This window comes from Cucurbita pepo, chromosome 15, assembly GCF_057944985.1.
Source record: "Cucurbita pepo subsp. pepo isolate OVF chromosome 15, ASM5794498v1, whole genome shotgun sequence".
Classification (NCBI taxonomy): Eukaryota; Viridiplantae; Streptophyta; class Magnoliopsida; order Cucurbitales; family Cucurbitaceae; genus Cucurbita; species Cucurbita pepo.
The window spans coordinates 10,350,202-10,403,639 of NC_141812.1; the positions used below are offsets into that span (position 1 = coordinate 10,350,202).

The following is a 53,438-nucleotide window of genomic DNA, read 5'->3' on the forward strand; positions in this document are numbered from 1 at the left end:
TAAGCCGAAGCATTGAATAAGTACAAGCAAAGGTTGAAATTTTCTTGTGCTAGCTGTTTCAACCAGCTATTTCCTGCTCCACACTTTGAGCAAATTAGAATACCTGGATTCTCTAACCTAAAGGGCATGCTAAGAATGAGTGAGTCCGGTAAGATTCCACGTCGGTTGGAGAGGGGAACGAAGCATTCCTTATAAGGGTGTGGAAACCTCTCCCTAGCAGCATTTTAAAACCTTGAGGGGAAGCCTAGAAGGGAAAATCCAAAGAGGACAATATCTGCTAGCGGTGGGTTTGGGTCTTTACACACTGGTTCTTTGACTTTGAAAATTGACTCCTTCCTCATATTTTCATTAGCAGTTTAGTTAGAACAGACAGCTATTAAATCCTTTGAAGTTACAGATTCAGTATCCTGCTGACCCCAGCTTGCCTTCAACTCCACACATTGTGCTTCCTTCTAGATATGTAATCAAGACTTATTTGGATTAATTTTGGAGGGAAAATGGAAGTAGCTCAGGATCTGGACCGCATGTTTCTGGTTTTGGTGTACTGTGGTTTAGAAAGAACATGAAACATCCTTTTGATGAACAATAATTAATAACCTTAGAGTTAATATTGAGATCCCACATCGGTTGGAGAGGAGAACAAAGTAGTTTTTATAAGGGTGTGGAAACCTTGGAGACATGTTTTAAAAATCTTGAAAGGAACTCCAGAAGGGAAAACCCATAGAGGACAATATATGCTAGCAGTGAGCTTGGGGTGTTACAAATGGTATTAGAGCCAGACATCGGAAGGTATGCCAACGAAGACGTTGGGCCTCCAAGGGGGGGTGGATTGTAAGATCCCACGTCAGTTAGAAAGGAGAACGAAGCATTCTTTATAAAGGTGTGAAAACCTCTGGCAGACGCGTTTTAAAACCCTGAGGGGAAGCCCAAAAGAGGACAATATCTACTAGCGGTGGGCTTGGGTGTTACATAATAAAACTCGTACTTTTAAGGATCAAACTGTTTTCCGATAGCTCAATCATTATGCAATCTAAAAGTCAACTGGTGGGCTTTAGATTTTTAGTCATTTGCATCGAATGGAACCGAGCATCATTTCTCCCTAGTTAGCCATTTATGGGAGAAAATAGCCATAACACCTCCTCCTTTCACTTTGGAGAAATTAGAATGTCAAAAGACAAGCCTTTTATTTTCTTCTTTCTCTTTTGGTTGTGTTTCGGAAAACTTAATTGACTTTAGAGACAAATGAATTTGGTTGTTTTAATCATTGAACGGTATACACTAGCATGAGAGCTTGTCTAACTGTCAATGCTTCTCATAACTCTTAGACACATATCTAGAGAACATGCTTTCTTGTTCGGTCTATGGTTTAAATTCAATATGAGATTCTAATCTTCCAAGACTTTACCATTACAGATTTCCAGATCCATAGGCGATGTGTACTTGAAAAAAGCCGAGTTCAATAAAGAACCTCTGTATTTAAAGTTTCGAGTTCGGGAGCCCTTCATAAAGCCAATTTTGAGCTCTGAACCAGCCATTTCTGAGACCCAGTTGAAGCCAGATGATCAATTTATTATATTTGCATCAGATGGGTTGTGGGAGCACCTTAGCAACCAGGAAGCAGTCGATATAGTTCATAGCCATTCTCAAAGTGTGAGATTTCAATCTAAATTTTTTTGGTTCATCACCTTTTCCATTAAACAATCTATATGCTCATGACATAAGCAGCCTTGTCCATTGTGGTTTGAAGGAATGTTGCTTGAAGTATCGTGGATGGCTATCATGAACATGCATTCCATCTTTATTGTCTATAAATTTGCACCAACTGATTCTTAGATTAGTGTGTATTAGCCATTGATTTTCATCTCTTATTTCCATGCTCTTTTGCCTCTGATACCAAGGACTGAGTTATGAATTTGCACCGTTCTATCCTTTTCCTACAGTGTCATTACATGACCATTTTGTGGGTAACAGGAGAGAGAAGCTAAGGTCATGTTTCACTTGTGCTTTTTGCAGGGAAGTGCAAGAAGACTGGTCAGGGCTGCTCTCCAACTAGCTGCAAAGAAAAGAGAAATGAGGTACTCAGATTTGAAGAAGATTGACCGCGGTGTTCGTCGCCATTTCCACGACGACATCACCGTGGTGGTCGTGTTTCTTGATACAAATCTGCTCTTCAAAGCCAGTAACACGAAGAGCTTGAGTGTCTCACTACGAGGGGGTGGAGTCACCCGCCTTCCTAACTCTCTAGCCAAAACACCCAAGTAGAACATGAAAATCCCTGATTGAAGGAATTGGTATGGATCTTTTACCGTATTCCCCCCCCCCCCCCCCCCCCCCCCCCCCCCGTGAATACTTAGGTTCCAGTAGAGAGAAAAAGTTGCAGGCCCATCCAACTTATTGTTCTAGATCCAAAGCTCTCAACTGAATCGTTTCATGTAAAAGAAGGGTGGTACGATCAGACATTTATTAGTGGGTAATGTTAAACTCTATGTAACTCTGCCTGTTGGTTCCACCCAGTTTGGTATATTTCATCAGGTCTATAAGTTCTATACTTAAGTGTCTTCAAACTTTTGCCCACTTCCACTTATTAGAGAAAATGCAACGAACTTTTGTAACTACCCTCAATTCTAAGGACCCTATTAACGTTTTGCCTTGTAAAGGCATCATGATATCTTCCAGGGAAACCTATGATTGAATGGCTAGAAAGAACTCTAGTTCTTCCTATATAAAGATAATCTATCCTTTGTATAGTTCGAGTACACATCTTACAAATTGGGATTCAAATTCATGGAATGTATTCTTTACAAATTATACAAATTTAGGTCTAGTTTGATTAAGCTTATAAACTCTACTTTTACTTATAAAATGGTTATAAATCAGACATTTAAGTTTCTACTCCAGTGTAACATTGCAAAGTGCTAACTTAGAGGTAAGCATAGATTGCGATCTTTTAAGCACGAACATACAACAACTATTTACTCAAATATAACTTAAAACAGGTAAAATTGGAAACATGTCTAGTGAGCTATGAACAGAGTTGATGGCTGTTCATTAATGTTTCAGATTCCACAGAGAGATAACATGGACATCTACCAGAACACTTTCTAAACAGTAAATTGTTCATAACTATGTCAAGAATTTGTTTTAGTGGTGAATATGCAATGGTACACATCCTAAAAAAATGCTAAAGCATGAACGTGTGAATGAATTTACATTTTAGTGAAGTTTTAGCTTTAAATTCAGTGCCTATCTCATCCCTAAACCATGTAAAGAGAGACCAAAAATTGAGAGAAGAGGATAAGTCACTTATCAAAGCAGCAGGAGACTGGAAGCTGAGAAACGGAGCGATGTCTACTTGCAATCAATTCTCAACTGCAGAACCGACTACTGCACCTGCAAAGAAGAACAGCAGAGCTAATTGCAAATATTATCATATGAAAATTGCACGATCTATACAATGGCTCCAAGACGTGAGATTTGTATTTCTCAGCATACTTTTGTGCACAAGAAACGAAATCACTTCATTTATGTCAAAGTTCATGAATATATGTAACACAAATAGGATAAATAAATATCACATGTAGCATAAAAAATAAATTTTGATTCGAAAGGAAATAGACGCAGTATTCGCAAGCATCAAGTTTATTTCACAAAACCTCAACAGTATTCGCAAGCAGAAACAATGTGCGATTTCTTCAATTGTTCTCCAAATTTGTGAAGATTTACTTACATCCAAATCTTGTAAGAACTAAAAAGCACAAAGAATTAGCACTAGCAGAACTCCTTACCAAGCTTCACGTTCCTTTTGGTAAAAAAAAATACAAAGAAACTACAAAGCTACATGCAAATAAATCTAATAATCCATGTACGGTATTTCGTTCAAAACCATAACTGCCTAACTGCCTCCTCATGCAGTAGCAAGTATCTGAATGAAATGTTCGAATCTAAGTGCCGCCGGAGCCAGAAACTCAAAGATCGTTGCTAAAGTGGTAATAGCCATTCTAAAGAGTGTTGGCAAAACAAAAGGAAAGCTTAACTCACTCAAAAAGTTCGCAAGCTCCATGCCGATCATATTAGTAACATATAGAAACACACACACACACAAAGATCACACGAATAATTACCAAATCAATCGGACTTCCCAATTCCGAATGCCAATACTCAAATCAAAGGGAACGCAATATTTAAATCCCTAAAATACCAAAATTCCCCAAACGAAGTAAAAAAAATCGAACTCCTTCTACCTGCGCGACTGTTTCTTGGTCGTCCTTGCAAGCGGCCATAATCGACTTCCTAGCACGAAGAATATCATCGAACGAGGCCTCATCGGAGACTCCAAGAACATGGAGAGCATTTTCCACGGATATCTCGAACGTCGCAGAGTCATCGGCTCACGAACCAGCTTGCATCAGCGTTCCCCTCATCGAAAATGTTCGAAAGATTTGTGAAATGCCAACGCCTTTCCATTGATTCAATTTTCCGACGAAGTTCGAACCGAGCCGGTGACCCGGTGATGTCGGAGAGGCTGCGCCGGCGGAAAGACGGTTGAGGCGGACGGAAAGAGCGGCCGTCATTGGTTCAAATTGAATCAACATGTTAAGACTCTTCTTTAGAGAAGTCCCTGCCGCATGGTTTACAGTATAAGCAGAACCTGCAAAATTGTGAGCTCTCTCTTAGACCATAGGTTAAAAAGTTAATTACAAAATTATTTGGGCTAAATTTTAATTTATCCCAAAATATAGGGATCAAACCTGCAATTTGACCATATATCTATTTTTCACAAAAAAAAAACCTTTAATTTTATGTCATTTATTTAAAGTATTTTATTGTACATAAATAATACTAATTTGTTCACGACCCAAAGCCGATAAATAAATAGGATCACTTCTTATAGATTTGCGGATAATGATTATGATCTAGTTTATGGTCTGATAGTAACAAACCATACACGATGTTGGATGAAAGTGTCCCACATTGGTTAATTTAGGGAATGATCTTGGGTTTATAATCAAATAATACACTCTCCATTGGTTTTGCCATGAGCGCTTATGCTTAAAAGTGGACAATATCATACTATTGTGGAGAGTCTCTAGAAGCTAACGTGCTTGAAACATAATTAATTATTAGAGTGCTCGAGATAATTTTTTTTAAAATTCTATAATTTTAAACACAAATTTCCTCAAATTTTAAATTTAGGTCTAAAATATTGAGTGTATGGCAACAAAATTACTTAAAAATTATAGGTTTGAATAAAAAAAAAAAGTTTTTATTTATTTATTTATTATTTATTGTTTTTAATTTTTTTTTTTAAAAAAAAAAAAAAAAGGGAAAAGATTCACGAATTACCCCTGGCCAACGTGCACCCATTCAAATCACGACGATGAGGTAAAGATTTAACTAAAATACAGATAATGAAGCGGGTCCCTCTTAGGGCATTTTTGTCAATTCACTCTCCAAAAGTAAAATGAAAAAATTCCCCACATCTGTCAATCGTGGACCAATAGATTCCCGCCACGTAACATGGGCTAAACTACGCAAGAATCTCTCTTATTACTACCATTATTTTTTGCAATTCCATAATTCAACTAAATTACCAAACCAAAAAAATAATTAAATTTTATGATAAATTACAATAATATATTCCTATTATATTTTTAATACCAAAATTACGATACTACCCTTCAATCTTTTATAAACTACGCTTATAGTAAACATTTTATTTAATATTTGATAAATTTTTTTAATTTTTACTGTAATTTTGAAAAATTTATAGAAGGTCTAAAAATTTTATTTGTTTTAATTTTAAATTAAATATTTATTTTAATCGGTCTGTGAATTAAAAAAAAAAAAAGGAAAATGGATATTCCGAGTAAAATTTAGTTTCTTCAATTATTAATAATAATATTTCCAGTCCGTCAGATCCCAGATTACATCTTCTCGCTGCTGTCCACATCTCTTCTCGCACTCGGTTCCTCTATCAGATCAGGAGAAGCGAAAAGCACAGGTTTGAATCTGCGTGTTCTCTTTCAGATCCATAATGAATCCAAAAACTTTCTTAATCGTTCTTTGATTGCCTCGGATTCTCGTTTTTGTTAGGACTATGTTTTTGATTTGCCTCTTCAGGCTATACTAGTTGATTACGCTTGTTTTATCCGAACTTGGATTCTTCTGTGGTTGCGAATTGTAGCCATTTGATTTCGAGGATAGTTTTGTGTTTTTGTTTTCCTGTGGTGATTGGCTTGTGTTGAGGAAGTTGAAGGTGATTGGATTAATTTAGTGATACATTCAATTGAGCTATTTTGTTAATTTGTTGTAATTGAGTTTTATTCTTTGTTCTTGGTGTGTTAGTGATTCAAGTATGGGTATGGAACAAAACAATCATGATGCAGAGGAGGGAACGCTGGAGATTGGCATGGGTAGGTTTTCAATAGCTTGTCTTTGCTATCATTTCTCAAATTTTTTTCAGTTTTATTGTGATCAAATGGATATAAGCCTCAGAATCAAGCATCTGGAAACTTTTGTTCTGCGTAAATGATTTTCGATTGGTTTTCGGGCTGCAGAATATAGAACAGTCTCGGGAGTTGCTGGTCCTTTGGTTATTCTGGACAAAGTCAAGGTATGGATCCTTTCTCTCTGGTTCGTCTAGTATATTGTATAGAGATTCTAGGTACTGACTCTTTTTCTTAAATTCCCAGGGACCTAAGTTTCAGGAGATTGTTAATATTCGTCTCGGAGATGGATCAACCAGGCGTGGTCAAGTCCTGGAAGTTGATGGGGAGAAAGCTGTTGTTCAGGTTATCTTCGTTAGCGCTTTTCGGTTTTATTTCCAGTTTCACTATCAGACTGACTTCTTACGTAGGATCGAGGTTCAGGCATAATGTGCTCGCTCTTTGGTTGAGTGCTCGTGTCCAGATTATACACTGGTTTTGGTCAATTGATACCATTAATTTTTGCTAATCTTCTACTGAGATTGTACTGCCTCGCTTTCTTTTTTGTTGTTTATTCATGGAAAGCTTTTCATCTACTTATAATATTTGATTTGTTGCTTTCAATTTCCAGGTATTTGAAGGGACATCTGGAATTGATAACAAATATACAACTGTGCAATTTACTGGAGAGGTACGAACCCTATTATAAATAGAAGAAATGATTGAATTTATCTTGTCAAATGAATTTGTTCGAATCTCTCTGTTTTTTTCGTGAACATTCAGTCGGAAACATTTAGCAGCATTTCCACGATATCGTCATGATCAATTAATGGGACTTGTCTTTTGTAAAGGGATTCAATAGAAGGAAAAAGAATTGACAAGAGACCTGTATAAAGGAAAAAAACAATACTAGGTTAATCACCGATGCCTATAAATGGATCGGTTCAACTGCATAGATTTTTTATGTTCAACGCTTTATCTTAAAAATTGTTTATTCCTTTTTAACCGAAATTCCCGGAGGGTACTTCAAACTAGCGTCTGGCACCACGATTACCTTTTTTTTTTTTTTGCTTGGACATCTATTTTTTTTGGAAATTCTGCTGCCAGCCACCAGGTCTTGGAAACTTGAAATTGATAAAGAGATTCATTGAGTTTCTCTATAGTTTAACCTTGTTCTACACTTAATTTTATTGCTCATTACTTCTGTTCTTCATCTTTTTTGTAGGTTTTGAAAACTCCAGTCTCTTTGGACATGCTCGGTCGAATTTTTAATGGTTCTGGAAAACCCATTGACAATGGTCCTCCTATCTTGCCTGAGGCTTATTTGGACATTTCTGGTATGTTGCTGGAAATCTAGAGAAATCATTTTCCTTATTTTTCCATTTTAATAAGTTCACAGTTTACTATATTTTATTTTCCTGATGTGCTATTCTTCTTCCTTAGGGAGTTCTATAAACCCTAGTGAGAGAACTTATCCTGAAGAGATGATACAGACTGGGATTTCTACAATTGATGTCATGAATTCCATTGCTAGAGGACAAAAGATCCCTCTTTTCTCAGCTGCAGGTCTTCCTCACAATGAAATTGCTGCCCAGATATGCCGTCAGGCTGGCTTGGTAAAGCGGTTGGAGAAATCCAACGATCTTCTCGAGGTATAAGCTATAGTTTTATTGATTTCTGGTTCTCAAGACAGTTCCTTGAGGTGTATTGATCTGATAATCTTGATGCTTGTTTTTTTTTTTTTTTAATTAACTCAAGTTTTTGATTTACAGGGTGGTGAAGAGGACAACTTTGCCATTGTTTTTGCTGCTATGGGTGTTAACATGGAGACAGCTCAATTTTTCAAACGTGATTTTGAGGAAAATGGTTCTATGGAGAGAGTGACCCTATTTCTGAACCTGGTATTTCTTTTATACATAGATTGATGAAACTTTGTTGCGACTATTTATTCTTAAATATGGATGCCATGGTATTTTACAGGCTAATGACCCTACAATCGAGCGTATTATCACTCCTCGTATTGCTCTTACCACTGCTGAATATTTGGCTTATGAATGCGGGAAGCATGTTCTCGTCATATTGACAGATATGAGTTCTTATGCTGATGCCCTTCGAGAGGTAATCAAATGATGTATTTATTCATAGTTTCAGTTTCTAAATCTTTTACTTAACTGCAACTGAATACAAAAGTAAGTGCAGGATGTCCTAGATGATAACTAATCTTTTGGGATTTCATTTTAATTGGAATTTGGCTGACCTATGACCAAATCTTGTAGTTCTATAGTTTTCAACCCTTAAAATAATTGCTTTTAGTTGATGACAACTTTGTTAAATTAACTGATATTTAAGTTCGCAAGATGTTCCTTGCCAAAGAGGGGAAATAGAAGAAAAGAGTTCAAAAAACACAAATCAATTGACTTCTTTGCAGGTGTCTGCAGCACGAGAGGAAGTACCCGGAAGGCGTGGATACCCTGGTTATATGTATACTGATCTTGCTACAATTTATGAGCGAGCTGGACGTATTGAAGGACGTAAAGGATCCATCACTCAAATCCCAATCCTCACTATGCCAAACGATGGTAATGCCTCAAGCTATGTTTATTGTCTTGTTAAATGAACGTTTTTGTTCTTTAGCATTTTAATCAATTCTTGTGGGGTTTTGGGTGTGATTAGATATTACACATCCGACTCCCGATCTTACTGGCTATATTACCGAGGGACAGATCTACATCGATAGGCAGCTCTACAACAGACAGGTTAGTTTATGAAGCTTAGGATTTACATATATATAATCCACCCATCATTTGGCTCTACAGTGGCTCTTTAAGAAATGAACAGTGTCATACTGCCTCAATTTTGATATTCTGTAAATCCATGAATTGTTATATACCCAAATGGAAACATATTTAACTAGTTTTCAGGTTGCCAGAGATATAGAAGAAATTTTTTATGAACTCGGAATTAATAGTCGACGATAATTGCTACTCGCGAGTATTCTTCCTATTGACTCTTGATCTGATAACTATCTTCTTGGCTTGGCCAGATATACCCACCAATCAATGTCCTTCCTTCATTGTCTCGTCTTATGAAGGTAATTTTTCTTCCACAATGTTTGATGATAGTTTTAGAAGCATTGAAAAATTCATGATGTACTCTAAATCTATCCTCTGTTACTGCAGAGTGCCATTGGTGAGGGAATGACCCGTAGGGATCATGCTGATGTATCCAACCAGGTTAGCTTTCTTTGTTATAGTTTTACCGATCCATCTTCGAGCCAGTAATAAATGCCACGTGACTTAAATATCTATGCGCCCTCGAACGCGCAGCTCTATGCAAATTATGCAATTGGGAAGGATGTTCAGGCAATGAAAGCCGTGGTTGGAGAAGAAGCACTCTCTTCTGAGGATCTGGTATTTTATCTTTCTTTCATTTTTTTTTTTATGAGAATTGTTATGGGATAACAGCAAAGTAACACTGCTTTCTGAAAACAGCTCTATTTGGAGTTTTTGGACAAATTTGAGAGGAAGTTTGTCTCTCAAGGAGCTTACGATACTCGAAATATTTTCCAATCGCTTGATCTGGCTTGGACACTGCTTCGTATTTTCCCTCGCGAACTTCTGCACCGTATACCTGCAAAGACTCTTGATCTGTTTTACAGCCGAGAATCTGCAAATTAATGAACCAAAGCTCGTAAGAGACCGCCCGCGTAGATAGATCGTAATGAGCTTTGAGGAATGTTATTTTCAGTTTCTCCCTCTTCCCTTACCTTCTCTCCATATTGCATAAATTCAGAGTGAACAATAAAAAAAGTTGTGTACCATCTCATTCTCACAGTTCAGCCCTCTTTCCAAGCAAAAGTCAGAATGGGAACAACATTCTTTTTAGCAAGGACATCGAGCTCTTCTCCAATGTCGTCTGTATTATGTTTAATTATTTTGTTGGATTGTGGCATCAGTGCTGCTTTGGGGCATGCTCAACAACAACTTTTCGGGCATCTAAGTTCTATAAAAAGGCCCTTTCCAATTCCTCTTCTTGTCTATTTGTCTATTTATATAAGTTGATATTATATATTGTATTCCGAACAGTTTTGTGAACGAACTTCTGAAGAATTCGGTTTCTTGTTATTATAAATTTCTCCGTTCTCGTTTTAAAGCATGTTCAATAACTATTGGCTCGGAGTTCTTACTTCAAAGTTAGAAGTTGAAGATTCAAATCTCTATATCACAAGTTTGTCGAACAGATTTATGAGTTTTTAATTTTGCATCTAAAAGGGTTTTTAGCTTAAAAAAACATGGTACCTTTTGTTCTTGATCCAGCATGTAAGTTCCATTGCAGGGAAGAACGACGTACCATGATACTTTTTATTTTGTCGTCTAGCTTTGATCTCTGGTTTGATGGTTGTACGCAATAAAAATCTGGTACATTCCGTTTTGTTTTCCATCCCCGTCTTTTGAAACACTTTAGATTTACTTCTTTTGTTTAGGTCTTCACTTCTTCGCTATGATCTTCACAATAGTTCATATAAGAGCCATAGCCGTTTCATTCCTATTCGTGTTACGATAGTTCTAACTTTCAATTGTCTTAATAACATATAAGCCCCTTTTAGCTTCCTAGCATTAAGGCCATGAAATGCCACATTCTTGGTGGATTTGGTCATGGTAAATTACATTACTTCATCTTCTAGTCTTCACAGTTCAAGAATTTTTTGCTCGTAGTCATAACAATTCAAACTTAAAACTAAGTCACTTGAAACTTAATAATCATAGAATGGCAAGTAAAAAAGTACATAGCCTATTCCAAAGACTAACAAAATCCTATGCCAATAGCAGCAGAATGACCAGTTTGCTGATAAATTTAAGTTGCTAGCTTGAAACCAGCAACAAATCACAAACCAAAGTCATTATTCTAGTAATACCTGCCACTGAAGAACTGAGAGTAAGCTCTCTTTGCAAGCCATAATATGAAATTGGACCCAACTACACTGCAACTTATGACACCAGCTCTTCATGTTGAGTACCGTACCATAGTTTTGAACCTCCACGTCTTGTATGTGCTCAAGTACAAGATCATGATATAGCTATAACTTACCAGATCGAGAACAATAACGATTCCTATCGTCACAGGCCTGCAATGAATCACTGAATACTGACGTAGTGCTTGCCTTTTAGCATTCCCAAAAACAACAAATTTGAAGACAATAATTGTAGCTATCAGCTCAGCAATGGCATGAAATAAATAGACAAACAACCAAGTGAACTATGCCCTATACATAGAAAGAAAGAAAAATAAATACGACTTATAGAGTGTTTGGAGATGTTCAACTACACAACAGATGAGAAACTATAGCCTGTGGCTACTAGCTTTACTTCTAAAAGAATTTGAACCCAACTTTTGACTCATGTGCATCATTTGGCCAAATAAATGGCCTTCAACAGAGTAATGGAATAAGATACAGCACGAACAAACGAATCTCGTGTGTTAGTTATTTTTCATCAAGATTCATTAAATTGCTATAGTGAACAAAAGTCAGGTATTAATTAGAAAATTTTACTTGGTATCGTACTCATCTGGACCACGATTCTCACATAACCATAATTGAAAGTATCTCTCAATTGTCTGCAGCTAAAACAGTATACAGATAGGAAAAATAATTCCTTAAGTAGAGATATGGAAATAATGCAAACTGAAAAGGTGGCAGCAAGAACATGTTCTTTCACCTCAACATTCATGACAAAGGGTGATCTCAACTCAATATGGTACAATTGATCTTGGCAGTGCCAACTTATTGTTTTTGCTTCTCACCAGCCTGTTTAAGTTAACAGAAGAAATTATCAGAAGAGTAGAAAATGATGGAGATAATAAACTCGATAAAAGAAGAATATTTTTATGCTCTATGAAAATGGAAGTATACTTAAAAAGTCAAAAGCTCATGGATAGACTTGATGGGAGGGTTAATATGAGTTAGAAGATCATAAACTAGGTATTGATACTGTTCTCTCCAACCAACTAGGGTACCCTTGTTGGCAACACATTGAGAATGCTGAATGACTCCTTTTGGTGTGTCCTTCATTCATCTTTAGTGGAAGGTATTCTAGGTGATTTTAACATATGATGTGTAACAGCCCAAGTCCACCGCTAGCAGATATTATCCACTTTGGCCCGTTATGCATCGCCGTCAGCCTCATGGTTTTAAAACACGTATGCTAGGAAGAGGTTTCCACACCCTTATAAAGAGTGCTTTGTTCCCCTCTCCAACCGATGTAGGATCTCACAGTCCACCCCCCTTCGGGGCCCAACGTCCTTGTTGGCACACTGCCTCGTGTCCACTCCCCTTTGGAGCTCAACCTCCTCACTGGCACATCGCCCGGTGTCTAGTTCTAATACCATTTATAACAGCCTAAGTCCACCGCTAGCAGATATTGTTCGCTTTGGCCTGTTACGTATCGTCGTCAGCCTCACGATTTTAAAACACGTCTGCTAGGAAGAGGTTTCCATACCTTATAAAGAGTGCTTTGTTCCCCTATCCGACCGATGTAGGATCTCACATGATGTCTTTAATAGTCAATATAGTTTCCTTTCTAAGGAAAGCTATTGCTCTTGTGGTTCAATGCTATCAGGGCTACGTTTGGTTTGTTCGGTTATCGGAACGTATTCTGTGGTATTATTAACGTACGATGTATTTGATGGTCAGTATGGTTTCCTTCATGGTTATTATTTCCAAAGAAAAGCTATTTGTTTATCTCCAATTGGAATAATCATGACCCTTAGTCTCATTACTAGCAAGAAAATAATAGTTAAAAGAGTTAGAGAGAGAGAGAGAGAGAGAGAGAGAGAGAGAGAGAGAGACCTTTTGGAGTTTCTTTAAAATGGAATCTTCAAATGCTTGGTAACCAGCTCCTACTAAATTATTCAATCGATTATGCTCTGGTGATTTCTCAGCAGCGGGTATCTCTACTGAAGAAACTGGTTGAAGGGGCAAAACTAGTAAAGGGTTAGATAGATCACCAAGCACAGATCTAGTAGAGGCAACCTGCAAGACAAATACAACCCAAGTATAATTACTATAATAGTTTAAGTCGTAGTTTTGGAAAAAGTAAGCTAAAAACAGATGAGGGGAAAATAAGTTAATGGCAAAACTCACTGCAGCATCTTTACTCGACATTACGATCACCGCTGAACCTTTCTTCTTCTTGTTATGCCTAATAACAACATCTTCAACCTCACCAAACTTCGAAAACATCTCTCTTAATTTCTCTGCAGTATAATCCTCGCCAATCTTCTCCCATGAAACCTTAAGCATCCTCTCTTTGTCCATTGTAGATCCAGGATCGCCATCGCTATTCTTTCCAACTCCCCCAGTCTCCTTCTTTGGTGGAAATGTTGTCGGTGCTCCTTTCTTTGTGTGCATAGCTCGAATTCTAGCAATCTCTTCCTTTAGCTTTTTGGCAATTTTTTCTTCTTCTGCTAGTTCTTTTGCAGCAGGGTCGGCAGCAAATGCAGATCGCTCTCTTGCTTCAAGGTCCGTCATCATTTTCTGACGCTTAGAATCACGCTCTGATTGTCGGCGATGCTGCTCACGTTTTACTCTTAGAAGATCATCGAATAATTTCCTTGCCTTCTCATCCTTTAGAATCTCGTAGGATGACTTCAGAATTTGGAAATTAGCATGGGCATTTGGATCATCTGGCCTCTTGTCAGGGTGCAATTCCAAAGCCTTTGCTCTGTATGCTTTAGATATCTCTTTCTCAGAGAGCTTGGAACCTTCGTCACCCGAAGGCAACCCAAGAACAGCATAATGATCGACATCCATGTCTACAAGAATTCAAGAACAACCAACAAATTTCAGACAAACCATAACCATAAACACCCACATACACATCACAATTAGCAAGACTCAGAAAAGAAAAACTTCAAAATGTGTAAACGAACTTGCAACAAATCTTAAAAAGAAAGATCTTAAGTAGAAATAAACACATAAAAAAGAAAAAAAATTCACCCATATTCCAATCGAAAATAAGCAATTTACACCAAATTACCTCAACTAAAATGTATGATACTACCATATCCACCAAGACTGGATCGACATACCAAACAAATCGAACGGTTATGTGCCTATTGCTCGTAGTCAAAGAATTTCATCATTTGATAAACAGGAAATGTACCGCGCATGATTCAGAGGTACAATTCCAAACCAAGATTGCAACCAAAAGCGTCATATATCATCAAGCCCTCTCAAAGACAAATATTTGTGAACCTCCCATTCAAAGTCCTTATAAATCAATAACTGTTCCTAAATAAATTTGTTCTAATATCCCATCCATGCATTAAAAAAAAAAAAAACAGAAAACGTTTGATGCAACTGCGGAGGAAGTATAGAAGCAAGAACCGAACGAATCTTGCCCAAAATCTAAGAAGCACCGAAACCTAGACTTGTTCAAACCAGCCACACCATTCCCTCAGTTCCAGAATTGGCACCAAATAAAAACATAAATTACTGAAAATCAGTAGAACACCGAAAGCATGTATGCTCGAAGTTCCAATCTACGAACACAAGCTTCAATCAAACAGGACTCAGAAAATTTCCAAGATGTCATCCTAAACGAGTAAGCTTTCCAACAATTTCTTTCTTAGTTCCAGAATTAGGTAAACTGTAACACTCGATCAATAGAGATATAGATAGCAATCAAAATAAGCAAAACAAAGAAGACTAGAGAATTTCATTAAGAAAGCAATTTTACCCGACAATTTCTGATTTCTCCAAGTATCTAATTCAACTACTTCTTCAGATGATGCTTCTAGCTTCGAATTACAGAAAGCTCGTTGTTAATTACTCTTTTGCTCCGGGGAGCTGAGAAGGACGAAAGTGAACGATAACAGTGAGGAGGACGAAGCAGATTTCAGAAGAGAGAATTCTTTCAATACTTCACTTGGTCTGCGACCGGCGGCGAATCGGCGGCGAATCGGCTGGGCTCTACTGTATTGGGGAGAGGGAAATTGCCAAGAATAGGATGAAAATTTTAAAGAAGCAAAAATTCGTTCTTCTTCAAAACCCTAATTTTCTGAAAATCTCATCTGCACTCCACGACTGCGCGCGACATGCAATTGCGCGCGCCTAAGCGATCGCAAAAGGCACAACGATTATTTTAACTCAATTAATAAGTCATCAAAATTATAATTTATTTATAATTTAGATAAATAGTCGAAAATCAATTTAAAACCCGTCCAAACAAATTAATTGCATTAAAAACATGTAGACAGATAAATTATATATGTTTGGTTGGAAGAAGTTTGATGACTATTTAACTCCTTTATAGTATATTTTGAGACGATTCAGACATAATGTTATATAATAATATATTATTTTAATTTTTTTTTTCTTTTCTAATTTAGAATATAATTATAAATAGGCAAAATAATAATAATAATAATATATAATGCTCTAAAAAAATCAAAATCAAAATTATATAATTTAAAATTTTAGTTATGAAAAATATAAAGTATCGTTTTTTCTCCGTCACTTATTTCGTTTGAGGGTAAAAATGGCTTTACTTGATCAATATCAGCTTAAACGCTCTCTATTCAACTTCTCGAAACCGACACATGTGGATAGGTAAATAATACTTAAGGGTACGAGAAAACTCTCTCTAAGGAACTTGGTTGGATAACTCGTTTTTTTTTTTTCTCTAGATTTTTGTCTTATAAATTTATTCATTTCATGAAGTTTTCTCTCTCTCGGTTCTTCTCTCTTTTGTCTTTTTCTTTGTTAAAGACGTTAACATGCATGACTTTTCTACCCTTAATAGAGATTGATTAAATTTTTAAAAACATTATAACTCGCTACCAAATTACAATTACGTGGAACCTTTATTTTTTCAAATAATCATCGCATTATATTTTCGTCTTTCATTTTAATGAAAAAAATTAATAAAATAATTTATTTTAAAATAAATTCAAATGTTAGCGTTATTTTACAACTTACCATTTATGTTCCTCACGTCAAAGTTAATGAAAGAATCATTTTGAAGCAAATTTAAAAGGAAGGAACAAAAGCGTAATTTTCAAAAAATTAAAGAACATTATTAAAATATTTTGAATAACAATATGATTTTTCATTATCATATCAATATATTAATATTCATCATATTTATAAATTATTATTATATATAAGCTATAAATAATACATAGAAATCTACATATTATTTAAAAATTCAAATCAAAATTAAAATAATTAAAAGCTGTAATTACATCAAACAACATATCGTTTCTCCTTATATTAGCTACACACAATACATTAAATTAAAACATTTATTTCATAAAGAAATAAACGGTAAAAAATAATTTAAAAAGAGTAAATCAAATCCATTTCCACGGAAGAAATAGATCGATAAAAAAAAAATAAAAGGGAAAAATAATTTACACGTGGATAAATTAAAACAGCAAAAAAAAAAAAAAAAAAACTGAAATTAGTTACGGTTCTACGACGTCGTTTCATCTTCAGAATGAATCGATCTCTTCAGGAATGCTCTGCAGCGCCGGACTCCAAGTCGCGGCGGCTAGTTTCGCTCGGAGAAATTGCTTTCGTCTCATAATAGCCAGCCTCTGTTCGACGGAGACCGACGCCGGAGCAACTCCGCCGCCTCCGCCGCCGCCGGCCATGGCTTCGAGAACTTGAGCTAAATCTGTCTTCTTCACCACCATCTTTATCCGTACGACTCCGTCTTCTTCGTTCTGAGAAACGAAACCAGTTCCTTCTCTGCTTACTTTGGCAATGGCTTCCAGTAGATTACTGGCTTTCGCATTTTTCCGGCCTCGAGCTCTGAAAAGTCGCCGGAAAGCTCCGTTCGGCGACGCGGTCTGCTTCCCGTCGATCATATTGTTAGGGTTTCGGTTGAAATTGGATCGAATCGGAATCGGATCGGCGACGTTTAAATAGAGGGAGGGAAACTAAGATTTAGCGAATATTTAAATTACAAGAACACGGCTCGAAAGCTGGATTTTTATTTTTATTTTTATTTTTATTTTTTCAAAACTGAAAATTCCTGATTCTAGAAAACGAGAATAAATAATTACTTGAATTATATAATTGATTGGATATTTTTAATAGAAGTTTATGTTGACATATTTAATAAAAATTATTTTTAAAATTCTATTTCTGAGGTTTAATCCATTTTATTAACAATTTTTCAAAAAAATATATTTTAGTTTTAAATTTTTAAAATTAACCATTCAAGTAATGGTTATTATTATTTTTAAGTAATTAAAGTAATTAAAAATTTTCATTGAGTAATGTTTAAATTAAAGATGTTTAGGGAGCGGAGATAGGAAATGTTTCATCATCTTGATTCCCATGGCCTATTTCTGTGAGATCCTATCGATTGGAGTAGGGAACAAAATATTATTTTATAGACGCGTTTTAAAACTGTAAAGCTGACGACAATATGTATCGGGTCAAGGCGGACAATATCTGCTAGTGGTGGGCTTGAGCTGTTACAAATGGTATGAAAGTCAAACATCGAGCGGTATGCTAACGAGGACGCTGGGCCCTAAAGGGGGTGGATTGTGAGGTCCTACATCGATTGGAGAGAGAACGAGTGTGAGCAAGGACACTGGGTCTCGAAGGGGGTGGATGGTGCGCTGCGACCTGAAGGGGGTGAATTGTGAGGTCCCACATCGTTTGGAGAGGGAACGAGTGCGAGCAAGAACGTTGGGTCCCGAAGGGGGGTGGATGGCGTGCTAGTGAGTACGCTAGGCCCCAAATGGAGGTGGATTGTGAGATCTCATATCGGTACAAGAGGGAAACGAGTGACAACGAGGACACTGGGCCCCGAAGAGGGGTGCATTGTGAGATCTCACATCAGTTGGAAAGGAAAATGAAACCTTGTTTATAAGGGTGTGGAAATTCGATACGTTTTAAAATTTGAAGCTGACGACAATACGTAACGAGCCAAAACAAACAATATCTACTAGCAATGGACTTGAGCTGTTACAAAAGTGGTTGGTTTAGGCTATTACAGATTCAATATTCTCATAGGTCAAATACTTAAATTCTCTATCTCAAACGTTAATCCATTTAAATAACAATAATAATAATCGTGATTAAAAAAAATATAAAGCCTACCTTCCACATGCAAATCCTATTTATGCGGATAAAGGAATAATAACATATTTGTGTAACATATTTTAATGAGGCCCAAGCTATCGGTCTATTAGGGAATTGAATGTTGTTTTTTTAAATATAAAAACTATATAGTATAAATGTGTTTGGTAATGTTGGTAGTGGAAAAGAATTGGGGTGGCATTCTTTTCGGGATTAAATTTGATCTTCAATTAAATATCGTATTTGACCAAAATTTATAAGGTTGGTATGAAATAATTTAGACCGTCAAAGGATTAGCTAGCTGTTCAATGCCCTTGTTTATATTTGTTGAAAAAATACGGCATACTTAAATCATATCATTTAATTGACTTACGTGATTCAATCATTGTTATCTTTTGATAATTCATCATTAAGTCATATTTATTTATATTAGGTATTCGGGTTCGAATCAACATAAATTTTAATATTTTAAATAAAATTTATGTATAATATATCAATTTTAAAAATTTATTAGACACTTTTTAAGAAATTATAAACATTAATAATTGAGACGGTTATTAAAAGTTTTAAAAATTTTCAAAGATATAGAGTTTAAAATTTATTAGACATTTTTAGAAATTTAATAGATGTTTTTTTTTTTAATTTTTTAAATTTTGGAACCTATAATTTTTTTTAATTTTGGAACCTATAATTTTTTTTAATTTTGGAACCTATAATTTATTTATTTATTTATTATTATTATTATTTTCATTTTTTTCTTCCATTACTACTATAAAAAAAGAGGTTAATAGTTAAATTCAAATTTAAGTATAAAAATTTATATTATCACAAAAAATAAAAAAGTTTTAATGTAAATTAAATTTTAAATGCTACAATTTATTTTATTACCAAAAAAAATATATATCATAATAGTTTGAAGAGTAGTATTTATTATATTTTGTTATTAAATACTATATATTTAATAAGTATTGTTATATTGCTTATTTTAATTTAAATTTTTATAATAAACGGGAAGAAGCTATAATTAATATTGAATTTTCTTTAAAAAGTAGTCTCCTATTTGCTTTTTTAAACACAAAAGAAAAAAAAAAAGAAAAAAAGGAAAAAAAAAAAGAAAAACGGAGGGAAAAAAGAAAAAGAAAAAAAAAATAAAGCTGAATTTCCACCAAAATTATTTTATTTTTTTCTTTTATATATATATATAAATTATTTTATATATATAAAAAATAAAGTTGTCATCTTATTTGCTTTCGTGTATCATGTGATGTAAAATAAAAATATTATATTTAAATATATGTACCAAAATAAAGGACGTTACAACTTGTGCATCTAATAATGATGTATTTATTAGAGTGACTTTAGCGCTTTAGAAAGGACGCTCGGACTTGACTAACAATTTCGAAAGATCTCAACTTATGTTAGGAGCTGAAACGCCTTAACTGATTAGTCGAGCTTTTTCTTTCTTTGGAGCAGTTAAGAATGAAAAATAGAAATAGAATTGGGAAGGTGTGTTCTCATTGATATTCATCAGCTTTAAATACGATACAAGCTAGCAACTAATGTCTTTCTATAAAAAAAAAATTATAAATTAATTAAATATTAAAAATAAAATAAAATATACCATAAATCAAAGAATATTAAAATATAATATATAAAATATATTTCATAAATAATATATTCTAAGCGATTCATACCTTACTTGGGTTAGAAATACCATAATTATAAATTTGTTGTTATTAACCTAAATTTAATTTCAATAATCAACATATTTTCATATTGTCTCGAACATAGCGTAACAATATATATTTACTCCGTTCTTTAAAGATAAATACGCGTATTAAAAAATGATATATATATATATATATATATATATATATATAAATAAATCGTAATCAAATTGGAATTGCTTCCACGTATTGTGTTGAAGTGTATGCAAATTTAGCCGTTGCCAACCTTAGAAGCCACGTTTTAATTCCTTCTTCCTTTTTTCCTTTTACTTTTGCACCCTCACCACCTCGTTTTCAGTACACTGTGTGATGTCTCATTGCTAGTTCCTCCTCCATCAACACCTCTTCAACTTTCACGTCTGGTGTGTTTTCTCTCTCCTCCGTTCATTCGTTCAATAATGAATTTGTTGCTTTCAAACTATTAAACGTTTTGTTTTTATTAATACAGGTGACCGACAATTTTGCATTATTATACAAATTCATAGTTATTATGAAGAAATCATTGTGTATCGACTTTATTCAATAAACTTTGTGCAATAGGTTTGGATTTCCGGAGGTTTTATTGTATTTTTAAATTTTAAGTTATAATTAGTTACTCGTTATTATGGTATTAATAGACAAGAGAGTTACTGTCTCTCGTGTTGCTTTAGTACGAATATTTTGGATATTTTAATGAAAGTTGCATATTATGCTTAATATAAATCAATGGGATACTGACTAGGTTTGATGCGAATGTAGACAAATTATTTATACAATTTGGACTAACAAAATGATGATTATCTCGAGATACATTCGAAAGAAGAATTTCAGTTTTTAAAACATTATAACAAATATATATTTTTAAATACTCAAGTCACGTGCTACTTCTTGTTCAATTAAAGGTAAGACACCTTGTATGGACGAGGACGTCACAACAAAGGCCATGAAATCCAAGTTAGGGTAGTGCATTTCTATAAGAGCTAGATCGGTGCATTTTCATTACTTGAACGTAATGTTATTTTCTTTCCATTATGTTTACTATTTTAAATGAATGTTGCAAACATTTAAGTCCACGACACGGTTATGAAACGTTTTAAATGATCTTTTCCACGCATAATAGTCACGTCAGGTATGCAATAACGTCTTTATTTCATTAGGAAAAGTAGAGTCGTTACATTAGAAAAATTAACTAATTTTTATTAAAAAAAAAACTAATTAACATGCGCGGAATGAAATTTAAAACCTACACCATTCTAGAGAAAAAGTACGAGCATCACAGTATAGCTTATAATAACTGTCGAATATAAATTAAATTTCGATAATTTATGCACGATAATATAAATTTAAATATGAATTATTTTTCTTTGGTATATTTAATGCGAACCCACCAAAAATATTTTTTTAGGGTCCTCACACATAAATTTTCTAATAAATGACTAAAATTCTACAGACCCATTCTTTCCAAAAATTGCAAAGAGACAAATTATTAAAAATAAAAAATAAAAAATAAAAAGCGTTTTATATTCTTTTTAGAAATTAGAACAAATTAAGTCCTTGTCTTTGAGCTGGGCCTGATTTTTCACTGGGCCCCCATCTTCTCGATTGACCCGAAAGCAAGGTATGAATTAAACGCAAAGCCTTACGAATTAAACGCACAGCCTTCGAATATATATATATAGCAGAAGAATAAGGAGAAGGAGGAGAAGAAGAAATGGAGAAATTGTTGAGTTGTGGGGTAAGTCATCTGTTTGTGACGCTGTTTCTGGCGACGGCGGCCGGAGTAATGGTGATGCCGGCGATCACCGACGTGACTATGGCGGCGCTCTGCCCCGGCCGCGATGAGTGCTCCCTCGCCATCTATCTCAGCGGCTTCCAACAGGCGGTAACACAACGAACAACCTTGCTTCACTTTTTTTTTTTTTTTTTTTTAATAATTAAAAAAAAAAAAAAACAGTTTCGATTTTAGTCTTAATCTCTGTTTTTTTACCAAAATTTTAGTTAAACAAATTATTAATTAATCAACGGTTTTTCTAATTAACTTTTAAAATATTTTATTTTATTCTATTTTATAAAAAAAAAAAAAGCCTTGGCCGGTGGTGGGAGAGTGGGTGGTGGTGAAGTGGCTGTGCGTCAGTTGGGGAAGTGGGTGGTTTTTACTTTTTAGGGTAATTTTTTTTTTTTAAATTTCATTTAAATGTTTGGATTAATGGGTTTCCCTTTCCATCTTTTTCCAGAATGCCCCAATATTCAATTAGATATTTTTAAGTGCAAAATTTTCAAAAATTTCATGAATAATTTTTCCTATTTTTAATATATATAATATTCATTTTCAAATAATTTTTAATGCATAATTTCTATTTTTAAATGTTAAATATTTTAAAAGAAAAAAAATATAATATGATTTTAAATATAATTTTGAAATTTTTTAAATTTCCAACTACTTCGTCTTTCATATATATATATATATATATATATATTTATTTATTTATTTATTTCAAATTAATTTTTAATGCATAATTTCTATTTTTAAAATGTAAAATATTTTAATAAATTTAATAATATTTTAAAAGAAAAAAAATATATAATATGATTTTAAATATAATTTTGAAACATTTTAAATTTCCAAGGTTACTACTTAGTCTTTCATATTATATTATATTATATTATATATATAATATTTATTTCAAATAATTTTTAATGCATAATTTCTATTTTTAAATGTTAAATATTTTAAAAGAAAAAAAATATAATATGATTTTAAATATAATTTTGAAATTTTTTAAATTTCCAACTACTTCGTCTTTCATATATATATATATATATATATATATATTTATTTATTTATTTATTTCAAATTAATTTTTAATGCATAATTTCTATTTTTAAAATGTAAAATATTTTAATAAATTTAATAATATTTTAAAAGAAAAAAAATATATAATATGATTTTAAATATAATTTTGAAACATTTTAAATTTCCAAGGTTACTACTTAGTCTTTCATATTATATTATATTATATTATATATATAATATTTATTTCAAATAATTTTTAATGCATAATTTCTATTTTTAAATGTTAAATATTTTAAAAGAAAAAAAATATAATATGATTTTAAATATAATTTTGAAATTTTTTAAATTTCCAACTACTTCGTCTTTCATATATATATATATATATATATATATATATATATATATATATTTATTTATTTCAAATAATTTTTAATGCATAATTTCTATTTTTAAACTGTAAAATAATTTTCCAAATGAGAATTCTCTACTAATTAAATGAACATCTCTAGTTATTTTGTGTTTGGACTTGTGTGTTACAACGTATTTCGACGAATATATGTTTTAACGCCTGTTCAACTAAATATCATGCTTATTAACTATTTATCCATTAAAATTAATTTCGATAGTTTAAAATTTTGGTTTAAATGTATAAAATTAAATATTACATTTATTTTAAATGATGAAAAATAATATGTCTGTAAATGAGTTAAAACCTGACCAAATCGCTATTATAATCAATTCAAGTAAAGTTTAAATCAATTATAAATTAGTATGTCTATTCTAAAAGTAGAAGATTCTTGGATTTAAAAGCTAATAATATTCAAAATATCGAGCCACGTAATTGTTTTTCGTGTCAAATGGGAAATTCATAGCCTTTGAGGATAAGATATTTTCCTCATTTTTTTCAACGTGCTTCACTTTCATAGTTGAAAAAGACGTCTCATTTATGAATTTTTTTTTAATGAAATTATAACGAATAAATAAAATTTAATATTACCATAAATAATATATAAGTTATTTTTAGTTTATTTAGTTAAAGGGTTGGTAACGAAAAAGAAAAAGAAAAAGAAAAAGAAAAAGAAAAAAACATTTTAAAAGCACTTTTGACAAAATTGATTGAATAAAAATCACTTTAAAAATACAAAATATCAAAATAATAATAATTCAAATACTTTTGTCAACATTACTTACTGGAAAAGCAATCTTTTGAATTTAATTTAAGATTTTCACATCATACTTATTTTAAAACTCCCGTAAAGCATAAAATATTGAAATTAAGGCTAAAAGAAAATTAAATTCAAAATTAATAAAAATGAAAATAATATATATATATATATATTTTTTTTTTGTAAAATTTTAATTTTTATATATTTTTTTTTTAGAATATAATCGTAAATGGAAATTTGCAGTTAACGGGATTGGGAGCAGTAGTGATAACGCCACTAGTAGGGAATCTGTCTGACATGTACGGAAGGAAGGCGCTGCTAACGTTACCGATGACAGTCTCCATTATCCCACTCGGTAGGTATGCCTCCATTAAAACTTAGGTTTTATTTAATTTTGTGTATAATATAGACACCAATTTTCTTTCATAAATTTAATATAAATTGACCTATTTTTAAAAAGTCAAAAGCTTTAGCTTATACATAACTCCACAAGGAACGCGGAAATTCGATTGGGCGTTCGTGCGCACCTAGCATCTTGCAATACTAGGTCATTGACTCTCGAACAAAGGAAGAGACTGAGTTGTGCAAAAGTCGTAATCGATATTGCACCTTCCTATTTCATTTTTATTTTCAAATTGAAAATCAAGGCATTAGTGCTTTAGAAAGATTGCAGAGGCGGCTTGACTAAGAATCTTAAAAGGGCATTTTTAGCCTAATTTTTAGCCTACTTCGCTACGGTGGACCATTGGATTAGTAGGTGCTACTGTTTGTGGGTTTGTGTTGAGGATTGTTGGGAGTGAGTCTCACATTGCCTAATTTAGGGAATGATCATGCTTTTTATAAGTAGAAGACTTCATTTGGATGAGGCATTTTGGGGAAGCCCAAAGCAAAGCCATGAGCGCTTATGGTCAAAGTGGACAATATCATACTATTGTGGAGAGTCGTGATTTCTAACATGGTATCAGAGTCATCATGCCCTAAACTTAGCCATGTTAATAGAATCCTCAAATATCGAATAAAGAATTGTGAGCCTCGAAGGTGTAGTCAAAAGTGACTAAAGTGTCGAACATATGGTGTACTTTGTTCGAGAGCTCCAGAGAAAGGAGTCGAGCCTCGATTAAGGGGAGGCTATTTGAGAGCTCCATAAGCCTTATGGGAGACTTATAGTGTACTTTGTTCGAGGGGAGGATTTCTATGCTCAAAGTGGACAATATCATACTATTGTGGAGAGTCGTGATTTTTAACCATTTGAATGACTGAGCTAAAGGTTCGACCAAGTAGTCAAAAGTGACTAAAGTGTCGAACACATGGTGTACTTTGTTCGAGGGCTCCAGAGAAAGGAGTCGAGCCTCAATTAAGGGGAGGCTATTCGAGAGCTCCATAAGCCTCAGGGGAGGCTTATAGTGTACTTTGTTATAAGGGAGGATTTCTATGCTCAAAGTGGACAATATCATACTATTGTGGAGAGTCGTGATTTCTAACCGTTTGAATGACTGAGCTAAAGGTTCGACCAAGTCATGGCTAGTGATTGTAGGCTAGCATCCTCAAAGAGGCTTGACGGGAACAGACTCATAATTATGTGGACAAGTTGATACATAATTGAAGCGACAAAATATATATATATACCCAATTTTATATATTTTTTTTTTGGTGGAGGCGTCTTTATTTCAAAATTTAAAATAATTTTTAAAAATAATTTGCGAACGTTTGTGGTATAAAAAGGACATGCGGATTTTTATTTTTAAATTAACCTTCAAAAAGTGCTTTTGGAAGTATTTAGCTTCTGAAAACGCTCTCATGGCGAAAGCAGCGATATTGGCGTACAGCAGGGAGAGGAACTTCTTCTATGCATATTACGTTGTGAGGACTCTCACGGCCATGGTCTCCGAGGGCACTGCCAGTTGCCTCGCTCTCGCTTATCTGGTAATTTCTTCACTCATCTCTTCCAATTTCGTGCAAGTTTCCGTCCAGTTCTACTCAATCTGATGCTCCGATTACTTTCTCAGGCAGACAACACTTCACCGGCAAAACGAGCGTCGGCATTTGGTTTGCTTACTGGAGTATGCTCTGCTGCTTATGTATGCGGAACTTTGGCATCTCGCTTACTCGCCACGGACTACATTTTTCCGGTACTTTTCTTCATTAGCGAAATGAAACTGATCTCTTGTTCTGAAGTTATATGTTTCGAGATTCAATGCGTAGAGGTATAGTTTTTGTTCTGCTGTATATTTCGATCAAATTACTGCTAATTTCTCTACAATGAGAACATTCCTCTATGATTACAACTGTCTACTGCTCTTTTGTTCTGTAGTTGTGTTTCGAGATTCAGTGGTAGACCGGTAGTGATATTGTTATTGATATTTTGTATGTATTTCGATGAGATTGCTGCGATCTTCTCTATAATCGTTACTGTACACATGAGAATGCTCCTCTGTGATCCTGATTGTCTACTGATCTCTTGTTCTACAGTTTATGTTTCGAGATTGAATGGTAGTGATACTGTTATTGTTCTGCCGTATATTTCTTTTAGATGCTGCCGTTTCATCTATAATCGCTACTCTGCCGTTTCATCTATAATGGTAGTGATACTGTTTTTGTTCTGCCGTATTTCTTTTAGATGCTGCCGTTTCATCTATAATCACTACTCTGCCATTTCATCTATAATGGTAGTGATACTGTTATTGTTCTGCCGTATATTTCTTTTAGATGCTGCTGTTTCATCTATAATCGCTACTATACATGAGATTATTCCACTATGATCGCAATTCTCTACTGGTCTCTTGTTTGTTCTATAGTTTATGCTTTGAGATTCAATGGTAGTGACGGTATTGTTCTGCTGTGCATTTCAATCAGATTGCTGCAATTTCCTCTATGGTCGCAATTTTATACATGAGAATCTTTCTCGAGGATCGTTTGCCAGGTGGACGTGATTTAGTACAGCCAATGTTGAAGGAAGAAGTACCAGAATTGACCGACCGCGAAGACGATGGTGGTGAATTCCCGAGACCGACGTTGGCTTTCAGAAAGATGCCCACTCTGAATGATGTTATCGACTTAATCACGAGCAGGTAAAGGAGAGTTGTCAGCTATCTGCTTGTGCATTTTACAGTGAGAATTGTTCTTTCTTCCTATGACTCTGCAGTAGACCATTCTATTTAATAACCATAGGGTACAACTTCATTGTTTACAGTACGCTACTCTCACAAGCCGCAGTTGTTGTATTCTTCACCGGCCTCGGTGAGGGAGGATTGCAAGCCTCGATATTGGTATGTCAGTATTTTTCTTCACTATTGCCTCTATATTTAGTGAGATTTAAGGCCAGTAGTAGTTGCTTTGAAATAGCTGAAAGAAGTATTCTGAAGTGTTTAGTCCGCCAGTGGAAATTCTACTCAAATTTGACACACGTAATTGTTGACAGATCAATGAAACAGATACTTGAAGAGATGCATATTATCACGATCAGGACTTTGTCAAGCTGTTAGAGTGTTTCCTAGATCAGAATAAAAACATTATTTGAATTCTTTTTATATTTCATTTTCAAAGATAATCGAACACAAGACTTTATTTAAACCCACAATGATCTTTACTCTTACAAATTGCCTATCAATTATTCTTGAAAGTAGTTTCAGAAACAGGAACAGAGAATCTTTTGTAAGAACAACGTGAAAACAACTGCCAACTCTCTATCTGATAGTTAAATTGTATTGGATTGCAGTATTATTTGAAAGCTCGATTTCACTTCGATAAGAACCAGTTCGCAGATTTGATGCTAGTTTCTGGGGCTGCAGGAGCGTTTTCGCAGGTAGAATCTACGTGCTTTACTAAGACGATCTGGTTCTTTACACCGTCTTCTGCTCTTCCTTCTCTTTTAGTTAACTGCTTTATACATACGTGCAGCTTGTTTTGATGCCCTTGCTGGCTCCTGTTCTATCAGAAGCCAAGTTACTTTCAATTGGGCTTTTGGTGGGCTGCATCGGTGTAAGCACCTCGTACTCGTTGCTTAGTATTCCATTAACAAGTTTTTTCCTTCTACTATATAATCAGTGAAGAATTTGGTCATTTAACCAACATTGCTCATTATAAGTTGATTTATTGCAGATGATCATTAACAGCATTGCCTGGGCAATTTGGGTAAATCCCTCTCCCAATTATCAAGAATTTCTTAAAATCCTCTGCTTTTATTTCTTCCTAGGCTTGAGATGTAAAATTGAAACTCATTACATGAAAAGCATTGATGTTAGATATCATGTGATTTTATCCGAATTTTAGAGATCGACTGTACTAAGTTTTTTCACGTGCGTACTTCAAATGGTTTGTTATCCGATTCTCATTTTCAAATGGTTTGTTATCCGATTCTCATTATATTTCTCTCTCTTTCTTGCCCAGGTTCCTTATGCTGCAACTATATTTTCTGTTTTCTCTGTTTTCGTGAATCCAAGTGTAAGCTTTAAACTTATCCCTTCTATACGTTTCTCCCGACTGATGCATAACCATTATTGCTTATTGTGAGCTTGGATTTATACAGCTACGCAGCATTGTATCAAAACAAGTCGGTCAACATGAGCAGGTAAATAAAGATACTTTTTACAAGTGAAATTTTCATATTCAACAACCATCAAATCATCCATATCATAACATTGTCTATAAGAGTTTCTATGATCTCACAAACTTCTAGACCAATAATAATAACTCATTTACAGGGGAAGGTTCAAGGATGCCTTTCAGGGTTAAGCTCTCTCGCCCAAATTGCAGCTCCCATCATTTTCAGTCCTCTCACAGGTTTGGACTCCAATTCTATATATATATATATTGAAACACAAGGAGCTCGATTTAACAATTTTATCTAATTCATTGATATCCAGCTTTATTCTTGTCTGACCATCCACCCTTCAATTACCCCGGCTTCAGCCTATTGTGTATTGCCATCACTTCCGTAAGTACCTGAATTTGTACCAGCTTGAAATCTTCTCCTCACGGCTTTACTTAGAAATTATACTTAAAATTATGCAGATGATTGCTTTAGTTCTAAGTCTCATGATGATGGCGTCCCCAAGTAGTTCGAGTCAACAAGCCAGTAGCAGCGTCCGCACAGAAGCGTAGCCGTTGCAATCTGAGAACTTGGTATGTCCATAATGTATAAGCTTTTGAAGATAAAGCCTCTCATATATAATTAATTATATGTTCTGAGGATTGATAAAGTGGAATCCATTTTGAAGATTTATTTTTTTCAGCTTCAGTAGGAAGTAGATTTTCCAGAATATGGCTTAAGAGAGTATTGCAATCAGCTAGCCAAAAAGGATGCAACGTCTTGGATTTTGCTGGTGTGTTATCCAACTCTAGTAATTTTGCATTTTAGGCGTGTAATTAAACCTAGGATTTTGGACTTTCGCATGGCCACAGGTATATTAAGAATATAGCTTCAATATATTATGTTTTTTGAGCACTTCACTGAGATCGTTTGGCGTAGAAAATTCAAACGTTGAAGTGATTATAAATTTAATCAAGTTAAAACATCAATTTTAGTAATCATATTTTTAAGTCTCGTTTCATAATCTAATTTTAAAAATTTAGGGCATGTACCTTTAATAAATCTTAAAATTAGTCATAGTTCGAGGTGGTTAAATTGAATTTACCCATGAATGTTGTTCAAAATCAAGCTAATTGCGAATATTAACGACAAAAGTAGCGTGAATTTGAAACTTGCCGATAAAAAACCTGTAATGAATTTGAATTTGAATTAAAAAAAAAAGTAGAAAAGACTATACTTTTAGTTGCATTTTTATGATTGAGTTTTGACTTTTGAGAGTTCAGTAGTGGTGCCACTTCTAATTATTAAAAGAAATATTTTTAGATTTATATATAAATATATATATATATATTCCTTTTTCTCTTTCTTTTCTTTTTTTCCTTTTCTTCTTCCTTCATCTCCTTCCTTTCTTCTCCTCTTCCTCCCCTTCTTCCCACGTTTAACATAATAATAATAATAATAATCGAACATAATAATAATAATAATAAAAATCGAACCGAAACCTTCGATTATAAATCTGAAACGAAGGGTTGCTTCATTTCAAATGCCTGCATATATATATATATATATATATATATATATATATATTGAATTTGGGAAGGGGGAGAAAGAAGAGGAAAGGGGGGAAGAGAAAAAGAAAAGGAGAGGAAAGAATAATAAAGCTCTCTCATTCTTACTTTCATAGAGAATAATAGATGAGGAAGGAAAACGAGTAAGTAAGAATGAGAGAGAGAGAGAAGAAAAAAAGAAAAAAAAAAAACAAAAAGGAATAATAAGTTTAAAAAATTAAAAAATAAATTAACAAAAATAAATTGTTCGTCAACTTTCGTTATTATACCAGGATGAAAATGAAATGATCAGTTGAAGGGTTCAAGACTCACAAGAATAACTACCTAACATATTTTCTTATCCAGGCAACTGCTTAATTCTTCAGCTACTAAATACAATCGACTATCTAATTCACACCTAGAAAGTTAATTACCAATTCATTAGTGACTTCTAAGAGATTTTATCCAACTATAAAAGACAAAGTTAATTATAACTTTTAAAATCTCATGGGACTAAATTCTAATTTTCTCCAAATTTAAGGACTAAATTCGCAATTTAGCCTATTTTCATCCCTATCTTTCCATTTCTAAACATAAAGAGTAAATCTGCTATAAATGATCCAGTAGCCCAAATGGTTCGTCATGTCCATTCATTTCCTAAAGTCTTCTCTTCTTCCTCCGCCCTCTCAAAACCTAGCTCTTAGAGTTGCATTTCCGGGCTAATATTCCACTTAATACCCGAATGGGAGCTATCACACTCAAAGCCATAGAAGCAAAAAAAATGGGGCAGAAAAGTGAAGAACTCTCTCCACTACTAACTACAAGTTCTAAATTAATCCAACTGCTACATCATCCCTTTTGAGTTTAACTGCAACTAAGATCCAATGAAGAAAACTAGCTGAAGATCAGAGTGCATTTTAAATTTGTTTTACTGATTGAGTTCCTATTTGATATTTAGAACAATATACATAACAAATAATTATTCTTGTACTGATGAGTCCAGAATGTACATACCCTACGGGCGTATTATTTACCTCATTGTATCGGGAATGTATCGTCATTTCCATCTTCTTCCATGTCTAGATATTTGAAGTTCAAATCGCCCCATCCATTGCTCCCGTAGTTAAAACCCGGGTTGACGTAGCATTTCATCTCATGAAACAGGTTCAAGTTGTCCACGAGCTTGTGGTATGCATTGCATCCACAACACTACAAGAGTGGAAAAAAAGACTAAGCTCATTAGTTTCGTGTCAGCGACTAAAATGGCTGATAGAATATCAGCTAATTACATGGAGAAGCCTCAAGACTACTATCTGAATTCAAAGATTAATGTGTCCTGTTCAAGATTGATTTCTTCCCCAAACGAACATTGAACGAAACCATTTCAGTTGGAAACCGAGCAAAAAAAAAAAAAAGAAAACTATATGCTTCCATTCTACTCAACTCAAATGGTCAAATATGCACTTCCATCGATTCATTCCATGAATGTTGTGAAATCTTACCTGTACAAACACAGTGCCATCAGTATAAGCATGGGGGTTGATCGCCCGTGTTGTTCGTTGCCCACAAATGTTACAAGTAAAAGCCACAAGCATTCTTCGCCGAGGGGATTTTGTGAAAAGAGACCATGGGAAAGTGGAGACATTCTCTGTGCCTGAATTGGCCTCCAGCCCAGCCGGAGCTGGGGGACCTTCCATGCCTGATCCTGTCGTCCACCCTCTTCCCGCAGCTGCACCAAGCACCACTCCCATTGCAGCATCCTAATGCAGAAAGGAAAACTTTACTAGAACTAAGATCGAACGGAAAACAAAAAGAACATATATCTAATTTAGTTCTTAATAACGTAGACTATAAATGGCATGTTATTTTAAAAAAACAAAACATTACTTCATTAGTGTTCAAACACCACTAGGGCTGCCGATTTTCATATTTCCTCCATGGCTGAGCTGACTATGAATAGGATTCAAACCAACCTATTGTACCGATTTAAAGGTTTATGAATTCTCTTATTCGACAATCATCGTGTTCCTTCTTACAGAAATTCGAATAAACAATTCTCTCTAGTTATTTGTTTTTTTGGAAGAAAAAAAGAGTAGGAAACCGCGTGATCATTCAAATAGTTGTGTGTATAGCACAAACCATAAGTTTTATCACGCGGAAAACTCTCAATGGCATGAATTCTGATCATCTCAAATTTGCAGAAACTAAACGAAGAGAGCATTAAATTAAACTAATAGTAATATACAGAGAGGCTACCTTTGAAAGAGGAGAAAGGGAGAGATGGCGTCTACTGAGGATTGGAAGGTTCCTGATATTCTTCGAATCAGACTGAGAATCAGATTCATTCTCGTTACCTAAACACACACTCAGAAACTTAAGCAGGCAACTCAAAATAAGAAAGAAAAAACTAATAACACAAAAAATTACTTTGAAGACGAATCAAAATCAAACGATAAACAGGATCATTCAGCTAGCAGAAGCAACTGCTTCGACAACACACCGATTTCAATTCTTCACACTTCTCATCAGGAAAAGATGCAAACAAATAGAAGAAATCAGAGACGAATAAGAAAGAAAGAAAAAACTAATAACACAACAAATTAGTTTGAAGACGAATCAAAATCAAACGATAAGCAGGATCATTCAGCTAGCACAAGCAACCGCTTCGACAACACACCGATTTCAATTCTTCACACTTCTCATCAGGAAAAGATGCAAACAAATAGAAGAAACAAAACCTGTATCTATTCAGAGACGAATTAGAAAGAAATAAAAAACTAATAACACAACAAATTACTTCGAAGACCAATCAAAATCAAACGATAGACAGGATCATTGAGCTAGCACAAGCAACTGCTTCGACAAAACACCGATTTCAATTCTTCACAATTCTCATCAGGAAAAAATGCAAACAAAAAGAAGAAACAAAACCTGTATCTATTCGGAGACGAATGAGAAAGAAAGAAAAAACTAATAACACAAAAAATTACTTCGAAGACGAATCAAAATCAAACGATAAACAGGTTCATTCAGCTAGCACAAGCAACCGCTTCAACGACACACCGATTTCAATTCTTCACACTTCTCATCAGGAAAAGGTGCAAACAAATAGAAGACGAATAAGAAAGAAAGAAAAAACTAATAACACAACAAATTACTACGAAGACGAATCAAAACCAAACGATAAACAGGATCATTGAGATAGGACAAGCAACAGCTTCGACAACACACAGATTTCAATTCTTCACACTTCTCATCAAGAAAAGATGCAAACAAATAGAAGAAACAAAATCTGTATCTATTTGGAGACGAATAAGAAAGAAAGGAAAACCTAATAACACAACAAATTACTTCGAAGACGAATCAAAATCAAACGATAAACAGGATCATTCAGCTAGCACAAGTAACCGCTTCGACAACACACCGATTTCAATTCTTCACACTTCTCATCAAGAAAAGATGTAAACAAATAGAAGAAACAAAACCTGTATCTATTCGGAGACATATAAGAAAGAAAGAAAAAACTAATAACACAACAAATTACTTCGAAGACGAATCAAAATCAAACGATGAACAGGATCATTCAGCTAGCACAAGCAACCGCTTCGACAACACACCGATTTCAGTTCTTCACACTTCTCATCAAGAAAAGATGCAAACAAATAGAAGAAACAAAACCTGTATCTATTCGGAGACGAATTAGAAAGAAATAAAAAACTAATAACACAACAAATTACTTCGAAGATGAATCAAAATCAAACGATAAACAGGATCATTCAGCTAGCACAAGTAACCGCTTCGACAACACACCGATTTCAATTCTTCACACTTCTCATCAAGAAAAGATGAAAACAAACAGAAGAAACAAAACATGTATCTACTCGGAGACGAATACCTTTGGAAGCGTGCGGAACTTGAAAAGATCTCAGAGGAAGCATCCTGTTGGGAGAAGATATAGGAAAAGAAGAAGAAGAGGAGATGATCGCAGCAGAAGAAGCGTTGATTAACGACTCCATAGACGGTGAAATCGAAAGCTATACCGGAGAGAAGCGGATCACAGAGAAGAAGCCTCCGTAGGACGACTGGAGAATGAGAAAGCAGAAGACGAAAATGTAAAGAAGAGGCAGAGCAGAAGCCAATTAATTTGGCACGCAAAATATCGCGGGGACGGGGAACGGAGTTTTGAGGACACGAACGACCGGTAGCCAATGTGGGCTCAATTTCCCGTCAACCCGGCCCATTACTATTTTTTCCTGAGATTTGATCCACAAACGGAATAACAACACGTATAATTATCAATTAATTTCTTTTTAGTTCCTGTAAATTGTAACCAAATTAATTCTTTTAAAAAATATATATATATATTATATATATATTTTATAGTATATTTTAATCCAACCGAGTTTTCGAACTCGATATTTTGGTCTCTATATTTCAAAATTATTTTTTTGGGTTAATGATATCTAGTTTTTTCTGTCCTCCGTTCTCGTTTCTTGCTCGAAACAGATCATGATGGCATGAATAGGATGACATACAAATGAGACAAATCCTGATGGCATGAATAAGATGACATACGAATGAGCTAAAACATGAATAACGTAGTCAAGCTGATTGAGAGTACGAGATTACTGACCGAGGACTAATCAATTGAAATAAACAGAAGCCCTGCTATCGAAGAAATACATCCAACAGTGTTCTATCTCGTGTTAGAATTAGCTCAACAATCTACTTTGTTCTCCCGTAAATCACTGAAATTAGAATACATGACTGAGACTACTTCGATCTAATGCCTCTCGATTAGAGAGAAAATACACATTTATCTTTGAATCTCCTCATCTCGATCCCCACAAATTTGATATGGGATTGAGTGAAGAGAAGAACTTATCATAGAAAATGAAACAAACAAGACCATCAAAAGAATGCACAAACTGAATCTAAGCCAACACGGGAGGAACTCATAATGAAAGGTAGCAGAGCTTTTAGCTATTAATACATTCATATGAAATTTGGTAGATATGATTCATAATGGCATTCATGCATCATCCCTATTTTATACACAATTAGCTATCACGTTATTCAAATTTAAAGTCACAAGGTAAAGCACAAACATTATCAATTATATCACTAATCTTCAGAAGCATCACCAGCGTTGTAATCTGAAGAGCCATCACTGTTGGAATTGCTGAATGTCATTATCAACTCTAAGATATCCCTATTTGGGGTTGGGGTAGAGTTTTCTCTTCCTCTTTCAGGGATTGAATTCCGTCGTCTTCGCAGTGAAAACAGTTGCATCATCACCTCCTCCGGTAACGCTAACCGGTGCATCCATCCTCTAGGCTTTGGATTCTGAGAAATGCGGAGTTGAAAACCATTAGATCAGAAGAATCGTCGACTATCGACATCGTCTGAAACTTCATCGAATCAATAATCAACGAAGAAACCGAAATCGATATTAAAATTCTATTCAAGTTCAACATCATCGCCTTCACCTTCATTATCTTTATGGTTATCATTGAAAACAAGACCAAAATCCATGTTCTTCATCTAATGAAGGAATTGAACCAGGTAATCTATAAACACCAGAGAAATAAATTCTGCTCATATCATCTACAGAATGTATATGGCTGTGGGTATTAGCCATGTCCTATTCACATATCAAATTTGGACATCAATTGCCTAGGAAACTCTATGGAACCTAGATGACTACCGAGCTCGAAGCTGTCTCAATTGCCTCGAGGTTTCTTTCTTTCTTTTTATCGAACAAGACTACCACATGCCCGTATCATGTTCTTATGGCATTCCTTGGAGTCAGAGAAATGTATTTGCAACATAAATAGTACTCCACCTAGATGTTTCCAAAGAACATAATTCCTGCCTGATGTCTTTGAGAAAAACACAAATGATTTGGTAAATAAAGCAACCAGATATGCTATTAAGGTCTCATCATACAAGATAATTTCAATTGGTGATAAAGAACCACTCAACTTAATCGTAAACTGATAGGAATGCTATTGGAATGTTATTGGGATATTAAGAGGATGTCATACTCTACAAGTCTACATGCAAAAAATCAAGAGAAAACAACACAAATTCATCCACACAAACAGAAGACAGTCACATAAAATGATCATTGGATTTTAAGCTCAAGATAGAGAGGAAATATGTTCATGTGATCATATTTGAATACATAATAGGATAAAGGTAGTTTAACCTACCATCAGGATCACCCCACTTTCCTCCCTAAGTCAATATGTGAGTATCGATTTTTTTCAGATCATAACGACGATGATAATGATGGCAATAGTAACAAAAAGGTAGTATAGTAGTATGAAAAGATCAACAAATACCAGAGTTAATAATACGATATGACAGGTGTTATTATCCTTACGTCTGGAAAGGATATAAACCTCAATAATCCAAAGAGTTAACTGCCATTCAATAAGCTACAGTAAAGCATTAGTATTGGCATTAAACTAAAGAATGAAGATGACATTCTTACCTGTTCAATTTTCTCAGGAAGAGTAGCCCTGTGGCGGGAATTTGGAGTCCATATCTTGACGTCACTTTCAATTCCACTACTAGCAAGCATGGTCATGTGAGGATGGGGCTCGATGCAGTTCACAACATCCTCGTCGGCTTTCATGACTCGGATTAGCTCTCCACCCTTTTTCCTCCATATAAAAATTCTGCCACAATCAGAACCACTGATCACATACTCGCATTTGGGTCCAAAAAAATTGACACCTTTAACTGTCTCACAGTTTCTATGTCCTTTATAAACTTGTGGAGTACAATTCACAACTTTTTCAGCTCCCACTTCACTTGTATCACTACTCAGAGATACTGGAGATTCAGAATTTGGGTTTGGACCCAAACCCATGTCCCTATTGAAAAGATAAATATATTCATCATTGTATGAGACAAGGAGCTCACTCAGCTCTGAGAAGGCTAGACCTGTTATTCCCACGTGCTCATCACCAATCAAGTGAGGGGGGCAATAGCAGTCTGCAGGTTGACCAGAATCAGTCGACCCTTCCCCCCCACATTTGCGAATATCATACAACCGTGCATACTCGTCTGAACCAGCAACAACAACGAGATTTGGATTTCTAGGGTCCATAGCAATTGCATTTAGCTGAACCGTTGACATGTAACCTGCCCTATTGCCAACTGATTGGCAAGTGAACAGCTCAACGGCAGCCCCAGTTCTTAGATCAAACTATTAAAAGAGTAAAGTGGACAGTATCACATTGCAATTCAGTGATAATAAAGCAGAATTGTCCTTGGAAAACATCTAAGTTGTAATACTTAGAATGTTGGTGGAACATAATATAACGACAGAACGAGCAATCAAAACTCACACGTTGCACCAATCCATCTTCACCACATGTATAGAAAATATAAGGGCTCCCAGGCTCAATGGCCAACTTATGAGCTCGCCCTTGATGACTGCCAAGTAGTGAAGTTTCTACACGCCCACCATTCAAAACCTGAGCATGTCTCACCTGATTTCAGCAAATAATACTCGTTAAGGAATGAATGTTTTAGTACAGAGCACAGATAGACAAGCTTTTTGTAGCGGGAAAAAACCAAAGTGAAAATTCCGCTGATAAAAACTAAGCAGGCAGTTTAACCTAAATAATTAAAAAAAAAAAAAAAAATCATTTACTCTTAAACACACACTAAAACGTGCCTCGCCTCTTAGGTATATCAATGGTATACAGTGAGTCAGGTATCTTATCAATGAATCAACATTAAATTAACATGCACTTTATTAGTAAATCATGTATATTATTCGTCTAATATCATTCAATTAACATGTGTTCAGATATTCAAACTTCATTGGTGGATTAATACTCATTTACCATGCATTTTGGGTTCAGAATTAAAATATATGTCGACATGCAATATACAAATCATATCTATAAATCGAAGAATTCCACATCAATATTAACCAACATGAATATAAAATCTAACAACAGGGTAAGGTCTATAACTTAATTTTGAAGTAAAAACAACTAAATTATTAAATTAAATATTTTTTATAATTCTTTTGATTTGCAAAAACAATAATATTGATATCGATATTTTATTGATACATCCATAAAATGGAAATTCCATTATCAAAATCGATAATGATGTTCTAATCCTTGTTTCATGTATAACATTGATATATCAGTATTCATTTTACAAGAGTAAATCAGGTATATCAATAGTGTACCAACATTCATTAAACTGCATTTCAATAATAAATTGTACATATCATTCATGTCCCGAGATCAAGTTAGAGCATAACATTGGAGTATTAGCATTCATTTAACTAGCATACATGTCAAATATAACATTGGTGTATGATCAATCATTTAAAATGTATTTTAATAGTATCATTCACACATCTAAAAATACGAAGAGTAAGATCGAAATTTGCCATATTTGCAACTTGTTAGCAGATTTGCAAATATACTAAATATTTTTAATGCCAATTACAAGCTTCCCTTGCCAAATGATATACCTGATAAATTACTAAAATACTGGTTAAATGAATATAGATATACAATTGAAATACCTGATAACTACTAAAATGCATTTTGTATGGATGCTCATACACCAATATTACATCGGAATGCATGGTAAATGAATGTTGATACAATACATAAATGAGATAGTTGATTTACCACCAAAATGCAATGTTAAACGAATGCAAATACACCAATGTTAAACCTGAAATGCATGCTAAATAAATGCTAATAGACTGATGATAAACATAATTACTACTAGAATGCAGTTAATTGAATGCTAATACACCAATACTATACCTAATATGTATGTTGAATGAATACCGATTCATTTAAAATGCATGTTAATTGAATGCTAATACACCAATACATGTTATACGAATGATGATACAACAATTTTATACTTAAAATGCATGTTAAATGAATGTTAATATACACTAATACACATGATTTCATATATCGATATATGTACGGTACTTTAACAGGAAAATGTCTTTTGAAATCTTGGTTTTAAAGTCCACTCTTACACTAAGTTTGAGTGAATCGGTATTCATTCTATACTTGAGATGCATGTTACTCAATATTAATATACAATTAATACACATGATTTGTTATCTCGATATGTTGTACCTTACTTTAACAGGACAATATCTTTTGGAATCTTGGTTTTAAAGCCCACCCTTATGCTAAGCTCGAGTCATAGACCAAAACTCCATAATTTTGTAATTCACGAAGCAGTGGCCATCATCTCATTTGACCAATACAAAGATGAAAAAACAACTATTGGAAGCTTCATAACTACAAAGTATAACAAAAATTTAAAACTAAGACCGGTAATTATTGCATTGTTATATCAATATATAAATGAACCAAAAGAAGAAAAACAATACAAAGTGAGAAAATCTAAAATTTACACACTGATATACTATGAAGTATAAAGTACATAAGATGGTTGACATACCAAAATTAATGTGGAAACCTACTAAAACAAAAGGCACGAAGTATTGCATAGCCTATACACTTTATATTTCATATATCAGACAACCGATACACTTTTAAATAAAGGTAAAATCAGAATATTAAAGAAATTAAAAAATTAAATTTTTTATAAAAAAACTATATTTGCAAAACTCAAGAACTATGGCTAGATTTGCAAATATTAACATATTTTGCTATCACCTGTGAAAATAGCTTCATTCGGATCAAGAAAATTTCAACAAGACAGAATTTCATAAAGATTTCTATCATCCAAAGTAGTGTAAAGAGATCGAATTCAGCTATTGCAGAGGGAGAAAAATATTCAAATTTGGAGGAGTTTCTTTGGCAAAGGAAAACTTTATCAGGAAGAAGAAATCGTTTGAGTAAGCATCCAGACATAGTGACAGACTGTGACAATCTCCCTCTTAATGAACATCAGCCAAATATTATTGGAAAGGATCAAGTGATTGTCATCACAAAATGTTTCTTCCACAATAGCAAAGGACGAGTTCTTGATAACATACAAAGACACCAACAAAAGAACTTTTGGAAAGCTAGTGCCTCATCAAAGGCCTCAATAAACGATGGTCAACATTAGGCAGTTGTATTACGTAAATCTGAAAAAATGGAATTAAAAAGAAGCGTAGAACACATGTCTAAACAATCAAGATAGAATTGAAAGAAGAAATTGCTTCTTCTATAATAAGCCTCTATGCTCCCCAAAATGTAAAAAGTAACAAGAGATTATGAATCACCCCTACCTTCGTTGTGTATGTGGCCAGGTGGTTATCCCTTTTGACAAACCTTGGACTAAACTGGTGTTTCCCTAATGGCATTGCACATTGGCTCCAAGAGTCGCCTTAGATGAAGGCTCAAAAGCAAAGTTAAATAATTGTGGAAAGGTCCAACCAAAGCACTTTTAATTCCATTTAGTTAGAGAGAAACAATAATGTTTTTAATGATAACTACATGAACTTTAATGACTTTTAGCTAACTGTATAGATAACTGTACAGGCAACCTATATATATATATATATATAAAGAGTTATTGACTTGAGTAATAAGAACAATGGAAAACCAGAAGGGTCTAATTCCATGCCACAGTCTAGAAAAACCAGCCCATGAACTAGATAATATACCTGCCCATCCGCAGCACAAGTCACAATGCTTCGGTCATCCGTGTAAGGCATGAATTTTGCTTGAAAAACATTGTTATTATGACCAGATTGAAAAGAGATCTTGACCTTCCCGGCTTCCCAATTCCAGAGAATCACCCGCCTATCATCAGAGCCTGACACTAAAACGTCACCAGCAGCATTAAAGCTCACGGTGTTCACACAACCTTTGTGCCTTTCCAACTTCCTGAGAAGACCAAGTCGGAGCACGAAATCCTGAAATTACAGTAACAACAATAACAATAAATCCTGCACGGTACAATAAACAGGGGCAAATTACTAATAAAACTATCCAACCAAAACGGTATAGTTGTTCAATCAAAACAAAAATCCTTGTTATAATACAACACAACTAGATTCATTCCGTTTGGTTTACTACAAAAATCCTTGTTATAATGCAACACAACTAGATTCATTCCGTTTGGTTTACTCAGTTCTAATCAAACATTGAACAATCAGAACAACCCTACAACCTGGCAGTGTCATTTCTACATACAAGAGAATCCAGAGAGATTATTAGAGAAGGACTATTAATTCAAAAGAACTATCTATAGAAACATAAATCGGGAGAGATTACTCGAGAATGATTCTTGATTCAAAAGAACTATCTATAAAAACATAAATCGAGAGAGATTACTAGAGAATGACTATTGATTCAAAAGAACTATCTATAAAATCATAAATCGAGAGAGATTACTAGAGAATGACTATTGATACAAAAGAACTATCTATAAAAACAGAAATCGAGAGAGATTACTAGAGAATGATTATTAGTAGAGCAATACCTCCAGCGCACCAAGACGATTGGCAAAACTGCGAGTGGAAATCTCGCCGACCTCCCGCTTCAAGAAATTAACCACTGCCTTGCCGGAATCATCAAATCTGGCCCTCTTGTTCATTTTGGAATCCATATAAGGTTAAAAAGAGGAAGGAGAGGTCGTCAGGGAGGAAGAAGGCTATGAACATCACAAAATTTTGTGACTGGCTTTGTCTGAACAGCATCGGCGTTCACAGCTTTAAGTGCAAGCAGAAGAGCATCGAAAGTCGCACGATGATTTTGATCGTCCTATTTGTGAGCTCCACGTTAACAGCACAAAGACACGTAAAAGCAACTTATTTTCCTCCCAACCTTATCTCACTAATACTGTAAATATAGATAAAATTTAGCTTTTTTTTTTTTTTTTTACTACATCTTTTTAAAAAAAAAAATGTTAAAAACATTATATATTTAAGTTATAATAAATTTTATAAAGGTTTTAAAAATTATTTTAGACTATAAATTATTTGATGCGAGTTGAGTGGAGAGAATGTCACAACCTAGAAGCGGTGAGTGGGGGAGAATGTCACACTCATCCAACCACACGAGGGCCTAGACGAGTGTCATGATGAGGAGAACGATACATCATCCAACAGACCACTACGTGAAATAGGCATTGAAAACAAGTTGAGACATGCAAGACAGAGAACAATAGCAAAACAAATCGGGATTTTGGAAGGAATTTGGGCATGCAATTCGGGAGTTAAGTCCGTCCATATGTGTTAATTATCAGTATATATGCAAAATTTAGGAGTGGTAAATGAACAATAGCTACATCTATAAACTTCCTTTGAACCAAATATGACAAATATTAAGGTACGAGGGTTTAAACCACAAAAATAAAATAAAAAAGTATATGAAATTTTATTAAATTTAATTCGTATTCAAATGCGAATGACAGGATTTTCATGGAAGTAATAATGCCATTGCCGAATACAAAATTGGCCAATAATGTCCTCGAAAATAAAACCTGTATAAAATATTTCTAAATATGCTTTATTGAGAGCTGCGAATCATCACAGCACCTTAATGGAAGAAATAAGGAAGGAAAAAAAAAAAAAAAAACAACTTCAAACTTTGCCACTACCGGGAATATAATTAATCGGTTAGAAAAATTGATGGAAGAAATAAATGAAGGAAAAAAGAAAAGAAGTAAAATGTAGTCGACAAATGCTATACAAGACAAGGTTGCAATAATTGTTAAATTGCCAACGCTCTTTCTTTTCACTACTTCTCAGTGAAGGTTTCGTCTCAACACTGAAAGGAACCCTCCACTCTTCTCCTTTCGACGTTCGTCACCGTCTTCAGCGACCTGCTCAATATATTATTTAGTTATTTCACCGCTATGCATTGCTAACATTAGAAAATGGAATAATCAAGAATCTTGAGTAACTGACCAAGCCGCTAAAGTAAATAGTAGCAATAAACCCCGTCAGTAAAATGGAAAAACTTTCTTAGACATCATCCATTCGTTTTCATATGATGATTCAAAAAATTAAAAAAAAAGAAGGTTTAACTCCTATTATGAAATTTCCTTATTCTAAGTACAACTACAAAAATGAATAGTATTAATTAAAAATTTATGAATTAATTCTTGGACAAAAAATGTAACAATCCTAGCCCACCGCTGCAGACATTGTCTTCTTTAGACTTTCTCCTCAAGGTTTTTAAAACGCATCTACTAGGGAGAGGTTTCCACACCTTTATAAAGAATGTTTTGTTTTCCTCCCCAACCAGTGTGAGATCTTACAAAAAAAATAATAATAATAAATAAATAAATAAATAAATAAAATCCTTTTTATGGTGTATAAAAGAACATTTCATGGACAGAAAAATGTAAGAATTATATTTTGTCCCTCGAGGAAGGGGAGAAACACAGACAACGAAATCAGTTGGCAGAGAATTTAGTTTTAAGGACACATTATTTTACGGAACCAAGTTTTAGCAAATATAACAATTTAGATAGGTAAGAAGAAGCCAAGTCATCGAGAACTTACTTCCTTAGTTATCTGCAACAATATGTCGATAATTTCACAGAAGTCCGGCCTCAATGATGGATCTTGCTGCCAACATTTTTCTAGCAACTCAGCCAGCTTGGGATTAGTGTGCTTTGGAATAGTAGGTCGTAAACCCTGAAAACGCGAGCACACGACTGATTAGACTACAAATATTTGGCCAACTTGCACATAGATAGCTCGTCTAGTTATAAAATATACTTTCAACTAAAAGGTTCCCTCCTCAAATGTAACTTCATTTGGATGTATAAATCTAGTTATGATTTACAATGGAAGATTCATATTCAAATACCATACAGCTAAATTTTATGGAATCGAATTGTACCTTTTGAACCACTCCAACTGCGGCTTGTAATGGGGTTAGGAATTCATAAGGCAGCTGGCATGCAAAACAGACGGATATCGTTTAGAAGCTATCAAGTATGTTGAAGGGAGGGAATGAATAAGAAGGGGGAGAAATGGTAGATCTCCATTTATTGGTACCTTTCCAGTTAGCAGCTCCCACAAGACAATTCCAAAACTGAAAACATCAGCCTTGTGATCATAGGGTTTGTGTTCAATAACCTTCAATACGAAGTAACTGGAGTAAGAAGATGACAAGATGAGTGAACTATATGTTCTAGTAAACATTCGCTAGTATTTATAGCTTCATGAAAAGGAAGATGATCAACCACAGTGATTAGAATCAAAGCAGCCAATTACTCAAATGATTTAACTTGTTAAGAAAACAATAGCATATCATTGTCATCTAATTTTACATTGTGGAACACAACCGAGAGTGCATAGCCCTTAAAGCTTAAACGCCAAGCACAAGCAAGACTACAGTGAGGTGAGCATATAAGTATATGAAGCGAGAAATGAAAGGATTTCTTTTTTCAAAAAAGTAGAGGAGAGGACTCTCCCTTTAAAAGATTGTTATTTGAAAAAGACATCTCAACAAATTTCTTCCCTAAATGATTTAATATAATAATAAAATATATAAATAAAACCATCATTCATCTTCGAAGAAGGATCTTTAAACTATCATCAAAATCTGATGGGCCCTTCGTTGTCTTTTATGTATAAACTTCCGTAATTGGGGACCTAGAAAAATCTAAGATGCACGATGCAGAAACAATTGACCATGCATCTCCTCACTTGCACCTAAGCACTTGGAACCCCATCATCAAACAAGTCAAAGAAGTACTGTGGTCGTCAAAACTGGCATCACTGTATGTGTAAACAAGAATATAATATCTACGCAAATTTGCTAATATTTCGATAAAATCGCATTCATATGAAAAAAAAAATTAAGGTGCTCATGCACATCACTCCTAAGCGTACCATAAATATGACGGAAAATTATAAAACAGAAACAGGCTAAGCAGTTGCTGGCATGCAAGGGATTGGATGTTAATTTTCTATAACTAGAGTACCATTAAAGTATACTACCCAGTTCCCACGGTTATAGTCAATTGTTGGCCAAAGACCACATATGATCGAATTATGTAATCTGTAGTTTGTGTCCAACAAACATGATAGAGTGGTATACGTGTTAAAGCCTAATGAATACTAGAATGTATAGTTTCCATGCTTCCATGAACAATGAACATACCTCAGGAGCCATCCACCGATATGTCCCGGTTTCTGCGGTCATAACTCCTGATTGAGCTTTCACTCTGGCAACACCGAAATCAGCAACCTTGACAACCTGCAGTGTATGGAGGGTGTGAGAGAGATGCCCATATTTTGGATCATATAGGAAATTGAGTTAAATTATACAATATACACATGTAACTACATGATCAAAAATCATGTATAAACCAATTACAGTAATCAAGCTTTTAAATCTGGATATGCAACAACATATCATAGAATGGGAGAACAAGAACTAGAAGAAGTTGAGACAATAGAGAAAATAGAGAATTGGACAATTACTTAATCGTATCTAGACCAGGGAGCACAGTGTTAGTTGTTTCAGCCCTAGGAAAGTAACATTCCCAAAGGTTGAATTGACCACCTATGGAAACCCATGGAATTTTTAACATAGCATGCTTTGAAGCCATCTTTTATTAATGGGATGGATGAGTGATGGATTCAACCAACTTCCAAGAGGGGGTGAACCACAGAGAGGCAGCCTTCGTATCTCAAACATTGCTGAAGCGGTCAGTAATCTGAAGTAATTAAAAAGTACCTAGTTATAGCCCGATTACAAGCCTATAATCCTGACTATCCTTTTTCTCTAAGGAACTTCTGTTAAAATCAAGGATGTTCATTTCTTCTTCTGAAGTACGTCAGAAGGTATTATTGTGGGTAGAAGAGATCCTCTTTGCGACTTGAAAAATATGCAAACTATCCCAAACAATAAGAGATGTTACCATTAAACTTTAAGCTACCCTCAACTATGGAAATGTGTAATTATCTTCTAAATTGTTGCAGCTAAACCCAGCAAATAACAGAATTATTATGGTGGGGCTCACAATGATTCTATTACTTAAGTGGAGTAATTGCTCAAAATGAAAGTTTGAAGGTCCAATAAAAAATAATAGTAACACGCATTCCTGCTTCGGCTAATCTCTTGAGATGACATACTGAAAACCTTCTAAAATAGACTGCCACCATGCAAATATTTGATATTGAAAAGCTAATCTCTTGGTACAACAAGTTAATTAAACCATCAAAATAAAATATGGTCTGGAAAAACATACGTACAGGCTAAAAAGTGCATATATTTCTAGAAAGTTAGCATATTAAGGACAAAAATGGAGCAACGCATGCATGACATCAAAATAAAGGACTGGAAAGTAATTGTTCTTACTTCATTTTCATCCATCAGAAGATTGGCAGCCTTAAGATCTCTGTGAATTATATTATTTTGGTGCAAATAGTTCATTCCCTTGGAGACATCGATGGCTACCTTGAGCAAAGTTGGAAGCCTAAAGGTTCCCTTTTGTTTATGTAGATAATCATATACACTACCACCAGACATAAACTCTGAAGTGAAGAAATAGAAAAATTACTTTCAGATTTAATCAAAATAAATAATGTTACTTGTTTATTTTGTCCAATAGGGTTAGAAAATAGAACTTAACGGACTATTTGCTTGACTCACCTGTAACAATGCACAAGCTTGGGGGCTTCGTACATGCACCTATAAACTGTACGACATTCTTATGCCTGACTTTTCTGCAAATCACAAAAAAAATGTCGATTGAAAGATTATAAGCATGGACCCCAACATAAAGCAAATTAGCTTACACCTCTCCACACATCACCAGAATAAGAAAGCGAGGAAAGACAGCATAAAAGAAAAGCGATGCAGAAATACTTGGAAGGGATGTTTATTTTCAAAAGACATTTTCACTGTAGGTACAAATTCATTTGATGTCGCAGGCAGCATGGATAGAAGCGTTCAGGAGACAAATTATAACTGTCACCAGATACTCTGTCAATTATTTACTTTCCAAAATTTCAAAAATCTGTATATAAAAGTTACAACCCGTCCCTCATGTTCCTTGTTTCCATTCCTCTTCAACCACAATGCGAGGGGAATTTATAGACCTCATCGAAATGATAATTTCAGTGTCAAGAATGCTAAGAAAACCGATTAAAATCAGCAAAAAAATAAATGCTAGACTAAAAATAACAGGTTGACAATATCTGACCTACCTCATAAAAAAATAAATGCTAGACTAAAAATAACAGGTTGACAATATCTGACCTACCTCATAATATATACCTCCTGGGCAAACTCACTTTGCATATCTGAATTTACACGTTCAGCTTTGAGAACTTTTATAGCCACTTCCTGACTGCAATATGTACCTTTATACCTGGATTCGTTGATAAAGATATTTAAGCTCACATAAAACTGTACCAAACAGATACACGTAAGAGAAACATTGAAGAAAAAAAAAGCAACATTTTGGACTTACAGATCCCCATATGAACCTGACGCAACTTTATGCTCGAACTTCAAATGTCTAGGATTAATTTCCCATACATCAGTCCCATCTGTGGGAATTTCCACTCGATCAGGCTCACATTTAGTTGTTAAATCTTGTCCCCCAACAGGTGACGAGGATTTATGATTTGGCCAAGCCCGCTTCTGAAAAGAAAATTAAAATTCCATAGAGTTAGACACATATTCATGGTGAAATAATAAAATGACAAAAAAAAAAAAAATGGAACATTGAATAGACAGTAGAAAGCACAACATTCTTGAAAAGGGTTAACCAACCAAATAATTGTAAAATAAATGGGAATTCAGATGCGCTGTTTAAAATCGACCAATGATTAAAAAAGGAGCTACCTCAACCTGCGAGACTTCCTTCTCTAATGCAGTCTTCAATCGTTCTGTTTCCTGTTTCAATACCAAAATACAAGTTATATTTGAGCAATGGTTAAAATTTAGACTCGTATGTACAGCATAGAAAACTATCCAAAACTATAGTTATCCTTACTTTCCTAAGTACTATTACTCACCCAAATTTTGGAAAGGACACGTCACAAGCTAAAAAAATGGTAGTCACCTAAATATAATATTGAATACATTATAGGGTAGGACTTGAAAACGATACACTTCAGCTCCAACATTATCACAATTGAAGCCCAAGATTTAAGCGCAGATAAGCCTTTAAAAACAAAGAAGCCTTACCGATATTTTTCTTTTACTTCGGAAAGGGAAAAAAATAAAAGAGAAGCTAGCTCAGATGCGTCTAAAAGAGTGGTATACCTCATAGGGCCACCCATCAACTACAAAAACGTCCAATGAGTAACCGTCAACAGTGGAAAATGCATGTGCCTCCTGGATGTTCAGCCCAATCTCCGCAAGCAAGGAAGTCAACTAAAAACATACAAAAACCAGCAGCAGAAGCTAAGCAAGTAAAATATGGGTCGCCGATTCAGAAACTTATTTGTGTGCTTATATGACTAGCGATTAGCAAAAACCAGTTGATTGAATATCCATTAATAGATCTTACAAAAAGAAAAGAGAGAGAGAGAGTCAATAGATAAGAGCTTCAATGTAAGATAACCAAGAATGCTAACTTTTATTGCTAAATTAATGGACATGACCGTCGTATGCTAACTTTTCTTGCAAAATTAATGAACGTGACTGGCTTTCACAAAGGGGGTTTACAAAGTGCCTAAACTAATTACCCATTGACAGGACCACAGGGCAATACAAGCACAAGAACATCATTTCCCTACCATACACACAGACTCTACAGAGAAATTAACTGTACGTGAGATACCTGACTGAGAAGTTTCGGCTTATCATCTGCAGAGAAAGTTATTTCATGCATCGGCCTACATTATTTGTCAAAACAATAAAGAAATAAATATCAACTAAATGCAGAAACATTTGGTAGAGTAAAAAAAAAGGGATCAAGTTTGATAAAACCAGTTAAGTTTCAATAAATGATTTTTCTTCTCACAGAAGTATTGATATAGGTATGAAAGAAATAGATAATCGAAAACAAGTTAGATAATTTGAAAGTCCAAAATTTTAAAAACTGAAAATCACTAAAAAAACCAAAGTAGTGAAACTATACTCGGTTAATTTCGTATATAAAGGAACTAGAGATTACCGGGAAAACTGTGTTCTGGCATGTACAGAATGATCAACCTCCAGGTCCTGAGCGTTATTAGCTTCAAGGGCCAAGGCCTCAAGGTTGGGAGATGACCCAAAGGCAGGTGGTGGATGTATGCTAACAAATTAGAAAATCATCCAAAGGTTCCGTACATTAATAAGAAGACAACACATACCACAACCAACAATACAACGAAATAAGATGAGATTGAATAGCTTCAATTTGAAACATGATAACAATACGTAAGTTGACATAATCAGAGTTAACTCACAGCAATCAGATTAGAATACAAAGAAATAAAAGCACACCTCTGTTTACTCAAGCAATTTGCAGAATTATGGTCAGTGTCTTTTACAGAACATGAATCAGCAAAGTCAGCGGAATTCCCATCAGAAATGGCCTGGACCTAGAGGAGTATAATTAATAAAAATTAATTTACTGACTATGGATCAAAGGAGACTGGAAGGGGAAAATAAAAAGGCCCTTCACGAATAACTATATCATACTCCTATAGACATGAAAGTTGCAAAAAAAAAAAAATTTCCTCCTCAAATCATGAATTTTACAAAGGTATAAACAGCCATATGAATTAAAAACAGCATGGACACTAAGTGAAAACTCAGCCAAAGATCAAAATTCGCAGCAGATTTCAGGAAACTTGAGCCCGAAGTTTAAGATTAAAAGGTTAATTGGCCTAATGGTATAGAATGCTGGCTTGCATACTCCAAACTCCTAGATTCAATTGCATTCCTCAACGTGGTAACATAAACACTAACATTCATGTTAATAGTTTAATCCAACCTGTCATTATGTGAAAGCACAGTTGATGGATCATTTAAGCTACTGTAAAATTATTATTATTTGTTCCTAAATTACAAGAAGATCGCTAGAAAAGAAACAACGCTCCACCCATTGGCAAAAAGAACAGACCAAATAATTTGATAATGATACATAAATAGCTGCTGGTTGTTCATCAATGACCATAAAACGTTCTATGCAGAATAAATAACATCCAGCAGACCAGTCCTAAACAATAAAATGAATATTACACTATATTCTTGAAAATCACTGTGCATGACGATCGTGATGGAGGAAAGGGGGAAAAAGGAAAACACTCAAGACACTTAAATCGTCATTACGCTCTTGCTCACCTGCACTAGGCGGACTTCAATTGCAGGTCGATTTGCAGGATCATGAGCAAATTGCAATAATCTTTTATGCATGAGAACATCTTCTGCCCTCTCCACATTTACGTCTAGAGCATATCTGCATAGCATTGGATCTAATTGATCGATTATTCATCAACCGAACAAGGAAAACAAAAAGAAGATAGGATATACAGAGACTCAGCGGCTAAAGTCATCTATCTAGCAAACTCTTGAAGTGTTAAGGATGACCAAAATTAGCATTGCTAACAGAAAAAAAAAACTTTCCAACCAAACTCATACCGAATCTGTTAATTCAACAGAGCACAAGAACGAATGTAGACTGATCAATACCAAAACACAACCCGCTCTTCTCTCTACTCCAAAACTAAAAATCTAATCCGATATTAATCCGATAAAAAAAATATATAAAAAAATCCAAACAATACATAAAGAAACAACATTAATTAGCAAAAACAAACAAAACGAAGACGTAATCCATAAATCAACAACCGGCTAACCAGCTACCAGACGATGGATTGAAGAAAAACGAAATCCTCGATCACGAAAACGCGAGAAATGAGTCAAAACGAGAAGAAAGAAGAATGTAGGAGAGAGTACGGAAGCAAAGAGTAGGTTAACGATACCGAGTGGGAAGACGATTGAAGTGAACCCATAGTTCGTCGTCAAAACCAGGCTGATTAGCCTCCTCGTTGTTTAAATCCTTCAAACGCCGTAGAACCTCATTGTATACCTCAAACTTCTGTCTCTGTTGCCGACTCTGCGCCGGCGACAACGAGTCATGTGCTCTACTTCCACAGCTCTCGTTATCCTCCATAACCATTAGGGAAAAAGCAAAGGAAAATCAATGGAAGAAGAAAGCAAACGCCAAAGCGAAAAAGAGAGAGAGAGAGAGAGAGAGAGAGAGAGAATAAAATGCGAGAGAAGGTTTTACGTGAAAAAGCAAAACGATGGTTGATTGTGAGAAAAGAAACCGAAAACCAAAAGCCAAACCCAATAACACAGATTTAATAGGGCGAAATTAACACTAAAAAATTAATATTAATATTATTTTTGAATAAATTAATAATTAAAATTAAATGGAAAAAAAAAATGCCCAGGTTCGTGAACTCTCTCTCTTATCTTTCTTCAAACGTTTTAATTATTATTTTATTTTTTATTTTATTTTTAATTAAAGCGATTTTGCGGAACAGAGGATCAGAGCCGAGGAGGATTCTATTGTTAATCCCTTCGGACGCCTTTTTCATTTTCAATTAAAGAAGGGGAAAATTCCTGTGCGGCGAGGTGTAGTGGTTGTTAGTATGAGGATGGATAACATGATGGGCCCCACGTAGAAAATTACCTTTTTCTCAAGGGCTTTTTTGCAAATATATTTAAGTTTATTTTAAATTAATAAATTTGTTCTTATCTACTTAAACCATAATTTAACTAATTTATTAAATTTTTAAAAATATAAATATTAATTTGGTTCCCAGGTGAAGGGTTTGGATAATGTAAATTAAATTCAATATATGATATAAAAACATTTTTCCTTTAATATTTTAAATTCATGAAAATAAAAAGAAAATGAGAGTGGGTCCCACCTCTCTTCCGTAAATAAACTAATTAAATAAAAATAAATAATGGAAAATAATCCATTTGGGGGGACCTGTAAAAGTGGGAGATTCCGGGGAGCCCACAGGTAAGGATAAGCTCGAGGGGGGGGGGGGGGGGGGGGGGTGAGGGAGGGAGGAAAAGACATTTTTGTCCCTATTGATTGTAGATTGGGAGCTTCTCCACTTGCGGAAACGAGGCTCGTTGTGGGGGTGGTGGGCCCCGATTTTACCTCCCGAATGCTTGGAGGAAAAGTCAGTTTTCTGGAGGGTATATCCGTAGTTTTATATTCTGATCATTAGGATGGATTCAACTAATAATTCTGAAATTTTATTTATATTCGAATAATATTGATTTTCTTTACCTTAATTTGGCAAGTTTATTTTTTACTTTTTATTTCATTAAATTTCTTTATAGTCCATTTATAAAATTAGGCTAAATTCATCAAAATTACTTTTAAATTTTACCATTTGTCTCAAAAATATTTTCTAAAGCCATCTCACAAATATCAAACTTTTAAAAAATTAAATAATAAAATATGTTAGTTTTTAATTAAAATAGTTAAATATTTTTTTTTCTTTTTTGCAAAAAATAAATATAGTTGAACAACAAAATTTTTAAAAATAATAAATTTTTCAAAAATATTCTTGCATTTTAAAAAAATTTCCTCTTGAATTTTTTTTAAAATTACAAAAATACCTTTAAACTTTTTTAAAAATAAAAAATATTTATAAATTTTCAAAGAAAAAATCATAAATTTAAAATAACAAACTACTAAATTAATAAAAATATGGTCGAATTTTACCTTTTATTTCAAAAATATTTATAAACTGTGTCAAAAAAAAACTCTTTTAACTTTCAAATATATTTAAAAAAAATACCTTTAATATTCAACAATTCGACTTATTTTAAACTTTTTAAACAATTTTTAAGTTTTTTTTTTAAATCAAAAATATTTTCACAGTTCGTAGATAGATAATAATCTATAAAATGTCTTAGATGGTTTTCATTCCTATATTGAAATTATGAATTTCTTTTTAACTTTTTTTAATAAAGTTAGAGACTGTTAATACTATTTTAAAATTTTAATGGGTATTTTTTTTTTAATAGATGGTAATAATATTTTTAAATTTTTTTAAAAAAATGTTCTTGTAATATCAGTATTTTTAAATATTATTAAAATTTAAGGATATTATTAAAAGAAATTAAAATTTTATAGGTATTTAGCCAAAAAAGGAAACTAATAAAAAAATTATTTAAGTGGGAAACAAGAGAGAGATGAAGCTGGGGGGTTGCGAATTTTCGGAGATCTAACCGTTTTCTTTTTAATTGAATTATTGTA

At 34.1% G+C, this 53,438-nt stretch overlaps 7 protein-coding genes and 1 pseudogene across 11 annotated transcripts in view; 3 read left to right on the forward strand and 5 right to left on the reverse strand.

Annotated features, from left to right (window-relative positions):
- LOC111811434 (putative protein phosphatase 2C 60) overlaps window positions 1-2,323 on the forward strand; it is a 4,354-nt gene extending 2,031 nt beyond the window's left edge. The window contains exons 3-4 of the mRNA XM_023698279.2: window positions 1,414-1,650; window positions 2,014-2,323. Coding sequence (XP_023554047.2) covers window positions 1,414-1,650; window positions 2,014-2,262 — 486 coding nt within the window. The 3' untranslated portion in view covers window positions 2,263-2,323. The remainder of the gene's footprint in view (window positions 1-1,413; window positions 1,651-2,013) is intronic.
- A 200-nt stretch (window positions 2,324-2,523) lies between these two features.
- LOC111811435 (uncharacterized) lies at window positions 2,524-4,663 on the reverse strand (annotated as a pseudogene).
- A 1,185-nt stretch (window positions 4,664-5,848) lies between these two features.
- LOC111811508 (V-type proton ATPase subunit B 2) lies at window positions 5,849-10,577 on the forward strand. 2 transcript variants are annotated; one of them, XM_023698392.2, is made up of 15 exons: window positions 5,849-6,001; window positions 6,346-6,413; window positions 6,558-6,613; window positions 6,693-6,791; window positions 7,057-7,116; window positions 7,651-7,762; window positions 7,869-8,077; window positions 8,198-8,326; window positions 8,406-8,543; window positions 8,854-9,004; window positions 9,099-9,181; window positions 9,469-9,516; window positions 9,605-9,658; window positions 9,752-9,835; window positions 9,917-10,577. In XM_023698392.2, exons 2-15 carry the CDS (start codon window positions 6,356-6,358, stop codon window positions 10,100-10,102), a joined length of 1,467 nt encoding a protein of 488 aa, XP_023554160.1. In that variant the 5' UTR covers window positions 5,849-6,001; window positions 6,346-6,355; the 3' UTR covers window positions 10,103-10,577. The 2 variants fall into 2 exon arrangements, with proteins under 2 accessions (XP_023554160.1, XP_023554161.1); XM_023698393.2 differs by lacking the exon at window positions 5,849-6,001 and adding an exon at window positions 6,045-6,256.
- Window positions 10,578-11,156: 579 nt separating this feature from the next.
- On the reverse strand, window positions 11,157-15,568 carry LOC111811115 (DNAJ heat shock N-terminal domain-containing protein). 3 transcript variants are annotated; one of them, XR_015411924.1, is made up of 5 exons: window positions 15,164-15,568; window positions 13,567-14,237; window positions 13,273-13,455; window positions 12,143-12,231; window positions 11,157-11,550 (listed from the first exon to the last, which is right to left on the reverse strand). XR_015411924.1 is itself a non-coding variant. In XM_087117998.1 (4 exons), the coding sequence occupies exons 2-4, from the start codon at window positions 14,233-14,235 to the stop codon at window positions 12,208-12,210; spliced, it is 876 nt and encodes a 291-aa protein (XP_086974124.1). In that variant the 5' UTR covers window positions 14,236-14,237; window positions 15,164-15,568; the 3' UTR covers window positions 11,942-12,207. The 3 variants fall into 3 exon arrangements, 1 of the variants encoding a protein (XP_086974124.1); XR_015411923.1 differs by lacking the exon at window positions 11,157-11,550 and adding an exon at window positions 11,942-12,047; XM_087117998.1 differs by lacking the exon at window positions 11,157-11,550 and having other exon boundaries at window positions 11,942-12,231.
- Window positions 15,569-21,897: 6,329 nt separating this feature from the next.
- On the forward strand, window positions 21,898-29,631 carry LOC111776465 (uncharacterized). The gene is made up of 15 exons (XM_023655903.2): window positions 21,898-22,110; window positions 24,432-24,543; window positions 25,999-26,111; window positions 26,195-26,317; window positions 27,042-27,256; window positions 27,379-27,454; window positions 27,904-27,990; window positions 28,086-28,166; window positions 28,287-28,319; window positions 28,575-28,628; window positions 28,714-28,755; window positions 28,889-28,967; window positions 29,051-29,121; window positions 29,199-29,309; window positions 29,420-29,631. Exons 1-14 carry the CDS (start codon window positions 21,940-21,942, stop codon window positions 29,286-29,288), a joined length of 1,347 nt encoding a protein of 448 aa, XP_023511671.2. The 5' UTR covers window positions 21,898-21,939; the 3' UTR covers window positions 29,289-29,309; window positions 29,420-29,631.
- A 1,543-nt stretch (window positions 29,632-31,174) lies between these two features.
- LOC111776313 (uncharacterized) lies at window positions 31,175-34,427 on the reverse strand. Its single transcript, XM_023655737.2, has 4 exons — window positions 34,159-34,427; window positions 32,520-32,617; window positions 31,766-32,023; window positions 31,175-31,472 (listed from the first exon to the last, which is right to left on the reverse strand). The coding sequence occupies exons 1-4, from the start codon at window positions 34,277-34,279 to the stop codon at window positions 31,299-31,301; spliced, it is 651 nt and encodes a 216-aa protein (XP_023511505.1). The 5' UTR covers window positions 34,280-34,427; the 3' UTR covers window positions 31,175-31,298.
- Window positions 34,428-35,221: 794 nt separating this feature from the next.
- On the reverse strand, window positions 35,222-42,020 carry LOC111811125 (uncharacterized). The gene is made up of 5 exons (XM_023697865.2): window positions 41,718-42,020; window positions 40,897-41,148; window positions 37,625-37,768; window positions 36,763-37,482; window positions 35,222-35,609 (listed from the first exon to the last, which is right to left on the reverse strand). The coding sequence occupies exons 1-5, from the start codon at window positions 41,841-41,843 to the stop codon at window positions 35,388-35,390; spliced, it is 1,464 nt and encodes a 487-aa protein (XP_023553633.2). The 5' UTR covers window positions 41,844-42,020; the 3' UTR covers window positions 35,222-35,387.
- A 709-nt stretch (window positions 42,021-42,729) lies between these two features.
- Window positions 42,730-51,430, reverse strand: LOC111811123 (serine/threonine-protein kinase STY46). Of its 2 annotated transcripts, XM_023697863.2 has the most exons (16): window positions 51,130-51,428; window positions 50,489-50,603; window positions 49,646-49,743; window positions 49,335-49,454; window positions 48,999-49,053; window positions 48,479-48,589; window positions 48,056-48,106; window positions 47,679-47,851; window positions 47,469-47,576; window positions 46,856-46,929; window positions 46,562-46,737; window positions 45,359-45,454; window positions 44,248-44,328; window positions 44,090-44,143; window positions 43,747-43,881; window positions 42,730-43,061 (listed from the first exon to the last, which is right to left on the reverse strand). In XM_023697863.2, the coding sequence occupies exons 1-16, from the start codon at window positions 51,324-51,326 to the stop codon at window positions 42,984-42,986; spliced, it is 1,722 nt and encodes a 573-aa protein (XP_023553631.2). In that variant the 5' UTR covers window positions 51,327-51,428; the 3' UTR covers window positions 42,730-42,983. The 2 variants fall into 2 exon arrangements, 1 of the variants encoding a protein (XP_023553631.2); XR_002817503.2 differs by lacking the exon at window positions 42,730-43,061 and having other exon boundaries at window positions 43,867-43,881; window positions 44,248-44,344; window positions 51,130-51,430.
- Between the last annotated feature and the right edge of the window lie 2,008 nt (window positions 51,431-53,438).

Coding starts and splice junctions, on each gene's coding strand:
- LOC111811115 (XM_087117998.1), bottom strand. CDS start 14,235: ATGGATGTCGATCATTATGCTGTTCTTGGGTTGCCTTCGGGTGACGAA. Junction 13,456..13,566: donor TGTCGAGTAAAGATGCTGCA/GTGAGTTTTGCC, acceptor TTTGTCTTGCAG/GTTGCCTCTACTAGATCTGT. Junction 12,232..13,272: donor TTTTAAAGAAACTCCAAAAG/GTCTCTCTCTCT, acceptor TAACTTAAACAG/GCTGGTGAGAAGCAAAAACA.
- LOC111776465 (XM_023655903.2), top strand. CDS start 21,940: ATGGAGAAATTGTTGAGTTGTGGGGTAAGTCATCTGTTTGTGACGCTG. Junction 27,257..27,378: donor ATCGACTTAATCACGAGCAG/GTAAAGGAGAGT, acceptor CATTGTTTACAG/TACGCTACTCTCACAAGCCG. Junction 27,991..28,085: donor CTGCAGGAGCGTTTTCGCAG/GTAGAATCTACG, acceptor ACATACGTGCAG/CTTGTTTTGATGCCCTTGCT.
- LOC111776313 (XM_023655737.2), bottom strand. CDS start 34,279: ATGGAGTCGTTAATCAACGCTTCTTCTGCTGCGATCATCTCCTCTTCT. Junction 32,024..32,519: donor CCCTTTCTCCTCTTTCAAAG/GTAGCCTCTCTG, acceptor TTTCTGCATTAG/GATGCTGCAATGGGAGTGGT. Junction 31,473..31,765: donor ATGGCACTGTGTTTGTACAG/GTAAGATTTCAC, acceptor CCACTCTTGTAG/TGTTGTGGATGCAATGCATA.
- LOC111811508 (XM_023698392.2), top strand. CDS start 6,356: ATGGGTATGGAACAAAACAATCATGATGCAGAGGAGGGAACGCTGGAG. Junction 6,414..6,557: donor AACGCTGGAGATTGGCATGG/GTAGGTTTTCAA, acceptor TTCGGGCTGCAG/AATATAGAACAGTCTCGGGA. Junction 9,659..9,751: donor ATGCTGATGTATCCAACCAG/GTTAGCTTTCTT, acceptor TCGAACGCGCAG/CTCTATGCAAATTATGCAAT.
- LOC111811125 (XM_023697865.2), bottom strand. CDS start 41,843: ATGGATTCCAAAATGAACAAGAGGGCCAGATTTGATGATTCCGGCAAG. Junction 37,483..37,624: donor AAGATGGATTGGTGCAACGT/GTGAGTTTTGAT, acceptor CTCTTTTAATAG/TTTGATCTAAGAACTGGGGC. Junction 35,610..36,762: donor TTCCTGAGAAAATTGAACAG/GTAAGAATGTCA, acceptor CGCATTTCTCAG/AATCCAAAGCCTAGAGGATG.
- LOC111811123 (XM_023697863.2), bottom strand. CDS start 51,326: ATGGTTATGGAGGATAACGAGAGCTGTGGAAGTAGAGCACATGACTCG. Junction 46,930..47,468: donor CAGGAGGTATATATTATGAG/GTAGGTCAGATA, acceptor TGTGATTTGCAG/AAAAGTCAGGCATAAGAATG. Junction 44,144..44,247: donor GGGAGCTGCTAACTGGAAAG/GTACCAATAAAT, acceptor TTTGCATGCCAG/CTGCCTTATGAATTCCTAAC.